This window comes from Elaeis guineensis, chromosome 1 (genome assembly GCF_000442705.2).
Source record: "Elaeis guineensis isolate ETL-2024a chromosome 1, EG11, whole genome shotgun sequence".
NCBI classification, from domain to species: domain Eukaryota; kingdom Viridiplantae; phylum Streptophyta; class Magnoliopsida; order Arecales; family Arecaceae; genus Elaeis; species Elaeis guineensis.
Window position 1 is genome coordinate 150855104 of NC_025993.2, and position 71638 is coordinate 150926741.

At 38.2% G+C, this 71638-nt stretch overlaps 3 protein-coding genes and 1 long non-coding RNA gene across 9 annotated transcripts; 2 read left to right on the forward strand and 2 right to left on the reverse strand.

The window, feature by feature from the left end:
• The first annotated feature begins 18638 nt into the window (after nt 1-18638).
• Nucleotides 18639-24258, forward strand: LOC105061001 (cinnamyl alcohol dehydrogenase 2). 2 transcript variants are annotated; one of them, XM_073243773.1, is made up of 5 exons: nt 18639-18947; nt 19030-19148; nt 19312-19539; nt 21705-22144; nt 23800-24258. In XM_073243773.1, exons 1-5 carry the CDS (start codon nt 18894-18896, stop codon nt 24000-24002), a joined length of 1044 nt encoding a protein of 347 aa, XP_073099874.1. In that variant the 5' UTR covers nt 18639-18893; the 3' UTR covers nt 24003-24258. The 2 variants fall into 2 exon arrangements, with proteins under 2 accessions (XP_073099874.1, XP_073099871.1); XM_073243770.1 differs by having other exon boundaries at nt 18642-18947; nt 19035-19148.
• Nucleotides 24259-32657: 8399 nt separating this feature from the next.
• Nucleotides 32658-53449, forward strand: LOC105061003 (protein MRG1). Of its 5 annotated transcripts, XR_012134463.1 has the most exons (13): nt 32662-32987; nt 34355-34408; nt 34595-34608; nt 38108-38253; nt 39491-39526; nt 40480-40520; nt 41563-41667; nt 44961-45040; nt 46052-46221; nt 50652-50736; nt 52625-52850; nt 52979-53122; nt 53193-53449. XR_012134463.1 is itself a non-coding variant. In XM_010944911.4 (12 exons), exons 1-11 carry the CDS (start codon nt 32823-32825, stop codon nt 50715-50717), a joined length of 975 nt encoding a protein of 324 aa, XP_010943213.1. In that variant the 5' UTR covers nt 32658-32822; the 3' UTR covers nt 50718-50736; nt 52625-52922. The 5 variants fall into 5 exon arrangements, 2 of the variants coding, with proteins under 2 accessions (XP_010943213.1, XP_010943212.1); XM_010944911.4 differs by lacking the exons at nt 52979-53122; nt 53193-53449 and adding an exon at nt 49560-49657 and having other exon boundaries at nt 32658-32987; nt 52625-52922; XR_834520.4 differs by having other exon boundaries at nt 52979-53449.
• A 1200-nt stretch (nt 53450-54649) lies between these two features.
• Nucleotides 54650-60190, reverse strand: LOC105061000 (uncharacterized). Its single transcript, XM_010944906.3, has 2 exons — nt 59854-60190; nt 54650-55285 (listed from the first exon to the last, which is right to left on the reverse strand). Exons 1-2 carry the CDS (start codon nt 60100-60102, stop codon nt 55019-55021), a joined length of 516 nt encoding a protein of 171 aa, XP_010943208.1. The 5' UTR covers nt 60103-60190; the 3' UTR covers nt 54650-55018.
• Nucleotides 60191-63309: 3119 nt separating this feature from the next.
• Nucleotides 63310-64768, reverse strand: LOC140851724 (uncharacterized). Its single transcript, XR_012134467.1, has 2 exons — nt 64394-64768; nt 63310-64292 (listed from the first exon to the last, which is right to left on the reverse strand). It is a non-coding gene; the product is annotated as an uncharacterized lncRNA (long non-coding RNA).
• Nucleotides 64769-71638: the final 6870 nt, after the last annotated feature.

Sequence of the window (71638 nt, forward strand, 5' to 3'; positions counted from 1 at the left end):
AACTTCAGTCACTGCTACCACTTCGGCCTCCTGAACACTTGACTATGACATCAAATCGATAATTAATCAACTAAAACATGCCAACCCAATCTCAATCGGACGACTCTATATACCGACTACGATCGGACAATTATATATGCCGACTCAGCTATGGTTGAGCGGAACAACATGCCGATTCAACCATGGTTGAGTGGAAAAATAAGCCGATTTGGCCTCAGCTAAATCAAAAAAAATACTAACTCAATTTTATTCGATCGAAGGATATTTGGTTTACCACCGTCTATCAAATACTTAAAAAAATTTATGCCTAAAAGCTAAGTCGGCTGATACCCGACTAGCAGGTAAATTATTCTGCTACGACTATCGATCGACATTCGATACACCGATTGATAATCAACAATCTGATTAACATTCGACTGCATTGATAGCAAGTCATCTACAATGAAAAGCAACATACAAGTAGTTCAACACTTAGAAATTTTTCAACACTTGAAAAATTATTCTTTTCATTCATCAGCAAAGGATTACAAAATTGGACCTAAAGTCTGATTACAAAAAATAAGTTGGACTATTGTCCGATTATAAGAAAGAAAGAAAAAAATATCTATACTAGTCACTAGTCAGTTTCTTCCTCGATTGCGTCGGTAACCATCGCAGCTCCGATTTTGTGGCCTTCAGCAATAGTCGATTCTATTCCAACTGACTCTGGTGCGGCTTTCTTTGCAGCCGAAGCCGACTCTATTACAGCCGGTGCGACTTCTTCGATCAGGGCCATTGTATCATCGACTGGCTCCTCTCCTAACACACCAATGGGATGGTTATATTGCTCAAATCTAGGTCAGGATAAAGCTAAAGCTTCCCGATGACATCTCTCCGTCCTTGTAACCGACCCAGTAAGATATGCTGCCACCCTCAAGGATTTCATTCTTGAAATCCTCAGATACTTTATAATCATCGACGGTCTGCTCTCATGTCTGACTGAGCACTTCCTGGGCCGACTTCAATTCTTCTTTGGTGGAAGCCAACTCTGCATCAGTCAGTGCCAACATCTCCTCAGTGGCTCGATGCCTTCCCCATTCATTCTCTAGCTCCTCAATGCAGTCATCATGTTCCCTCTAGAGCCAGTTGATTAAGAGCTTCTTGCTCTTAATTCGAGACTCCAGGGACTCAATGTTCTACTGGGCCGACTCTAATTCGATTTTAGTCGACTCCAACTCGACCTTAATGCGGGAGATTTTGTCTTGGAGGTCTTTCTCCCATTCAACTGCTGCCTTCTCCCGTTCAATTGCCGTCTGGAGGTGTTCAATGGCAGCTGCCTTCTTGGCATTCACGGTCGAAACTTTATCGCTCCACATTCGGTAAAAGTCTGCAATGTTCCGATAATCGCTCTCCAGCATCGACATATCGTGCGCCAGCTGAAAAAAAGAGAAAGCAGTTAGAAAAAATAAGTTAGAAAAGACAATTAAAAAGTAAAATATCAACTTACATAGAGGATCGTCGGGAAGAAGGATAAGAATATTTTAGACACCATGCGACTCTTCCTGCTCTCCCTGTCAGTCGGAAGAAGCGCAGCCTCAATGAGTCACTTAGCCAACTTCGGGTTCGTCAAAGCCAACTTACCGACGGAAATCCAAACGTCGAAAACCTTTGTGAAGCCCATCAATGACCCATCGTCAATCAAAGTAGCCGGCGCTTTCCCTTGCTCTGTAGTAGGCAGTTGATCGCTTGATCCCGCCATCCATTCAGGTGTTGAAGGTACTCGAGATAGTGTCGGTCCCATCTTGATCAGTCCTGGTTCGGATGTAGAAATTTTTGAGACTCCATCGGCTCTACACTGGCCGGCGTTGTTCTGGCCGGTGATGCTTCGATGACTACAGCATTGCGACGATCGCCTGGCTCCTCAGCTGTCGAAGGCACTTCAACTGGTGAAAGCACCATTTGGGCCAATAGTGCAATGACCGGTTCAGCCCTAACCTCTGTGACAACTACCGACGGAATGTCGATCTGGCTCACCACTACCGAAGGAATATCAATCTGACCCTTCTTCGTAGCTTGGAAAGGACCAGCACTTGCAGTAGACCTCTTCTTGATGGCAAACCATCAGACTTCATCCATCGACGGTCGAGCTATATGTCGCATAGCTGCAAACAAAAGACAATGACTTAGTTATAAATCTGAAATCAGATAAAAAATGATGATGAAACTAAAAGATCAACTATATTATACCTATGACAAGCATTGAACTAAGTCCGACGTCGTGGAGAGACTACTCTATCAATAGCTCCCGTTGTGAAGGGACTTTCATGTCCTTCAGTCATAGAAAGTCTTCCCGATCGATCTCATCAATCCAGTTGTATTCATTCGGGCTTGTCCTCGGATTCCCCTAAGTGGAAGAAAAATTTCAAGGTGAAGAAGAGGAAACAAAAAAAAATTACATCTTTCAATTATGGATGGAGGATGGGAGATCGATAATAAAAGATAGACCCTTCTTCGAGCTGACGAACCACTAGCCTTCAGCCTTCGGATGAGGATGAAGAACAAAGAAAGCACAAAAAAGGAAAGGTCTAGGTTCGATCGGGATCATACGATACAATAAAGTAAAAGTAATGAGAAGTCGAATGAAATTCGGTGCAAGTTGGGCCGAATAGAGTCGATAATAATCAAGAATGTTTCGAATGAACTCCGAAATCGAAAATCGAAATCCTGTCCGAAGGTTTTCAACATAAAAAGCGACCTGATCCGAAGGAGAAAAAATCACCCGACCATCCAGATCCGATGCAAACAGCTGAAACTACTTCCGGAGATGAATGACTGCGGGCTCAATCAGAGAGAAAAACTCTACCGTCAGGCCCGAAAGAGAGTCGCCAACCGAACCAATCGATCGTTGACTCTGAGAAGGCTAAAGGATGGGTGCTCTACTTGAAGGTCTATCATCCTCTACCCTAGCATTACCCTTCCTACTGCTACTAGCTATTAGAAATGATGAAAAATCGAAAAAGCAAAAGAAGAAAGAAGGAGAAGTCTAACATGAAGGCTAAAGAAAGACATAAAAATCCTGGTTCTCGACTTAGAACTCAACAGAAACCTCAGTACCTACAAAAAGAACCTTCGAACTGTCAGAATGCAGCAGAAAATCTAAATGAAAGCGATATTATACATATAGAATCCGTTAACGGCCGGGATGGATTTATTTAGATCAAGATTGTTTCAAATTTTGACACATGGCTACATCAAAATCGATCATTGATCGGATGGTTCGACGCACCTACCATCTGGCCATACCATGCCATCTTTATCCGTGTGAGTAGTTAAGAGCCAATAACAACTGAATGTATGGTAGCAATCAACAAGTCAGAATCAAATCAACTAAATTGTCCATCCATCTGATCATCTCCTCGAATCGACACCCCCAATGATGATCGTATGACTATCGAAAAGATAAAACAATTGGAGATCTTTCGACTTTCAAAGGATTCATTAATGCCTCCCACTAAATCAGAGCTCGAGATAATATGTGACAACTCCCTTCGTCCAACGTGTCAAGCCACATGTCAATCCACATATCAGGCCATCTTGGACTTGGGAGTGAGGGGCAACTGTTGGGGAAATTCAATCTGCTTCCTCGATTCACAGTCGGCCAACGGACTTTCTATTGGTTAGGATGATGGACCATCAAAGCTACATTGTAAGATGAGTTCTGGCTCAATTATAACACATCATTCAACTTTCAATCGGTCTAATAAGTACAGACCACTGACTATCAATTAATAAGCCGACCGATAGTAGGCAATTCTCAACCAACTTTTCTGACAAATATCATTCAACTATAGCGACTTGACCGACTTCATAATCGATGGTCAGTCGGTATATCAGAGTCATCGATCGATGGCCATTCGGATTTCTACAATCACCGACATACAATCGACGTATTCAAACTACTGACATAAAGTCGGCATATCAGAAACTGTCAGCACGAAAAGTACATAACGGTCACATACCACGATCATCAGAGGACCTTAACCGTCTATTCCACGATCACATAATGTCAAAATAAGTAGAATCCACGTGTCTAATCGTTACAATTGATTACTAACGGATTATTTATAAAAGAGAATAAACAGATAGCGGGGGTAGGACATTTTTGGACTGATACTTTGTCCTTCTTATTTTCTACTTCCTGTTCGATCACTCTTCACTGACTTAAGTATCGAAGGATCTCCATCGGATACAACTCCGGTCAGTGTAGACTTTATTTTACAGATGCTCTTTACCGGCGATGGATGCAACAGGGAATTGACCTCAACAGAAGGTAATCTGGATTACCTCGTAATCTGAATTATCAATCCAAAAAGCATATCAAAAACATGATAATCTGGTGGGGTTTCTTTACATTACCAGCAATGTAGATAAATTGCCAGCTACCAAATACAATCTTATATATATATATATATATATATATATATATATATGAAAATTTAGGTCTTTCATGCAACAGACAACCGCCATCTTTTGCGCATGTGTGGTCATTGGATCTTTCCCCGTGTAATGGAAAAAAGAGATGCAGACTCTCCGTTAGTCGGATTTGAGTATATTAATCAAAAAAAAAACAAAAACATTCGGACATATTAATCACGGAGAGATAGATGTCGTCTCCTTTTGTCCCCGGAAATCGGATATGCCGCTGGTCGTCTCTTCTCCTCCTGCCCATTTGGACTCAATATCCCCTGCCAACCCCGCTTCTTCTCCGACCCTGACCCACACCAGCAGCATCTTCTTCCGAAAAAGGGGGTTCTATTAATTTATTTCTCCATGCTCCTAATTTTGTATCATGACTCCTCGAAGTTTTCTTCTTCTTTTTGCAGGATAGGAGATCATCATACCGGGAGAGATGAAGAAGCGAGAGATTTCAAGTACCATGCGTTAATCTGTTGCATGAGGAACTGGAGAGTAGTATATTTTCCGCACACCCTTGCTGAGCTAAGAGATGTAGGCTGATGTGATTCATGTGAAGTTTGTTGTGAGGATGGTGAAATATAATAACATCTGGATTGAAGAAATTAAATAAAGATGATGCATATAGAAAACTAAAGACTTTATTCAATTCTGATGGGGGCTTAGAGAAGGCCTTGCTGATCTGCACCATAGAATTGGAAACTCCTTCTTATGTAGGCAGATATGATTTAATAGTAACATGATTACCACTAGTTGTTCTAGGAATTGTGATGTAACAGGGCTTTTCTTTTGATTTTTTTTTTTGGGGGGCGGGTGGGGGGGGGGGGGGGGAGTGTTTGGTTTGATGTAATAACTGTTGGTTAACACAGGTAAGTCATGGTATTCATCAAGGTAATTTAATTTGACTTGATTGTTAAAAAATGTTGTTGGTGTAAAAATTTACTTGCGTCGGAGAAACTGGAGTCGAGGAAGTCGCGGTCGCCACCGAGACCTGCAAAAGAAGTCTAAACCGGAGGTGGAGTTACTCCGGCAAGACTCTCCGACGCTCAAGTCAGTTCTCTGCCTCAATAAGAATGGAGTGCTCGAACGGAGATTTTAGCAGAGTTTCTAAGTAAAATAAGAGCTTAGAGAATAACGTAGCTGGGGTCCTCTTTTATAGGCGGAGGGGGCAGCAAGCTGATAGCGACATCTGTAACCATCTGGCAGTGGACTGCCTAGGGTCAGGCGGAGTTTGTTGCGAAGAGTAGTGGAGTAGACACGTGGCTATCACCGGAGCGTGCCACGTGGAGTCTGCCGTGGAGAGTGGAGCGGCGTCCGTTGTCGCGACTTGCCAGGGGATGGAAGAATCGCGCGGTATCCATCGCGGGAAGTGGGACAGGATCGTGGCTGTTATTGTGGCCTGCCCGAGAGTGATAGAGCCGTGTGGAATTCGTTACAGGAAGTGGAACAGTGCTGTGGCCGTTACTGCGGCCTGCTAGGGAGTAATGGAGCCGCGTAGGATCTGCCGCAGGGAGTAATGGAGCCGCGTAGGATTCGTCGCAGGGAGTGGAGCAGAATCGTGGCCGTTACACGGCCTGCCAGGGAGTCCAGACTCTTCGGCTGAAGTTCGGTTGGAGTCTGTAGCTGGAGTCGGAAACGAATTTCGGCTCCTGTAGGAGCTCTGATGGAGTCTTCCTTCAGTCAAAGTCGGGGGTGAAGTTCGGCCCCCTTAAGAGTCCGGACGAAGTTTACCTGTAAGCGAAGTCGTGGGTGGAGCCCAGCTCCCGTAGGAGTCCGAGCGAAGTCCTTGTGCAGCCGAAATTGGGACGAGATCCGGCTCCCGTAGGAGTCCGGACGAAGTCTACCTGCAATTAAAGTCAGGGATGAAGTCCGGCCCCCATAAGAGTCCGGACGAAGTTTACCAGCAATCAGGGTCGAGGATGGAGCCCAGCTCCCGTAGGAGTCTGGGCGAAGCCTTTTCGCAGTCGAAGTCGGGGACGAGATCTGGCTCCCGTAGGAGTCCGGGCTGAGTCTACCTGAAATCAAAGTCAGGGGTGAAGTCCGGCTCCCTTAGGAGTCCGGATGAAGTTTACCTGTAAGCGAAGTCGTGGGTGGAGCCCGGCTCCCGTAGGAGTCCGGGCGAAGTCCTTGTGCAGCCGAAATTGGGACGAGACCCAGCTCCCGTAGGAGTCCGGACGAAGTCTACCTGCAATTAAAGTTAGGGATGAAGTCCGGCCCCCTTAAGAGTCCGGATGAAGTTTACCAGCAATCAGGGTCGAGGACGGAGCCCGGCTCCCGTAGGAGTCCGGGCGAAGCCTTTTCGCAGTCGAAGTTGGGGACGAGATCCGGCTCCCGTAGGAGTCCGGGCTGAGTCTACCTGAAATCAAAGTCAGGGGTGAAGTCCGGCTCCTAAGGGAGCCGGACGAAGTTTACCTGTAAGCAAAGTCGTGGGTGGAGCCCGGCTCCCGTAGGAGTCCGAACGTGAAGCGAAAATTTAGTGCAGGGGCAAAATGGTAATTTTAAAACTTTTTCAAAATTATTATTTTACAGTGAATTATTAATTAATCTCATTAATTAATACTAATTAACCCTACACTAGGATCTAAATATGACACAACAGCATGCATTTAAATTTGAAATTCAAATTTGAATCAGTAAACGTTTTACAGTACTGTGTTCAGAACACATCATCTTTTACGGATAGTCGATCACCGCAATCTGATCACCGTCGGGGGGCTCTGATCATCACGTCACAGCCACACAAATGTCTGGCCTCTGTCGATCGTCCACACGAAGCTCCCGTCTGATCAGCTCCTCACGAATGCTAGTTCGTGATTTCACCTTTTTGATGGCAGATGTTGATCGAACTCCTTCGATCGATGTGTGCCGACTTCTCGGATGCTCTGGATCATCTGCACAGTCGCTTGAGAGGCTGATGGATCTCTCCCTGAAATTTGGTGGACTCACGATACTCGTGGCACACCAATCTCACTTTCCGAACCCTAGGTAGAAACCCTAGGGTACACACCAAAAACCCTGCGCCCAATTTTCTCTCTTTTCTTTCTTTTTCTCTCAGAAGGTTTTGGACCTTCACCTTGCGCAGAAGCCTTCCTCACGCCCCAAAGTTTCTCTCCTAAAATTTCTACGCACGTCCCACCTTTCTCCTCTTTTTAAAACAACGTCGAACGTGTCTTATCCGCGTGAGAGGATAAAGATAAGAGGTTACACATTTGAATTCAAATCAAATTTGAATTCAAACTAAAACCAACTTATCCCTATCCTTTTGGGCATGAGAAGAGAAGGGGCGTGGCTCTTTGTGCGTGGAAAATATTTCACGAGAAACCTTTTCTCGTGTAAGTAATGTGGCGCACAAAATGGATAAGGATGAAAGGGCAAGTGATAAGTTATCCATTCAAATTCAAACATGCTTTGAATTTGAATGGCTAACTAATTATTTTATCCATCCATATGGCGCACAAATGAGGGCGTGGGGAAGGGTTTTGCGTGAGAAAAATTTCACGAGAAGTTTCTTCTCGTGAATTCAAATGGGTGCAAGGAAGTTGGGTGTCGCAGGGAATTTAAAACAAGGTGGTTTGATTCAAATTGAGCCAACCTAGTTTAAAATAGGTTAAGCACAATTAGACCAGATTAAACCCAACATAATTAGACTTAATTAGGCTCAATAAAATCTTAATTAAATCAGGAATTAACTAAACCTAACCCCTGATCAAATCAGGGACTAAACCACCTTAGCGATTAGGTCAACATTTAACCTAATCGGGTCAATCCAAACTGAATCCAATTCAATTGGACTTGATCCAAAAATAATTACTCAATCAAATTGAGTTAATTAGTGATTAAATCACTAATTAAACCTCTCATAAATATTGAGTCTAAATCCGATGGGCAATCAGGCATCAGAGACCATCGATATGAAACCCTGATCAAAGAGTTCAAATTTCAAATTCAAAATTTGAAATTCAAAATTTTGACCCCGGTACCCAAAATGTGTGGAACTCATGATTAGAGAATCCTAATTCTCAATCATAGAGTCTCAGATAGATAAGACTCATAATCAGCCATCAGATCAGAAAGGAACCTCTAATGTGTGTGACCCCGCAGGTTCGAACCTAAACCGGTAGCACAGGAACCAATTCCTGTACTAATCGAAGTGACCATCTAGCAATGGTACCCGATGACCGGATAGGTCGAATAATCGCAATCGCAACATTCAGAACCTACGTGAATATGGTTACCGTATAATTCATCCCTTTTGACCCCTGTGTTTAGGACGACTCAGGGTTAAACTGTCAACCCTGATGATATCATCCGAATCGTGCTCAACTCAATTAGTCCTGTGACTCCTCACTAGGACTACCCTGGCCAAGGTTTTGCTAAATTGAAACACGACTGTACACAGCTCTTAAACTGGAGTGGTCAATCCCATCTTGACACACGCACCGACAAGTCAAGTACTTGACTACACCCAGCAACCTTCTGTCACTGAATTAAAAATTCAGGTAGTCCAGTGCCTAAGTGCAGTGAGTTGCTTGCAAGTCTCCGTGGCGGTCTCAGGTCGGAGGGACATTTATACCCATATCCCATCGGAGCAAATCTTGACAGCAGAAATAGCTCCGGAGTTGGTCACGTTCAGTGCAGATGTACAATTACATCTCACCTGTATGCCATACCAGTGTCTCCACACTCTTTGGTTATGAGGACAACCAACCCATATGGCACACAACGACCTATGCTCGATAAACGTTGTCGTCCTTGGTAACAACGTATCATTTGGTCGCGAACATATTTAAGGACTAAGCGACAAATCCTCCTTTGTCGAGTCTAAATAGTCCTAAGGACTTCACCACAACACAGGAGTTCATTAGAAGATGAAACATTTGTGATGAAAAAAATACCAAAATAACTTTTATTTATTTATAATTCATGTACTAATACAAAAAGGAGCACAACCGTCAACAGGCTGACGATTGGCTTTGGGACACTATTCCCAACAATCTTCCACTTGGCCTAAAGCCTATCGGTGCAGTATCTAATACCCATCTTCGACTTGTAGTCGTTGAACTCCTTCACCGCAATGGCTTTAGTGAATGGGTCGGCCAGGTTCTCCTTCCCGTCGATCTTCTGAAGGTAAATTAATACTAAAGGAAAACGAGACCTCTATTAGTACATAAATTAATACTAAAGACTTGAACTTTAGTCTAAAGTTTTTTCCGATATTTTTATGAACTGGCAGCCTCATCCTCCAATTCGAGGAATTACTTTAATTCCTTAATGGGTACTAGAATCCACACAGACTACACACGAGCCCAACTTTGGTTGGTCAACCCATGTGCATCTATGGGTAGATTCTTAACCAGTTGTTTCTCTAAACAACTTCTAGTAATTGATTTTTCCCCAGAACCTAATCAGTAGGCTTTGGCCTCCACTGAAAAGATCTGGTTAGGTCCAACCATTAACATGACTTAATTTAGTGAATCGGACCAATAAATGATCAGGCCCGACTTTGGCCGGCCAACCTAACCACCATCAGAAAGACTCAATCAAATTATCATATTATGAATAATAATTCCATTAGCCAATGAGCACCAGGTCTTTGGGCCTCCAATGATCATTGAACTAATGGACTCATTATCACTCACTTAATGGGAGGCTATGACTTAGTTATCATTATAACTTAATCATTTTAGGGACCTAATAATTTTGAAGATTTTATTAAAGAATAGTAGAGAAGAAATCATCCAGCCAATTTCAATCCTCCCACTGACTTCACCAAGTCAGATTAAAAAAAGATTTAATTAAAGCTGGCATTAGGAGCACCTAAATCAGTCACACTGATTTACCTAATGACATGGGTGAGCTCTAATCACCAAGTGATCTAATCAAAATCTAACTTACCAGATTGGCCAGGTAAGTGAGATCAGTGGTGGGGATTTGCCATTAACTCGTCAATGATCGAATCAATGTGAGTAGCTTCCGCTTAAGAACCACTGGTCAAAACTGCCGAACTTACCTTAGACACCAACCGGTTCATTAGTTTTAATTTTGATCAACTTAGTAAATAGGGCTCCACCGCGTAGCCATGAATTAAGTCCATCTTGGTCTAGTTAAAGACATGGACCCATTCAACTATAACTATTGAAGTTGAGTCTAGAGTATCCTTGATCTAATCTAATTCAACTTTTGATTAGATTTGACCAATTACTCCATTTAGTCCATTTTTTAAACTAACCTTAGGTCTAACCCAATATGGACCTAATTCATCTAACCCATTGACCCACAAGTTTATGCAATTGTCTTAGGTCTTAATTCACAATTCTAGACCTACTAGACAACACTTAATTCTTTTAATTAAGTACTTGGGCTGATGGGTCAGGATTTGGTATTTCGAAAATAATTTTTAAATTTGAAAGATTTTATTTTCTGTTCACCAAATGTGTTAACTCATTTCACAAACGGGTCAGCACATTTCATAAACAGCAATTCTATTGCTCATTTCATAACAGAAAATAACTCAAAATAAATCATAAATTTTCTTTTAGATCTAATCTAACACATTCATGATAAATTTTTAATTAAGTCCTTTCGCTGCTTTATCGGCATGGGATATAATTGCATCGGCACCCCTACCGCCATAGGAGACCCCATCGAATGGGAAGAGAGGGTCTTTAAATCCTACTTTTCTCCTATGACCGGACGGCCATGGCAACCAACCCAATTAGATTACTTGCTACTTGGATCAAGTATATCTAAATATACCAATTTTAAAATTTAAATTTTGAATTTCAAATTTCAAATTTCAAATTTTAAATTTCAAATTTGAGATTTCAACCAAATTTCAAATTTCGAATTTTCAATCTTTGAATTTTAAATTTTGAATTTTGAATTTCAAATTTTAAATTTCAAATTTCAAATTTCAAATTTCAAATTTGAGATTTCAACCAAATTTCAAATTTCAAATTTTGAATTTTGAATTTCAAATTTTAAATTTCGAATTTCAAATTTCAAATTTCAAATTTGAGATTTCAACCAAATTTCAAATTTCAAATTTCAAATTTTGAATTTTAAATTTGAAACTTCTAACAAATTTAAATTTCAAATTTCTAATTTCTAATTTTTTGAATTTTGAAATTTGAATTTTGAATTTCAAATTTAAACTTATAGATTACACCTTAATCTACACATGCATATGTATATCATATTCTAGAACCATGCTCTGATACCATTTGAAGCGAAAATTTAGTGCAGGGGCAAAATGGTAATTTTAAAACTTTTTCAAAATTACTATTTTATAGTAGAATTATTAATTAATCTCATTAATTAATACTAATTAACCCTACACTAGGATCTAAATATGATACAACAGCATGCATTTAAATTTGAAATTCAAATTTGAATCAGTAAACGTTTTACAGTACTGTGTTCAGAACACATCACCTTTTACGGGTAGTCGATCACCGTAATCTGATCACCGTCGGGGGGTTTTGATCGTCATGTTACAGCCACATAAATATCTGACCTCTGTGGATCGTCCACACGAAGCTCCCGTCTGATCAGCTCCTCACGAATGCTAGTTCGTGATTTCACCCTTTTGATGGCAGATGTTGATCGAACTCCTTCGATCGATGTGTGCCGACTTCTCGGATGCTCTGGATCGTCTGCACAGTTGCTTGAGAGGCTGATGGATCTCTCTCTAAAATTTGGTGGACTCACAACACTCGTGGCACACCAATCTCACTTTCCGAACCCTAGGTAGAAACTCTAGAGTACACACCAAAAACCCTGCACCCAATTTTCTCTCTTTTCTTTCTTTTTCTCTCGAAAGGTTTTGGACCTTCACCTTGCGCAGAAGCCTTCCTCACGCCCCAAAGTTTCTCTCCTAAAATTTCTACGCACGTCCCATCTTTCTCCTCTTTTTAAAACAACGTCGAACGTGTCTTATCCGCGTGAGAGGATAAAGACAAGAGGTTACACATTTGAATTCAAATCAAATTTGAATTCAAACGAAAACCAACTTATCCCTATCCTTTTGGGCGTGAGAAGAGAAGGGGCGTGGCTCTTTGTGCGTGAAAAATATTTCATGAGAAACCTTTTCTCGTGTAAGTAATGTGGCGCACAAAATGGATAAGGATGAAAGGGCAAGTGATAAGTTATCCATTCAAATTCAAACATGCTTTGAATTTGAATGGCTAACTAATTATTTTATCCATCCATATGGTGCACAAATGAGGGTGTGGGGAAGGGTTTTACGTGAGAAAAATTTCACAAGAAGTTTCTTCTCGTGAATTCAAATGGGTGCAAGGAAGTTGGGTGTCGCAGGGAATTTAAAACAAGGTGGTTTGATTCAAATTGAGCCAACCTAGTTTAAAATAGGTTAAGCACAATTAGACCAGATTAAACCCAACATAATTAGGCTTAATTAGGCTCAATAAAATCTTAATCAAATCAGAAATTAACTAAACCTAATCCCTGATCAAATCAGGGACTAAACCACCTTAGCGATTAGGTCAACATTTAACCTAATCGGGTCAATCCAAACGGAATCCAATTCAATTGGACTTGATCCAAAAATAATTACTCAATCAAATTGAGTTAATTAGTGATTAAATCACTAATTAAACCTCTCATAAATATTGAGTCCAAATTCGATGGGCAATCAGGCATCAGAGACCATCGATATGAAACCCTGATCAAAGAGTTCAAATTTCAAATTTAAAATTTGAAATTCAAAATTTTGACCCCGATACCCAAAATGTGTGAACTCATGATTAGAGAATCCTAATTCTTAATCATAGAGTCCCAGATAGATAAGACTCATAATCAGCCATCAGATCAGAAAGGAACCTCTAATGTGTGTGACCCCGCAGGTTCGAACCTAAACCGGTAGCACAGGAACCAATTTCTGTACTAATCGAAGTGACCATCTAGCAATGGTACCCGACGATCGGATAGGTCGAATAATCACAATCGCAACATTCAGAACCTACGTGAATATGGTTACCGTATAATTCATCCCTTTTGACCCCTGTGTTTAGGACGACTCAGGGTTAAACTGTCAACCTTGATGATATCATCCGAATCGTGCTCAATTCAATTAGTCCTGTGACTCCTCACTAGGACTACCCTGGCCAAGATTTTGCTAAATTGAAACACGACTGTATACAGCTCCTAAACTGGAGTGGTCAATCCCATCTTGACACACGCACCGACAAGTCAAGTACTTGACTACACCCAGCAACCTTCCGTCACTGAATTAGAAATTCAGGTAGTCCAGTGCCTAAGTGCAGTGAGTTGCTTGCAAGTCACCGTGGCGGTCTCAGGTCGGAGGGACATTTATACCCATATCCCATCGGAGCAAATCTTGACAGCAGAAATAGCTCCGGAGTTGGTCACATTCAGTGGAGATGTACCATTACATCTCATCTGTATGCCATACCAGTGTCTCCACACTCTTTGGTTATGAGGACAACCAACCCATATGGCACACAACGATCTATGCTCGATAAACGTTGTCGTCTTTGGTAACAACGTATCATTTGGTCGCGAACATATTTAAGGACTAAGCGATAAATCCTCCTTTGTCGAGTCTAAATAGTCCTAAGGACTTCACCACAACACAGGAGTTCATTAGAAGATGAAACATTTGTGATGAAAAAAATATCAAAATAACTTTTATTTATTTATAATTCATGTACTAATATAAAAAGGAGCACAACCGTCAACAGGCTGACGATTGGCTTTGGGACACTATTCCCAACAGGGTGAAGTCCTTGTGCAGTCGGAATTGGGACGAGATCCGGCTCCCGTAGGAGTCCGGACGAAGTCCTTGTGCAACCAGAATTGGGATGAGACCCGGCTCCCGTAGGAGTCCGGGCGAAGTCTACCTGCAATTAAAGTCAGGGATGAAGTTCGGCCCCCTTAAGAGTCCGGACGAAGTTTACCAGCAATCAGGGTCGAGGACGGAGCCCGACTCCCGTAGGAGTCCGGGCGAAGCCTTTCTGCAGTCGAAGTCGGGAACGAGATTTGGTTCCCGTAGGAGTCCGGACTGAGTCTACCTGAAATCAAAGTCAGGGGTGAAGTTCGGCTCTCTTAGGAGTCCGGACGAAGTTTACCTGTAAATGAAGTTGTGAGTGGAGCCCGGCTTCTATAGGAGTCCGGGCGAAGTCCTTGTGCAGCCGGAATTGGGACGAGACCCAGCTCCCGTAGGAGTCCGGACGAAGTCCTTGTGCAGCCGGAATTGGGACGAGACCCGGCTCCCGTAGGAGTCCGGGCGAAGTCTACCTGCAATTAAAGTCAGGGATGAAGTCCGCCCCCTTGAGAGTCCGGATGAAGTTTACCAGCAATCAGGGTCGAGGACGGAGCCCGGCTCCCATAGGAGTCCGGGCGAAGCCTTTCCGCAGTCGAAGTCGGGGACGAGATCCGGCTTCCGTAGGAGTCCGGGCTGAAATCTGATAGTTGTAGAAAGCCACCGTTGGGGAAGTTCAGTCGTTGACGAAGTCCGGGGTAGTTCGGATTGGAGTTGAACCTGGCTGGAAGAAGTCCGGAAGGGATTCGGAGAACAGCTGATAGTCGTAGAAAGTCGGCTGGCGGCGAGGCTTAGTGAGCGCTTAGGGCGGTTTAATAGATAACTGGGGGAACTCATGTTGAAGGAGCTAGGGTGATGTAGTGGGAGTTCGTCCGTTGGAGAAATTCAATCAGCACTGTGGGAATCCGGCTGTTGGAGAAGTCCGGAGAGATACCGTCTGCGGTCGAAAGCCGGCGGAGTCCTGGGAGGGTCAATTCTGTTAAGAACTTCGGCTGAGGGTATTTTATACCCAACAAATGTCATGTGTTAAATAAATGCACTGCAAGAAAAGAAGAGGTGCCATACAAAATCTGGATTGAAATCTAAAATTCATTTATAGGATATGTTACTGTTGCGGCCAATCCCCCCGTCGCCTGGTCGCCGGGAACGAGCGTCTGCAAAAGAAGTCCACATTGACCGGAGGTGACTCCGGCGGGGACCCTCCGACGGTCAAGTAAGAGAGAAGACTAGGCAACAGTAGAAAAGAATCAAAGAGCTCAGCGAGAGAAAGAGAGAGAGAGAGCTAGGGGTCTCCCCGGAACCTCCTTCAGTACTGTTGCCTTTTCCGTTTTATAGTAGGGCGCGGCATGGCGTCGTCATTAATGGTGCAGACAATGTGAGAATTGTCAAATCGTCGAAGACTGTCAGAGTCGCCGTGGGGTCTGTCAAATCACTAGAGTTAACCCACGTCCTAGACGGGATAATGCCCCAGGATGGCTACGCCGCACGCCGCTGTCAGTACGGACAATCTCCAGCAGTCGTACGGCGTTCGAAGGAGTCGACCGACTGTACGTCGGTGCCTGGTCGAGGAATGTCGGGCGAACATCCAGGGACCCTCGGGCGAACACCCAGGGACCCTCCGATGGTCAGTCGGGCGCATTGCGAGAGTCGGATATCGGGCTCTACAGTTCGGCCAGTCGAGAGCGGAGAGGGCCTACCCGACCGACGTATAGTCAGTCGGTCGGTGTCGGCAGTCGTCGGTCGGCAAAGTTGGGCGTGGTCAGGCGGATCTGACGGTGAGTCAGCGTGAGAGGGACCGGTCGGCATATCCCAACAGTTACCAAACAAGATCTGGTAGGATTCTTTTAAATATATTTATGCATCTAATAGAAATCCATAAGATGGCCTCCTTGGTATATCTACTATTCATTTTGGTTAATTCAATCCTTTGGATTAAGGGAGAGTCTATGCTTCTCTAAACCTATCCAAATATCTGATAACCCACCTAATTTGCTCAAGTCTGAAGAGTTTTAAATAGGCTTGGACTTGGATTTTAATCCTGGCAGACCAGATCAAGTCTGAAATTTGAGCTCATCCATTAAATGAGCCAGACTCAATCAGATTTACATTTGCTCGGGCTAAGCTAAGACAATATATCATACATATATCATACATAAATTTGGGGACCTACGTGATCCAAATTGAACTAGGTGAGTGACTTGCTTAAGACAAGAATGAGCTGGCAACTAGGGTTATTGCCTTGTCACCTCAATCCACCACTGCAGACCATCAAAGGAGGAAGAGAACTGTAGGAGCTTTAACTCTATGCTAATAAATGAGGTGGCACGAAATTGAGCAAATCTCCCCAAATTCCTTCAGATTGATGCGCTAGTTACTGTCGCGGTGCACCTCTGCCACCATATATCAACACAACATTCTCTTATTTGGGAGGTTCAGCAATGCCAAGGTGGTGAAGGATGGATTCAAGCTTCCCGCGACGGAAGCCCGGAGAGAGGGGGGGGGGGGGGGGGGGGGGGGGGGTTGGGAAAGGATTACAAAGGAAGGCAAATTTTTTGTGCACCGTGGATGGCATAGAAAATTCGATGTGAAGCGCATCTTTTTATCCGATTGGTCCATATAATCATCGTTTTTCAATGCGCATTTAATACCTGCAAATCAATTTTTTCATTTAAAAATTTTATATGACGAAAATATCTCTATTTTTTGATAAAATTATGATATACTATATCTATATTATGACATTCTGTATCCAAAAAGTCATAATTTTTATCTACAGGATGTTATAATATAATGTAGGATGTCATAATATGCACAAGATATCATAATTTTTTTTAAATAATAGGGACATTTTTGTCATACAAAATTTTCAAATGAAAAAATCAATCTGCATGCATTAAATACGTGTTGGAAAGTGGTTGGATAAAAATATCTCTTCTATATTATGATATCTTGGGCCACATTATGACATCCTATCCTATAATACGGTACATGATGTTATAATTTTTTTCAAAGAATAAGAGTATTTTCGTCATACAAAATTTTTAAACAAAAAGATCGATCTACAGACATTAAATATGCGTTAGAAAGTAATGACTACGTGGATCAATCAGACAAGACGGTGTGCTCCATGATGAATTTTCTACACCGCTCGTGGTGCATAAAGAATTTATCTACAAAGAAAACATGATATGCGGGGGTGCTATTTGGACTAGAGGAGCTCCTTTGAGCTTCAAGAACCCCACCTCAGTCCTCCACTTGATGGGGTTGGTTAGGGTTATCCGACTCTCAAGCAATATTAATGGTGGGCTGTTAAAGTTTATTGCCATGCTGCTGATTTAGTCGAAAAAATCTAATGCTTATTCTGAAACCTAGCTAAGTATCATGCACAGGCTTATAAAGTAGGCTCGCAAGTTATATTAGATAATGTTCGAGCTTGACTAATTTTGGTCACATCTGAAACTAAGTCTGACCTGCCTGACGAGCTAATTTATACCTATTCTCTAGTTTATAGTACTTGAGCCTATTTGAAGATACTGAGAAAGCTAGATTTAATTGCCATGTATTTATAAAATATGCCATTAGGTGCAAAAGATCAAAAATATATATATTGCACCATTTGGATTACATAAAAGCTGCACCATAGGAGCAAACTGATATGAGCGGAGCAATATAAGATGAGATATGCAGTGCGGCTATCCAGAATGAGTATTTGGCATGATGCATGTGGTGTAGAATATGATGTCCCTAAAACTTCTAACCTAATTTTTGTACGGTATAGAATATAATATCTCTCAAAAAAATCTCATCCAATCCTAATGTTTGGCCATTTATCTCACCAGGTCAAACAAAATGGGTTTGTCTTACCAAAAAAAAAAAAAAAAGCAAAAGGAGTTGAAAAAACGAACAAGCCAATAGGGTGGTGCCAAGGTAGCAAGTTTTGAGCAACTATTTTGACCTTTTTTTTTTTTTTTATGGTTAAGACTTTTTTCTTTTTTTTTAACAAAAGTTTCCCAGCGTGCAAAGGGCCGGCCTTATTATTTAAAAAAAAAATGCAGAAGACCGGGCAGCCACTGGCTGCAGCACACCTCAACACCTAACATCCGGGCGGGTGCCGGTTAGAGCAAAGTGGTTCCAAGTCCAATCAAAGAACAAGCCGAGGCAGCTCCGCCGGATGCCCGCCGTGGCGAGGTTTTCGTGAAAGCCGTAGGCCCCAGCCACGAGGAAATGTTTGGTGGTTGTTCTCCTCGCGTGACGGCAGCCTGACATCCTCTCTCGCCTCACTCACCTACCGCGCTTCACCCACTCCACCCTGCCAATCCCTTTCCCCGACCCTTTCCCAAACCCAAGGTGACTGGTCACCTCTCTCTCTCCTCTCTCCTCTCTCGATCTCTCGATCTCTCGAAGTCTTAACATTTACTTTCCTCCAATGGCCATGATTTCTATCTCACCAAAAAAAAAAAAAACGTCACGATTTCCTTACGTTTTCCATCCTATATAACACCGTGGCCGCATCTCATCATCCCAAAAAGCCAAGGAGTATAGCACCATCTTTCCCAAATCCTGCTCTCCTTCTCATTCATATTTTCCACTCGACATCCTGAGAAATGGGCAGCGTTGAATCGGAGAGACTGGTCACCGGATGGGCCGCAAGGGATCCCAGTGGCTTTCTCTCTCCCTACACATACACCCTAAGGTAATCGATCAACCAGCTTATGCTTCAAATGGTTTGTTTCTTTCTTCTCTCGGCTCTAACAACAAGTTCTGGTGTCTAAAAGCACAGGAAGAATGGACCGGAGGATGTGGTGATAAAGGTGTTGTACTGTGGGATCTGCCACACCGATCTCCACCAGAGCAAAAACCACCTTGGCATGTCCAATTACCCCATGGTTCCAGGGTATAATTGAACAACTAGCATCCATAATATAAATAGCATTTATACTTCATATCAAAATGCATATATGCTTACGGTGTTTTATTTTGGTAAGTAGAACTTTTTTCCTTGGTAAGTTGCTGATTGTGTTTTTTTGGTGTTGATTTAAATTGTTTGGTGAGAGAAGGCATGAGGTGGTGGGGGAGGTGGTGGAGGTGGGCAGGGAGGTGAGCAAGGTGCGGGTGGGGGACGTGGTGGGTGCGGGGGTGATCGTGGGGTGCTGCCGGGAGTGCGGGTCGTGCAAGGCGAACATCGAGCAGTACTGCAACAAGCGTATCTGGTCCTACAACGACGTCTACACCGACGGCAAGCCCACCCAGGGCGGCTTCGCTTCCGCCATGGTCGTCGACCAAAAGTGAGTACTGAACTGAACGAGATAATATATTAAAACCTCGCACCCAACAAAAAGAAAAAGGGGGAAAAAGTTATTTCATATGTTGTTGTCCATGAATTTATTAGTGGCTGCTGATGGCTATTGGAAATTATCTGACATAAATTCTTCCTCACATGTATTTGTTTTTTTTCCTAAGACCGAAAGAAATTTTTAAAAAAAAACATATATATATATATATATATATATATATATATATTCTTCCTCACATGTATTTTTTTCCCTAAAAGAAAGAAAAAAAAGAGCAGATAGTAGTTGGTGTATGTTGTACATGTCAATCACATATGATGTTTAGATGATTTTCCCTAGAATTGCTTTTCAGTATCGCAGATAATTTAGAAACTCAAAAATCTTCTTCTTCTCTTAAAAAAAAAAAAAAAAAAAAAATTCACGCTATCGTTCCAGAGCTTTACTACTCCTCCAGTACTGTCAGGGACAAACAGAAAAGCTACATGTAAGGTTGAGTGGCTTTCTGGTGATATTTCTATGTTCTTGAGGTTATAGGTAATTTTTTTACAATCAAAATAGGTGATGTATTATTTTTCTATGTAATTTTATATCCGATATGCTGATATGCTGGTCTGATTAGGTGAGAGAATTTTCAATCACTGGATGGGATAAATTGGTAAGAAGTGAAATTTTAACGAACGTTCGGTAATGTTTGGAGTCGGCCCAAGTCACATCTCAACCTAGATTCATATCTCAGCCTAGCAACTTTAGACTAAGGCGATGTGAAGAGTCCTAATGCGGACAATAGGCCATTGGCACATAGAAAAGTATGCACCACAGGATGATAAGATTTTTTTTTTTGCTTAAAGATCTATTTGGTTGGAAGGATAATTTGATAATTTTTAATAATTATTTATTGAAAAAAATGATCTTGATTGATGGAGAAATTATTCTAAAAAATGACATTGAAAAAGATTATTATGTTTGGTTATAGATAAATCTATATAGAAATACGATCAAATTTACACGTATATTTTTTAATATAAAATATTTTTTAATATTAAAATATTATTATTATTTTTTATTAGTTTTTATGTAATGATTATAATCACATAGTACCATCTCCTTCTTAATTTTTTTTGTAAAATTTTTTTATTAAATAAATTTTGAAAGACATCAAACAAATTTAATGATTATATATATAATTTTATTAGAATATTTTGTTTAAATATAAACTACCACCATTCGAAAATCCATAAAATACCAACCTTCTATGGTATTTATTTTGCCTTTTCTTCTCAAAAAATAGACATGGGGCCTATCATTTTTTTTACCATCTCTCTCTTTCTTTTTTCATACCAAACATGATAATCTGATAAGTAATTCATTTTTTCATTGCAGATTATCTCTATCCAAATGGACCCTCAATTTTTTTTTTTTTTTATAGCCTTTCAAGATTAATTTGATTTATAAGCGCCAGTTGGTGGTTTTTAAGGCTAAATGTTGTATTTTTTTCTTTTTTTCTCTATTAGATTAGGAGAGAAATCTAGCAGTCCGATAGCTTTTACCTGTTTTCATTTATTAACAGTCAAAAAAAAAAGAGTTAAAACATCCATATCATATGTAACATAATTGCATTTAAGTTGGGGCTTGGTTTTGGGAGCCTAAGTCATAAAAGTCCGATCGCATTTAAATGCTACATATATATGTAGATAAATTTCAAAAATATAAGATAAGGAGATTGTGCAAGAGTTATTAGTTTTTCTTAGATGAATTGTGTGGCAGTTATCCATGCTAGTTTGGGCGCAAAGATAGCAGTTATCCTGAATGCCCTCTTACCATATTCATTTCCCTTTTGTGAAGAATTCTGTCATTTTTTAACTGTCGTAACTTCGTGCTAGAAAGAGGTTACGGCTATGAAACCAAAACGTGAGGTGGCTCTTAGTTGAACGGAATCATGCATGTAGCAAAACATGGCAACCGCAACCCAATATATGCTTTTGCGCAACAACCAATTAGCGAACGCCAACTCAAAGGACTTCAGATTGGTCAAGGTAATTAGAGGCTACGTCAAACGCCCAAAACGTAATTATAAGGAGCAAAAAACACCTATTTCTTTAGCTTTCCGAGAACTATAACTGTTATGCACCTTTTAAATACTTGGAATTTTTCATCAACAGGTTCGTGATAAAGATACCATCAGCTCTCGCACCCGAGCAAGCAGCTCCCCTCCTATGTGCTGGGGTGACCGTATACAGCCCTCTGAAGCACTTTGGGCTGATGACAGGTGGGCTGAGAGGTGCCATCATGGGTCTAGGAGGGGTCGGCCATATGGGTGTGAAGATCGCCAAGGCCATGGGCCACCATGTTACCGTGATCAGTTCCTCTGACCGCAAGCGGACGGAGGCCATGGACCACCTCGGTGCCGACGCCTACCTCGTGAGCTCCGACGAGGCCCAGATGGCCGCGGCCAACGACTCTCTCGACTACATTATTGACACGGTGCCAGTGTTCCACCCCCTGGAGCCGTACCTCTCGCTGCTCAAGGTCAATGGCAAGCTTATTCTTATGGGTGTCATCAACCAGCCTCTCCAGTTCGTCACTCCTGCGGTGATGTTGGGTGAGCTGATACTTCTTGATCTTAATCTCTTTGGTATTTTGCTTAGGCGGGAAACCAGGTGGGCTGTGGTTTGGTTATACCAACCAGCGAACCATGTGCCTGACAATGTGACTTGTTCTGTTCTTCTTGGATTCCTTTTGTCGGCTTTTCTTTGAAGCTTGGACTGGGTCCAAGGGACAGAGAAGTAGGTTTATATAATGGATTGAAACAAACGCGTAACTCCAGTTGTTTCAGGGGATGGACCATAAGGCTGACAAAATTGTTAGTACTGTTATGACTAGCTGTGGTTCCCCTAAGACTTGGGAGTAGTGCCCTCAAGACTTAAGAGGTCCAACTTGCGTAGGGATCCATCCAAATCCCACCAACCCAACCTGTTTCTTGGACTTGGCTGGGTTGAAGTTTTCTCCCAAAAAAAAAAAAAAAAAACGTGTCGAGCTAGGGTTTGAAAATTTGATGCAGGCCTAGGTCAAATTGGATCAGAGTTAAACTTGATCACATCCAACCAGGTACTAGACCAAACCAACCCAACCTGCAATTCTTTGCTCTTCCTCCAAGTCAATATCTGAAGTCGTTGTCCTCCTATAGAACTAAGGGTGCAATAAAATCGAGCCGAGTTGAGTAGTGGAAAGCTCGAGCTCGACTCAATTCAAAATATTTAAATTTGAAATTTCGTTTAAGATCGATCGAGTTTTGATATCTCGAGCTCAAGTTCGGTTCGATAAAAAATAAATAAAGTTCGAGATCGACTCGACTCGAATATCAATCAAGTCATACTCAAATTTGAATTTTAATCTATTAATAATATATATATATTATAAATAAAAATAATATTATTATATATATATATATATATATATATATATTATATATATATAAATTCGAGTTGGTTCACGAGTTTTCAAATTGAGAATACTGCTATTTGAGCTCGATTTAAAAAGCTACTTAAATTTGATTTAATTACTCAAGCTCGATAATAATCGAATCAAGTCAAATTCAAACTCGAGTCGAGCTCCGAGCTCCGAGCTCGACTCGTTAGCAGCCCTACGTAGAACTTACAACAGAATAATGGAGAGAGACTGAATTGGCACCTAAGTAAGATAGGGACTATTGTACCAATAGCTAATAATAATAATAAAATAGGGGTTAGGCCCTTGGTGCTTTAATTTGGAGCAGCGATTGAGATCAGTCCAAATGACTGAAATCAATACAAAGTTGGGCCAGGGACAGGTTGGTGCAACTCCGTCGTTACATACATTGATTCCGAGAACAGCTGCTGTACTTTTCACACCGTACAAGTGAATAGACAATTTTATCATGTCAAGGACATTCAACCAAATGTAATTTCAGTTGGTAGCATTTGTGTAACGCCACTAGCTATTCATACCTAAGAACCTTCTTTTAGTTCCCAAACAAGAAAAGAACCAAAGAATAAGAAGCTAGGTCGCCCAAGATTTTAGACCTATCCACTCCCCATAAGAAAAGTTGGTTACAGTGTCATGGATTTGTGGAGAATGCTGAGCAATATGGTCTCTGCTGAATCCACACATCACTCTCTAATATGTCATTCATAAGCATGTAGAATGTCTAAGATGATGATGGTCGCTATGTCATTTGAATACACGGATATGATCATTTTTTTTTTTTTTTTTCTGTAGGGAGGAAAACAATAACTGGGAGCTTCATAGGGAGCATGGATGAGACACTGGAGATGTTGGAGTTTTGCGAGAAGAAGGGCTTGACTTCGATGATTGAGATGGTGAAGATGGAGCAAATTAATGAGGCTATGGAGAGATTGGAGCGCAATGATGTCAGGTACCGTTTTGTGGTAGATGTGGCAGGCAGCAAGCTTGACCCATGATCCTCCAATAAGCAAAGGCTTCAAAAAGGAAACGGTCCTGATGCAACGTTTCCTTTTGATTGCCTTTCTTTACCTTTCCACCTGTTCAAAGTAGAGGCCTATGTATTCGTACGTGTTTCTCTATCAACGGGGTTTTCGGCATTGTTATCTTTTGATGATGATATGATTATATAATATTGTAATATGGTGAGTTCTGTTAAACAAGGTGATACGTTGCAACTAATTAGAATATGACCAACTCCTTCCGTATTCTGCATTCGATATGGTGACTATCTAATGGATATTGATGGGTGTAATCCATGAATAGTTGTGTTAGAATATTTTATATAAAATTTTTCATTTGCTGGGCATATTTCAAATCTAAAGTTTCAACTTTAATGTACATGAGAATGGGAAGAAAAGTCGGACATAGAATATATTATCACGACCTGAGTGTTTGCTGGGATGGTATCATCTTTTGCCACATAGGCAATGTGGCGGAGGTTTGAGTCCCATTAAAGTTAGCCTTCTAAGGGTGGGGAGGAAGGAATTAGCCCCTCTTATCAGGGGAAAAAAAAAGCATAAACCAAAAAATCTCTTTTATCAAGAATTATTGCATGGTTATATAGTTATGAACTTTACAAAATTTGTACTAATTTTAAGTTATTCAGAATTGGAAAGTTCTAAGCACAATTACCTACAAATATAATAGTCCTAAGTTTGTCTGACGATATAGAGCAATTTTCAGCCATCATAAATGCCACAGATCCAAAGACACGTGCCAACAGTATATGGCAACCTGCCGTCCATGTATAGGACTTGGCTCATGAGCATGCAAGACAACAACCATCGAACAATATACCAACCATTCTAACATCTAACCAATGATAAAGAGGATAAAATTTCTAGAACTAACTAGATTTCTAAACTTTTGAATTGGCCACACGCCCATCCCAAATAACTGCAAGTTCAAATATGAAGGCACGACTACAAACTATTGCATTTAAATCCTATGAAGTAGGTTAAAAATACTGTATTTAACTCTGGTAGAGTAGGTCTAAGTTAATACATTTAATCCTTAATTGCATGGTACGTTCACAATGATCAAGTTCTAGAATGATTAAAGTATCAATTTATAAACTCAATAGTCAATAGTCGATCCCAAAATATGGCTAGACTGGAGTTCAAAGCTAGAACACAAAATCTAACTATTTTACTGACAATAAGGAAATCTTATTTTCTTAAAAGTTGAAACATTGTAAGAAATTAATTATATATGAGTATCAAAGAGTTTCAAATATTTCCAATAATTCTAATATTTTCTCCCAAACATGGCAATAGTCACGGCCGGCCCTGGGACGGGTCAAAGCGGGCGACCGCCCCAGGCCCCTATTTTTTTTTTGTCTGGATAAACCAAACGTCTTCTTTCTCTCCCGAGTCCCAGCACCCCAACGGCTTTTTTTGGATAAACCAAACATTTTCTCCCTCTCACAACTTGTAGCTCCTCTCCCCCGCCTCCTCCTCCGTCTCCGATCTTTTCATCCTATTCTGCTGTCCATCGGTGATTCTTCCTTATTTTGGACGTCAAAAATCAGATCAAAATCCGTCAAAAAGTCAAGTAAATCTCTTCAATCCTCCTCTTTCAATCTGCTATGAATTTTAAACTTGATTTTTTGCCGATTTATTGTCAGAAAAATTCTTGAAATCCTAGTTCAACAAATTCCCCTGTTTTTTCATTTTCTTTATCTTTCCGGCACCGTTAGGCTGCTGCCGGTCACCGGAGCTTGTGGTTGTCGTCGTCCGGTCGTCGAAGACTACCCCTTTAGTTGTGGGCGGTGTTGGCCGGGGAGGAGGATCTCCCTTGTGGGTTGTGGCCTTGCCTCAGGAACAGGGATGAGTTCTCTGTTTCGTTAAAAAAAAAAAAAACAGAGAGAAAGAGTCCTTGTTTTACTGTGGAAAAAGAAGGAAAAAAAAACTATTCGACCACTGTTGGCTGAATTAGATTTTTTGATGCTTTATATATAAATTTTTTTATTTCTCTTTTTAGATCCTTGAATATGTTGTACTCTCAGCTTCTCTTGTTCTCAGCTCATTGAGTCTTCCAAATGAACTTTTTCTCTGACCATTCTCTATACATATGTAACAAATTTAAAATTAAAAAAAAAATCACTGGAGCCTGTGGTTGTCGTCATCCGATCGTCGGAGACTGCTCCTTTAGTTGTGGGCGGTGTTGGCCGGAGAGGAGGATCTCCCTTACGATCTTACCTCAGGAACGAGGGATGAGTTCTCTATTCCGTTAAAAAAAAAAAGAAAGAAAGGATCCCCTATTTTACCATGGAAGAAAAAGGAAAAAAAAAAGAGAAAAAAAAAAATGATCCACAGTTCACACAATAAAAAAAAAAAAAAAAGATGATCCACACTGTTCTATTAAAAAAAAGAGAGGATGAGTCCTCTGTTTTACTATGGAAGAAGAAGAAGGAAAAAAAAAGATGGTCCACAATCCACACAATAAAAAAAAAATGGTTCACACAATATAATTACATGGATTTATTAATTATAATCCAATTGGTTTAGGTATATGAAATTTGGTCCATCTATGTGAGAGTCTCAATCAATAGGTTAGTATTCTTGCATATGATGGAATATATTTAATTTTGTACATCTAGGACTTGTTTTTTTAAATAAATATAATTATGGTCTTTATATCCATCTTATTTTTTAGATAGCTTGTGGTTTCACTTCATTTTCTTATTATTTTTACTATATCTTATTCTTAAAATAATTGATTGATTGTCATATTTTATTTTTCAGGTTTAAATTTTTATTATAATTACAGTAGCTTTTGCTCAAATTTTGTTCCATCAACAAAGCCTTCAAGCAAGTTCTATTGTTCTATCAAAAAGCTTTAAATCAGGTTCTATTGTTCTAAACTTTAAATTTATTGATTACTAATTTTAGCTAATATTTATTATTTTATTTATCAAAATGATACCTAGAAAATATCCTTTGGGTCATGAAAAACTTAAGAAAAAAAAAAAAAAAGAACAATTGACTCAATCATTAAAAGGAGGTCTTGATAAATTTATTATAAGTAAAAAAAGTGATATAGTTGAGAATTCAAATAATATTGCTAGTGAATTTGTCAATAAAAATACAAATATACTTATGAATTAAATAATGATAATAATATTATTAATAATGATAATACTAATAGCACAGATGATCTCATTAGTGGTGATAAAAATTTAGTGAATGAAAAATCAAGTGAATCAAATACTTTTGACATTTATGATCCTAGGATATGGGATAGTCTTGATACAAATTCTAAAGATTTATTAATTAAAAATGGTCTTAAAAAATATATTAATATAAAGTTCCCTCTTGATCAATATAATAGACATTTTTCTTTAACACATTATGATCGAACTTTACCAAATGGAGAGCAACATGACCGAAAATGATTAGTATATTCAAAAGAGTTAGACAAATTGTTTTGTTTTTGTTGTAAGCTATTTAAATCAAATGATAATAGTAGTAGAAGTCAATCATCAAGTGATGGCTTTAGAGATTGGAAACACCTTAGTGAAAGACTTAAAGCTCATGAAACTAGTAATGATCATATTCATAATATAACCATTTGGATTGATTTACAGAATAGATTTAAAAAAAATCAAACAATCGATAAACATATTCAAGAGCAAATTAATAAAGAGAAAGAATATTAGAAAAAAGTACTATTAAGAATAGTAGCTGCTGTTAAATTTCTTGCTCAAAGTTCTCTAGTTTTTCATGGAACGAATGAAAAAATTTATCAAAATAGTAATGGTAATTTTTTACGATTAATTGAAATGATTGCTGTTTTTGATCCAATTATGCAAGAACATCTTAGACGTATTCAAAATAATGAAATTCAATATCATTATCTTAGTCATAAAATTCAAAATGAGTTAGTAATTGCATTAGCATCTAATATAAAAAATTTAATAATTAAAAGAATTAAAGAAGTAAAATATTATTTTATTATACTTGATTGTACTCCAGATGCAAATCATCAAGAATAAATATCTTTGATCATACGATGTGTGAATATTTCAAAAAGATCAATAACAATAGAAGAATACTTTTTAGAATTTTTAAAAGTAGATAATACATCAGGTTTAGGCCTTTTTAATGAATTACAATCTATTATAGAAACTCTTGATTTAAACATTGATGATATAAGAGGACAAGGATACGACAATGGATCTAATATGAAAGGAAAAAATCAGGGAGTACAAAAAAGATTATTAAAAATAAATTCTAGAGCATTTTATACACCATGTGCTTGTCATAGTCTTAACTTAACACTTTGTGATATGGCTTCATCTTGTAATAAAGCTAAAACTTTTTTTGGTGTAATACAACGTATATATAATGCATTTAGTGGTTCTACAAAGAGATGAAAAATTTTACTTGATAATGGACCTAATTTAACATTAAAGCCATTGTCACAAACACGTTGGGAAAGTCGCATTGAGAGCGTCAAAGCAATAAGATTTCAAACTCCACAAATAAGAGAAGCTTTATATCAATTAGCTGAAATTTGTGAGGATTCAAAAACAAAGAGTGAAACTGAATCTTTAGCAACACATGAGCTTGAAAATTTTGAATTTTTATTATGAATAATTATTTGGTATGATATACTATTTACTGTTAATTTAGTTAGCAAAAATTTACAATCTAAGGATATGCGTATAGATGTTGCCATTGATCAATTAAAAGGATTAGTTTCATTTTTTGAAAGATATAGAGAGACTGGCTTTACTTCTGCCATGATTTCAGCTAAGAAAATTGCAAATGAGATGGGAATTGATCCTATATTTCGTATAAAATGTCAAGTAAAAAGAAAAAAATAATTTGATGAAAAAATTAATGTAGATATTGAACAATCATCAGAAGAATCATTTAGAGTTAATTATTTTTTATATTTAGTAGATCAAGCTATCTTTTCATTGAAACATAGGTTTGAACAATTTTAATTATATAAAAATAATTTTAAATTTTTGTTTGATTTCAAAATATTAATTTTATTGGATGAAGAAAGTTTGAAAAAATTTTGTCTTAATCTTCAAAATATTTTAACAAATGGTAATCATTATGATCTTGATGGGATTGATTTATTTTCAGAATTAAAAGTTCTAAAAGCAATTATGCCAAAAGAAAACAATACTGCTATAGATATACTTAATTATATTAATGAAATGAATTGTTATCCAAATACATCAATTGCATATAGAATATTATTGACCATACCTGTCACTGTTGCCTCTGCTGAAAGAAGTTTTTTAAAATTAAAATTATTAAAATTATATTTATGATCAACAATGTTACAAGAAAGATTAAATGGTTTAGCTATGCTATCTATTGAAGAAGAATTATTGTCAAATATTGATTACAAAGAAATTATAAAAAATTTTGTATTACAAAATGTATGTAGATTAATTTTTTAATAATAATTAATATTTAAAATATATTAATTTTTAATAATTTTTTTTTATTTGGCTCCGAGCCTAAAAAATATCCGATCCTGGCAATAGTCTATAACTTTGAATATATACAAAGATACCTAATTAAGAGTTTAGATATCATGATATTCTTATTTTTGAACCAATTTATATGTATACAGAAAAGATATTTAGCAACAGCACATGTTGAAGTTTTAATTTTGGGTCACGTTGATCATTAATAATAATGTACCATATTGTATTGAGCATGATAGCACAAGATTCCAGCACGGACAAGTGCCGGCGGTGGGACAAATCTTTTACCAACCAATGCTCCGTGCTAACAGTACATCAACGATTTTTATAATATTTTATTATAAAAAATATTTTTAATATTATATATATAATAATAATAATAATAATAATAATATAATATTATTATTATTATTATTTATATTCTCGTATTCTTCTCAAGCATTCACAGCTCCTCCATCGGTGGCTTCTATGCCCCCCTCCCTCCCAGCCCACGCTCAATGATTTCTTCCCTCCTCCAACCTACCCCTCATCCCGGGCAACACCCCTAAGCCTACGTCTACATCCTGTGCTGGTGGTTGTTGCATCAGCCCCCATCCCCCTCGGGCCCTCTCTCCAATGTTTGTGTGGCTTTTGTGCACCCCCCACCGTGCACGCCTGCAATTCCCCCACCCTTCGATATCGACAGCTTATGTGGCTCTTCGCCCCACCCACACCCAAGATGCCCCCAATCCTGGCATTGACAGTTTCTGCGGTCCCCCGCCCCGTACGTGTCCAAGGTTCTCTAGCCCTGTGGCTCCTCCGTCTCACCCATGGCTATCCATCTTCGTGGCATAATTCATGCATATGGATATCTTAATTGGATCCGATTAATTCATATTTAATTTGACAATCAGAAATAGATAAATTATAAAAAAATTAAAATATTCTTCAAAGTACGGTCGCAAAATCTATAGTTAAAAATATCTTAATTAAATTAAAATTATTCAGTCCAGCGAACATGCGAGGCCGAGGAAGACAGTCCTTCTGCCCAGAAACAATCTTCTATAGCACCAAACAAAAATAAACAATCTATACATCAAAACACAGTCCTTGGAACCTTTAAATGTCCAAGTATTCTATCAGAACTCACATTATTCATTTAATCTAATCGACTCCCAAAATTTCATGCAAGATATAACTATTTATAATTAATAAAATAAAACTTCAAAATGACGAAGCTTAGTAACAAATATTTTCAATGAATAGGAAAGCCAATTCATAGTTACTTTTGACCAAAGCCATTAGACTTTCTTTATTGTAAAATTGATCCATAATTAACAAAATTCATCACTGAAAATAATAAATGCTAATTTTCTCAGTATCTTTAGGGCACGAAGCTTTTAAAGATGTAGGCTATTGCTAGAAACTCCATCCAGATAACTGGGAACATAAACTTAGATATAGATTTTTCTCAAATCTACTATCAAATTATAATTTCTTATCAATTTGAAGGTAATAAGGTTAGATTTTACCTCTATCAAGCCTCTAGCTAGAAGCCAGAATCTAAAATCCAAATTTCTTTTGCCCAATGTGGGTGGTCTCTTTTCCCTACACATGAAAAACTACATTAATGTTAGATCAGAGAGGAAAAAACCACAACAAAAAGGAAAAGAGATATGCAGAGAGGGATGTCTCACCAATTAAAGTATATGTTTTGGTAATTCAGTAGAGATTTGAGTGGAATTCTTGCTGGATTTGTGGACTGAAAAGTCCACATATGAAAAGGGAGGGAGACTTGAGATGCCCGAGTCCAAAGCCCAAGTCAGGTGGGCTTGGTTTGAGTCCATGATTTGCTCGCTTGCACCAGGCAGAGTTGGCAAACTTTGATGATTTTTTCCTCGCTAGCCGTCCCGCTATTTCAGATACATAGCCATTGGCCCAGGTTGGAGGACTGGTCATAGAAAAGCAACTGTGAACCCAACCCAATCTAAATTCTCACATTTGGACAGGACCCACTTGACTTCTCCAGACACGGTTGATTCGGATCGATTTGGTCCGGTGCCAACCCAAACCGATACATTCCAACTGTCCAAATGGCGTTACACAGAGCCAGTTACATATATACACATATGTATAAACAAAAATCATATGGGGTGAGCACTGAAGAAGAAAATATGAGACAGACTTTTTATTTTATCATATTTTTCTCTAATGCCCATTTTAATACAGAAATCAGAGACTCCTTATATTAGCTGAGTCGTGAGTCTCATGATTTAAAAAAAATAAAAAAAAGAAAAAAAAATCATATACGGCATCTATTTTCTTCCTTCTCAAGTCCCTCTGTACATTCTTTTTATTATTAAGCCATCTCTCTTATTTATAAGATATTTGTTTTCATTTTTAAGTCTCTTTCTTCTCTAATTTTTTTTTTCAAAATTTTTACATCTAAAAATTTATAAAATCTAAAAGATGATATATATATAATTTTTTATATTATAAATATAGGATATTGTGCACTGAATATTAATATCAATGAATATCATATTTTGAAAATTAATTGTATATCGATTTACTCAAAATTATGTACTGACTTGCTATATAAGTTAACTAAGTTAATTTGCTTAGCATTTATTATTCAGCCATGCAATATATATTAGTAAAAAATATATTTTAAAAATTATATATCAATTTATTTAACCATATATATTGGATTACTATGATGTATATATTAAATAAGTTTGTAGTATATATTAAAAAATTAATAAATATATATCATTTGACTATATAGTATATAGTAATAAATATAATATTTTAAAATTATATATTAATTTATTTGAAAATATATATTAGAGTGTTAAATAATTAATTTGTTAATCATGTCATTTGATTAATTTGTTAAATAATTAACTAATTTATCTAAATATATATACTGGATGACTAATTTGCTTAATGCATATAGTCGATATGTATCAATTAAAAAGAATGTTATGAAAATGAGAAAGAACGGAGGTGCCATATATAATTTTATTTTTCTGATTTTTTAATTAATCCATAATTTTGTTACAAAAGATGTTTTTGATTTTTGAGCGGGAGACGCCAAAAAAAATGCGGCAAAATTGGAAAGGTGCCCATATTTTGTTGTGCGGTGCCCGCCCATATAATTTTCGTCCCGGTTATGCCGTGCAGCAGACTCGCACACGATCAAAGAATTTTTACTAGAAGCCACCCCCATCCAGTCCCGTGTGTGTTAGTGAGGCAGAGCGAGACGGAGAGGGCGATGTAAGACGTTGGTCCTTTCTATTCGGGCAGCGGCGGAGCGGACTGTGGGAAGCGAGGGTGGGCGATGGGGAGTTCCAACACGGGGGGAGGGAGCAAGGACGAGAGTACGATGGAAGGGGGCGGAGGGGCGAAGGCCGACCCCTCCGCCTCCGACTCCCCCGCCGCCGACCCCTTCTCCGACGGAGAGAAGGTCCTCGCTTACCACGGCCCTCGCATCTACGAAGCCAAGGTTAGGGTTTAGGGTTTCAAGATTTCTTATTTCTCGATACTTTTATCGCTCGTTTGTGGGAACTTTTGTTTCGGTGTTTCTTGCTTCTTGACTTTATTTTTTTAATTTTATCGCTTTTGCAAGTCATTTTTTTATGGTTTCAAGATATCATCTTTCTTGACTTCTTGTGGTGATCTTTTTACGGGTTCGCTTTTATCATGCGGCACAGTGGTGGAAAGAATTATTTGTTCGTTGTCGTCAGAGGTCTTAAGTTCACTCCTTGACCGTAGTTGCAATCTGCTGTGAAATTTGTACCTAGATTTCTTCTTTCTTGACTTCTTGTCACTATCTGGTGGTGATTCTTTTTTTCTTTTTTCCTTTTCTGTTTATGCTTTTGCTATTATATGCGGCACAGATGTGGGAAGATTAGTCTGTTAGTAAAGTTTGCTTCTTGTACATAATTGTATCCTCTCACTTCTCTGAAAAATAATTGTAATCTGCTCTGGATCTACCTTTTGTGGACTTGGGGAAAAATTTTTCTCAAGATTTTTGACAACTACTTTGGGACATTTCCGGTGTTTTGTTATTAAGATAATGAACTGTATAAAAGATTTACATCATTTTTTTTGTTTAGCCATCTCTACAATTTGACACTAAAATGACATAATTTTTCCTGATTATATTTATGTTTAGGCGAGAGTAAATTTAGTGGGTCTAGTTCTCTTTTCAGGGGATGGTGGATTAGGAATGAACTTTGCTTTTTAAGATGCTCAAATTGATATTGAAGTCTGGATGTCTGACTCGAGAATTAGGGAGACAAGTGAAGTTGTATATGTATGTCATGTCAAATTAGGGTAAAGGCCTAAAGATATATACATATGTACATAGAGAGTGGTGACAATGCCGCATATAAGACATAATATATAAGACATAAACTGCTAAAACAACACACGCTGATTGTTTTATTCTTCTATTCTTTCCTTTTTCCTTCTTCGCACTTTGATCCCTTTTAGAGGATTTTGTAATACGAGATCTGGGGTACTATTAATATATCTTTAGTGGACACTAGGTTTAATCAACTGTTTTGTATGCTTTATTAGTCATCAGACTGGGTAGACTTAGATCCCTGCCAAAGAGCCGCTGCTTCTTATCAGATAACAGTTGTATGCCAGTCGATGAGATATTCAAACATGCTTATTAAAGCTGCAACTTAGGTTATTGATGTTCGGGGGAACATTGTCTGTAAGGCTTAGTAAACATTAATATTCTTTCTCTATACACTGTCTGTTGCAGCTAGGGCTTTTTCTAGCCTGGTAGCTCTCCTGCACCCCTTTCTTGGCCTTAGAAGTTAGAACTTTTTTTTGAAACTTAATCTTGTCTTTGTCAAGGTTCAAAAAGCTGAGCTGCGAAAGACTGAATGGAGATATTTCGTCCATTATCTTGTAAGTTATTGTATTTATGTTTAGTGCAGTTTGGTATCTGATCCCATGTCTATTTTCAGACCTCTCAGTTGGGTTCCCCCTTGAATGGTTATCAATTCTTGCTCTTGTTCTTGGCCCTATGATTTAGTGTCAGCCAAATATATATAGATATTCCACAATTGGTAACCTCTGCCTTTCATTTTACAGGGTTGGAGCAAGAAGTAAGTGTGATCTGGATGCGACTGCTCTAAGTATTTTCTTTATGTGCTTACTGATGTTTATTCCTCTAGATATATTTTAGATTCTTATTTCTTTGTCGAGAAAATTTAACATAGTGCTGGAGGTTCCAATACTTTTAAATCTGTAATTAAATGACTCTGCTTTTATTTCCTTCATGCTTGATAAAGATTTATGATCATCTATGCAGTACAGCTTTTTTGCATCTGTCATGTAAGATTTTCAAGGAATGATGTTTCGTAACATGATACAGGCTGATGCATATGTGGGACCTTCTATGTCATCAAATGCTCATTGACTGAAAGAATAAATTGTAGAATCTATATTCAATGGAAAGCCATAACTTGTTTATGTTCCATTAATAACGGGCCTTGAGCCTTATTAAGATGCCTCCGTTAGCTGTGGGGCCTTTACGTTAGTACACAAGCCTCTGCATTTTTTATGGTATTTCACGTGCAAAGGTGTTTTATGTTTAATTTACTAATAGATAGGAACTGCTTCTTCATACGGTTGAAGAAATAGATAATCATACAAGTGGAGTATAGATGAAGCATATTGAGGTTTAAACCAATGTTTGAAAATCCAAAGCATCATCTCAACCTCAATATTCGGTGGAGTCAACTGCAAAGGAATATTTGGCAGAGTTTCCACCATTTTGAAATTGAGAAAAACAAATAGCAAACCTTTGCTTATTCCATATTTACATGAATGTTGCTGGTGCGGGAATGGACCTGGGTGCAAAGTTGGGGAAGCTCTCAAGGGAAAGATTTGGTAAGAGTCCTATCTATAATTGTGTATTTAGTCATCCATAGGAATGAACTAGATGCAAACTATCAGTTTCTTTTTGTTTGTTTACTTCCAAAAAAAAAAAATCAAGTATTCGATAAAGAATTATTTTAGCTCTTCAGATCATCTTGAATCTACTTTTTAAATGAACTTGGCTTTATTCCATGACTTAATCATTCTTCTAGATGAAAAAAAGAAAGACTGAAGAAAAATTGAGTTGGGTAGAAGAGGGTTGTTTGGATTGTTTTAGCTGAATTGAAAGGAATTAGGATAACAATTTTCAGGCTATATCCCATAATTTTGGCTTGTATTGTAGCAATCCCGTCAATGCTATGCAATGCAACCTTTCGTTCAAAAGTTGGTGCGATGAATTGGAGAGGTGCTTGTGGGGTATCTTGTGATCAATGCTACTTCGACAACCTGGAGAAAAATTTGAGGAAGGATGTTGATTTTGTGGATATAGGAAGAGGAAGGGAAGACCTAAGGTAGCATGGTTTGATTTTTGTGAGAAAAAAATAGGGAAAAGCTTGAGATAACATTGGAAACAATGGACCGCCGTATTGCTCTACATTGTCCTACGCCGTGTACTGTTTCGGAAGAAAATTGGTATGAACTCAACTTCGAGTTGGTACAAGTCCCATATCGCCCTGTATTGAGTTGTACTGTCCTGTATTGAGGTGTAATGAGTTGTGTACTGATCTGTATCGAAGCATACAGATCTGTATCGGGGTGTACCACAACAAAAATTGAGAAAAATAATTAGACAGCTATTTTGGTGCGGGATGCATACCATACCATATTATACCGGTAAGGTATTGATACGGTATTCGGTACCAAGATTGTAGATCTTGTGGGAAACAACCCTAAATAGGAATGCTTGGTGAGTGAGGATTTGTGAGCTGTCACCATATGGTTCCAATTTCTTCCCATACATCACCTTGATAGGTGGCTTTAGAATATACAATGATGTTGGCACACAATGGGTTGGCAAATTAATCATTCGTTCTATGATTCTTTCTTGGATGCTTTTTTTGGATGGTATAATAAACATGGTATGGTGGAAGAAAATAATTAACCCTTTTAAAATGATGAGGTCCTCTTGGTGGTAATGATCATGTAAAGATTGAGGTATTGCCATCTTTTTTTCCCCCTTCATAGGTCTTAAAAAGTCAGGTCCTGCGAGATGGAATTTTATATGAAGATTATTGCGAACCACAGACCTAGGTAAGTCTTATCTTAAGCCATGTAGATGTTGCCATAAGTTGTATGCTTTTGTTTTATGTTGGTTCTTTTATGAAATTAAGTGGTAGTCAGGCTTGTGATTAGAATTGGTAAAGCTGGTGCTTTTTTTTTTTTTTTTAAATTCTAAGACATTGAATATGACAGAGCTATTTACTTAGAGGACAGCTTGCTTTGGCAAATAATAAATACAACTTTTAGCTTGAGAAATATGGGCTGTAGTTGGTATAAATGCATGGCAGAGAATGTCATGTTTGATAACTGAAAACATTTGACTTTGCCACAGATTGTTGATAGTGCCCTTGTGCATACTTTTGGCATATATTGGTATGATAATTGTTAGCATTGGTGCAAATGGAGCGCTTATGGACTGGATACTTGCATAATCATTTCTCTATCTTTTTATTATGCATCAAAATTCTGTTTTCAAATTTAATATGTATCTTGGGTTAGTGAATTTCTAAAGGTATCCAAGGTAGATAATGGATTTCTAGGGTGTCACTGAACAGGTGCCTGATGTATTACAGAATTATAAGAAGGTTGGTTAGATGGAATAATAAAGTGTCATGAAGTCCTTATTGGACTGAGTTTGTTCATGTATTTATTTGCTTCTGCATGTGTTGGCATACATAGATTTCTGGATTACTAGATTTTATTTTTGAATCCATAACTGCATCCTAATAAGGGTAATGCACACGTGGATGAATTTAATCTGGGTATGTAATCAATGTTGTATTTTCTAAATATATGTTGGATATGCTATTAAAGCAGTGGATGCATAATCTTTTTTATATTAAGATATTCTAGGAAAAAATCATGCATATCCATATTATGTGGTGGCAGTGAGTGTGATATGTTGGAAAGTGTGATTGGTTAATCCTGTTAGTAAAAAAAAATTGATTGAATTTTAAGGTGGCAATGGATCTATTTTGGTTGGATTTGGAGAAGGTTAGCCTTTTATATCTTGATCTCTCTCTCTCTCTCTCTTTTCTCTCCTCTCTCTCTCTCTCTGTACTACATTCACTGGCTTCAACCTTCTACAGGATTATGTGTTCAATGTGAAATTGTAACAAGTTATCCTATTTCTGACAAGTGATACTAAAACTCTGAAATAACAAAGTCATCCATATTTTGCTGGTTTGCATTCATGATTTGATTGGCAAAGATAGCCTTCTATTGAATATTTTAGTAGTGACATGATTGGTCATCCAGCTGCCTTGCCTCTTTAATTGTTGATTCATAGCTACTGCTTTGTATTCTACTGACAAATGAGATACGTGTGAGCATCTTTTTAGCATGCTTGGCTTAGGATGCATTGGTAATTTCAAGCCGATTTAGAACAATACATCAATATAATTTCCAGAATTGGCTATTTGTACATGTTTGATATGTGATGGAAACAAACTCTGCTTAATGGGAAAAATACTGTTCCAATTTTTCAATTTCTTTTTTCTACAGTTGGGATGAATGGGTTGGGACAGATCGCTTGATGAAATTTACCCCTGAAAATGTCCGTAAGCAGCAGGAACTTGCAAAGAACCAGAATGCTGACAAAATTCCGAAGTCAGGGCGGTCAACACAAAATAAGCCAAAAGGCTCCAATGGTTTGTTTGCTAATTCTAAAAGTTTATATGTAACTAGCCTTGTCATGCTTATGCCCTTTAGGCAACTACCTGTTAAGTTCCATTAGAACGTTTGGTTGTTTTCTTTTTCGTGCTGTGTGTTTTGGATCGTTGGTAGAATCTTGGTTTGTTAAAATGGAAATTGAACAAATTAAACTATATTGCCTTGTTCTTATTCATGGGACATTAAACAAAAGTTATGTGGGAGATACCTTAACATGGGCTTTTTCAATAATTACCTCTGCTATAACTAATCTAGCAAGAGACAATGCTGTGATTTTAAGATTTGATCTAGCAACTGATTAGTGCTTTACTCTTTAAGATAAATTCATCCGTGTATTGTTTATGATGTTACTTGGTGAACAAGCTAACAAATAAAGTTATTAAGCTTTTTGGACTTTTCTTTAGCATCCATTAAGGGGCAGCTGGACAGTCTATGACTGCATCGAGGCCCTATTCAACCACTCATGCGCCCGTATTTTATATATTTTTAATGGGTCGGTTTTGAACTCTGCATTGAGGATTCCTTGGCTATGTACTTGGAGCACCCTATTTTAGTTGATTGCATGGCTCAAGAGAATCTTTTGGTGTACTCTTATTTCTGCATGCTTAAGACAAGTATTTAATCTAGGTAAGTTTGAGCAAATGAGGCTTGTTATTTGCTTGTGAATGCAAGTAAATACATATATGCAAACACACATTATAATTTACATATAAACATAACAAGTGTTTTTTTTTTTTGGGGGGGGGGGAGGGTGCACATGTGTGTAAATTTGTGAATGTTTGTGTGCGTGTATGTTGGAATCATTTTTCAGTTCGGCCTTTTGCCATATAATCCGTTCCTCGGGGAGGAATGCAACATTTACATCGCATATTTTCTTCTTTCATCATCAGTAGGTAGTTTTTCTGTTGTAGAGGAATGTTTGACAGTTGCTTCGTGATGAATGAGCTGAAATCTTGTTTGTAATGTGGCAGCTTTTTCTTCTTTTTGTTTAGATATCAGGATAGATGCTCTCATGTCTTAAGTTTTGTTAGCCATGAATACAGCACTTATTTGAAGAGTGTCGACTTTATGCTGACAGCTTATTGATTGTGTGTGCTTTTGTATATACTACTACTTAATCGCATTCATGAGCCAACCTAATACTCCTTTATATCTACTGATTAGATGTGCTTTGTGTATGCTAGTGTAATGTGTGTGTTAACTCTGTTTTAACAGATGCAAAAGCAGATAAAGATGATCTGAAGAACCATGGTGAGTTGATATTTCATTCCCATTTCTACTGATGATGCTGTCATTTGTCTTTAAATTTTTTTTTTGTCAACATTTTTATGATTTTTAAACTTTAGATCGGGTTTTCATGTGAGCCTTTTCAAGCAAAGCAATATATGCTAATCCTTCGGATTGATGAAATGTTATCTTTTTTTAAAATTTTCATAGGTCTAGCTTGGTGATTCTGGACTTTTCTATTTGTCACTTTAGCTATATGGTGAGAAAAATATAATTTTGGGAATTTGCTTGAACCCTGAAGATACTGAGTGACTAGTAAATGCCTAGTAGGGCATTTGCCAATCGAGATACATATAGTTAAATTATTCACGCCAACGAATCCTTACCATGATTGGGTTGCAAATATCATAAACACTGTAAGAATTTGAAAATCAGACCATTTATTAGAAATGATGTTTTCATGCACGCTAGATGGTATGGAAAAAATAACTGAGGGACAAGTATCAAATGTCTATCTCAGGCTATGTTAGAAGATAACATGGTTAACCCATGAAACCTTTATTCCCGCTATTACATTTTGCAATCCAATTAATGGCCTGCTTTTCTGATGTTTATATATGATTGAGATATTTTATTGTTGGGAAATGCTGGAGAAACAGTCCTTTGGGCTTTCATCTTGACATCGTGTAATGAAGCTGTGTAGTTGGCCCATTCCCCAGGTGTAACAGATCAAATCTTTTTAAGTGATTCCAATGAACCATATTAAGCCCCTTGTTTCAATAACAAAGCTCTTTATGCTGCATGTATTAGAGATGAAGCACATGATTTTGTTCCTTCTGTGATTTTTTTTTTTTGATTATACGTAGCAAAACTCAAGATGTTTATTGTGAATTTCATTTTCTATTATTGGTTCAATTATTTTTCTTTTGCATCTTAATACTTATGCTATTGGTTTTACCATCTATATTTGAATACAGTGTCCAAAGGCAAGAAGCGGAAGGCTCAATTTGGTAATGAGGTGTGCTTTGATTACTTCAATCTAGTGCACTGGATATTTTCCAATCATCTATAAGCTGAAACAACTTAAACATATCTAGTGATGCATGTACAACTTAAATTAGACAGTCACATGTGTTTATTATTGGCAATGTTACTCAAACTCTCACGTCCATTAAAAGCTCCCCCTCCCGCCCCCTGCCTCCCCCTCCCGCCTAGGAAAAAAAAACAACCCACCCCCAATGCCCTCTGAAGACCTCTCTCTCTCTCTCTCTTTCTCTCCATGTATATATCTATCTCTCCCTTCCTCCCTCCCTCCCCACACACCCATTCCGCCTTTGAGTGGAGCTTTGAAGCTCGATTGCTTGTGTCGCTTGCCCAAATGGTCATCCCGATCGATCGTCCCCTTCCATTCGTTGTTCACTTCGTTTGTCCCTCCCCCTTCAAAACTCTTATCCCGTTTTTCGTCGTCGTTGGCCGGTCAGGTAAGTCTTGCTCTCCCCCTCTCTTCTTTGTCTCCCTTCTCCCTTGATGATGATGAGGGTTATTCGAGCGCTCCCCTCCCTCCCCTTCTCTCCCTTCTTCCCTCTCTCACCTCTTGATGTTGACGTGGCGAACTATTTGAGTCCCCCCCCCCTCTCTTGCTTTCTTTCTCCCTCTCCCCCTCCCTCCTTGGTTCTCAGTGTTGAGTATGCCCTAGAACTGCATGGTACGAACTTGTACCATGCCAAACTAGTCGCCAACAGGTATGCTCTTTGGTACCAGTTTAGTGAACCTTGTTCCGCATGTTTAAAAGTTTTGGGCATCATGATCCTAGTATAGGACCTCTTATACATTAATATAATATTTATAGTACTCTCAAGCATTGATACGCTCTTAAATTATTTTTGTATCTTGCTTGATGTATGTAAGTTTTCTGGGTTCTCAACTAGCTTAGTACGATACTAATCTTCCTCTAAGAACAAGATTAATATTTGAAAGGTCTTGAATAGTGCATTTACTAATAGTGATGATCTGTATTTGCGCCATTATTGTGATAATTTGCATTGTTTGACCATTGATAGGAGAAAGACGCAAAATCAGCAGAAAAGCTTGTGATATTACAATTTCCTTTGACTCTTAAGAAACAGCTGGTTGATGATTGGGAATTTGTAACTCAACTGGGTAAGGTAATAATATTTGCCAATTCCATTGCTTGTTCTTATAATACTGTTAGGGAAATGTGGAGACTATTTATGTAAGTTGCCACAATTGTCTTAATGTTTGCCTGTTTTGCCATTATGGAACATTTATTTATTGATGAGCATCATTGGCAGAGCTTTATATTGCAAAGAGATAAAATGAGATGCTTGTCTGTTTGGTCTTGCTATCAATGCCTCTTGCTGTCTTGTATTAGGTCAAACTCTTATATATGATGAAAGAATTACGATGGGTCAATTAGTTGATGGTCATATAAATTTTTTGATGAGGAAAAGGCTGGGCATTGAAGATGGCATCCATTCAATGAAAAAATTGGAATCAGATATTTTTATTGAAAGAAACCCAGGATGAAAAAATTGAAATGTACTGAATTGGGTGCTCTCCTCGGAGGAGGTTGTGTTTGACTCTTGGATGGTGCATCTCCAAGTATTTGAGCCCTGGTAATTTACCTTGGGTGAGTTTCCCACCATCACTCTCAAAAAAAAGTGGAAAAAATGCTGAAATGTATCATATCTTCTAAAATCAAAGGGCAGGCTTTCGCACTATGGTTAGGTTGCTTCATTTTAACCCGGGTGTTACAGGTTTGAAATATGGAAATAGTCTCTCCACATGCGGGGGCGTAAGGCTGTGTATATTTGACCCTCCCTAGACCCCGCCCCATAGTGGTTGAAGGCTTGTGCATTGGGGCACTCTTTTATTATATCTTTTAAAATCAAGGATGTCATCGAACTTACCAGCATCACTTAATTTTGATTAATGAGAACTTACAATATATAAATTGGCATGTGTGAGCTTGATTTCTTATCAGTACATGCAGATTGTTCATAAAGAATCATTAATCACTTGACCTTTTTGAAGAAATGAATTATGTAAAGTTCTATATATTTATTACTTTGATGTTGTAGCACCGGAAGTGGTAGGCCCATGCGCAAGTGTGGAGTTGCATCAATATCCCCCTTTATATACATGAAAACATAGGACTAAATGATGTGATGTTGCAAGTCTTAATATGTACTGAAATCTATGATGTATCATGAAAAAAGAAGAAAAAACTTATACAAACATGATGCTGTTCTACCACTCGTACAGTCCTAATTCTGTAAGGACACAAGCATACAAGGTTTTAAATCTTGGTCCCAAACCTGATACCAGTCAAGGACTGTGTTGGATGGGCCATCCTGAATTTGGGATGGTACCACATCCTAATAACTCATTTGGATGCTGTTCTTTGTCTTGGTTTTGTTTCTGTTGTTTGGTGTTTTCAATGGCTTCTTAAATGTTTTTTAGTTTTTTAACATCGTAATTTAGGATTAAGGGAGGTTTTTGAGGTAATACTGGCACTGCATTCAGCTTCATGTTTCTTCTGGTTGTTTGCTTCCCATGTGACGGGAAGAAAATGCAAAGGGAGAAAGAGAGAAGTGAAGAAAGCAGGCGGATCAATCTTCTATTGCTTAAAATGTGTTTGGGCTCATCTGTTTTGTGTTAATAATCTGCCACATTGTGGTCTTCTCAGTTTTTCACCCAGAAGAATGACCCGTAGATGTATAATGTTAACATGCAGATTTCCATGTAGTCCTATGGATCAGAAGCTGAGGTTCTCATTGTCCCCCTTAAATCTGAAAGTCAGGAGAGGGAGCTGCAATCTGACATCCATGTTTGCCTGTTCCAGCTATTAGATGGATCCACTTCCATTTTGTTGGCACAACTCCTATGTAACTAGGAAACTACAGCAAACCTAAAGTAATTCTGTTTCATCCTCTCAAAAGCTAATTCTGCTATCTTGGGGAAGACTATATTGGAGCGGTAGCACCTGCCCTTCAGTCACTATGACCTGTTCACCACTCTTTTCTTGACCAGGGAATACACCATCAACCTCAAATAGGAAAAGAAAGGACCTTCATCATTTAGGAGGAGAAAGAATCTACAAGTAATTGGATACCTATTTAGAGGCCTAGCCCATGGTCAGCCATAGTAATTGTGTATTGTTCTTGAGGTAGTGCTCAGAATAAGAACTGCGCTAGTATAAATCTGATTTTGAAGGGTGATTTTAGGTTTCAATTTCAATTTATTTCTTTCTTCTCGTGATTTTAATATTCATTCTCACATCTGCCATTGGTTTTTCGTAAAACTATGGTAGCAATCTTTCTAATTGATAGTTTACTTAAAAAGAAAAAAAAGCATGTGGAAGCAAATCAATGTGTATACATTGTTTATTAGCTTACCACATCTGCAAAATAGCAACACCTGCCAGGAAAAATTGTTATATAGATTTTATAGCTTATTTGGTTTTCCATTTTATAATTGCAATAATCCAGTTGCTTTTATGGTAATCAATATTTTATTTGGCATCGTTTGAATTGTACATCTCAATGTTGTTGCCTTCATTTTGTAATATTTGTCATGATTCACTGATCTTTTTCAGTTTTCATTTTTACAAGAACTTGTATGCTTTTCAAGTTTGGATTCATGTTATCAGTAATTTTGGCCGGTACATTTTGGCCAATGGACAAAACATGTGCACTCCAAAATTGAAAGCAAATCTCAGTGGCCAGTTTTATATGTGACGTCATTCTATCTGATAATTATATCACAATATGAGCAGGGTGCTTGTCATATGGGTAAGCTTCTTAGGTACATTTCCAGTGGCTGTTATGTGATGTAGTTGCTTGGTCATATATGTGGCTGTTGCAGAAAGCCAGCAAGGATTTGAAGGAACCGGCCATATAACCTTTGTTGTAGCTCTAATCTGATAGCACTTAATAGTTAGTTCAATAAAATACAAGCAGAGAAAAGTGAAGATCTTATGGTCTGGATCTCTCTGCGTGACTGTTCAGGGACTGAGATGGGATGCAATATTGCATAGTTTCCTCTAATGGCTAGTCTGAGGTCATTTATAAGTTATAAGATGATATGTCCTATTTTAAGATAAACAGATTTTTCATGCCGATTGCACTTCAACAATATGAATTCTCAAGATGTTTGTTTGTTTTTCTGCATTGTATTGACTTTTTGCTTATCATCTTTTTGATCATTACTCAATATCCTATATTATTTTCCTGAGATTTTTACATTTAGATGATTATGTGCTTGTTAGCTTTGTACTTCCATGTTCTATTTGTCTGATTCTAATTTGTTTTTCTTCCACTATTCTGATCTTTTTATGTTTCACTTGTTTAATTCAAGTTTTTCAAATTTTTGCCTTTTAACATATGTTCTTCTTCTATCGTAAGAAGCATCTAACCTGAGAATGTCGAATTGTCAGCTTGTCAAGCTTCCTCGTTCCCCAAATGTGGATGATATCCTAAAGAAGTACCTTGATTACCGGACGAAGAAGGATGGCATGTAAGTATAGGGCATTATAACTCTTAATATCATATATATTCAACTGTAATATGTCCTCCTTGCATTTCTTTTTGTATCTTCCTGTGTGGAGTCATGGTCCTTCTTGCAGGATTGCATTTTTACCTTTCTTTGAGAATTACTTTCTGTCTAATTGGTAAGATCTCTGTTACATCCAAGTTTTCATGTTTGATTATCTGGTGGCATATCCAAGATTTCTAATGCTTGTATCTTAGAATGAGGTTTTTCCTTGTGATTTTCAGTTGGCAAGTGATAATTATTATTTTGGGTGTTGGCTAATGCTTCCTGATGAAAATACTAAAGTGCAACCAGTCTATCTCCCACATCTTGTCCCATTCCAGTGTGACACCCGGTGATTGGTTCAGCCGCTCTGTGATGCTGACCTACCCCATGTATTCCAGTATTGCACTGATCTCAACTGCCATATGGGACAGAGAACTGATTGGGAAACTTAGGGATCAGTAGCAATACTCATTTGGCATAATTACTAATAGATTCTCCTATGGCATTATTGGTATGCACATTCCTCTTTCATCACCATTTAGAATTTCCATTGGTTGGTTGGCTTGTTGAGAATTGATGAGGCTTGCTTCATTCTGACTCTTGTGGGAGCTTGTCTTAAACCATTATACTTGACTGTCAGTAAAGCCTAAAAATTTCATTTCATTTAATTTTTTCATGAAGCTCAGAAGATACCTTTCGAATATTTATTGGAAATTCATGATATGAAATTTCTTTCTTGTTCTAATTTTTGTCATGTCTCTTGCAAGCCTGTTGATGTTGTGCAAACATTTTGTCCTGTGAAACCATTCAAAGTGTTCCATGTAGATTTTTCCTTTATGCCATCCATGTTCCATAATTTATAATGTTTATTATATTTTCTTGCAGAAGTTATTATCCACCAGTTATTAGATGATAATATGTTAGCTTTTTATTATCATATATATTGTGATTTATATTAGTTTTAATATAATGAATTTAAAATGTTTGTAGGATTGCTGAATCAGTTGGTGAGATACTAAAGGGGTTACGCTGTTACTTTGACAAGGCATTGCCGGCTATGCTTTTGTATAAAAAGGAGCGTCAACAATATCAAGAAGCAATTCGTGATAATATCTCTCCTTCGACTATCTATGGCGCTGAACATCTACTGCGCCTTTTTGGTATCATATATATGTGCACCATTTTATTTCTAAGACACATGGCCTTTCTTCATCTTTTAAGATTTCCATTCTCCCATTCTTAGTTTTCCTCTGTGTCTCTTTCATGGTGATGTTGCTGCTCTTCAACTGCCTGTTATGTTCCCAAATTAGGCCTTCCAAAATTTATATTTGGACTTTTGAATAATGAATTATAAATTTACATGGTGCTGGTGTTTCCTTTTAGTAGTAGAATAGATGTGTTTAGTTTTTTGTTGCAACATGAGTTTTAATTATTTGTCAGAGCAAATAGGTTTTGAGATAATTTGTAGACAGCCTAAATCATGGTCTGCAAGCTCGGAACCAGACCCTGTACCTCTATTACCATATTGGTACAGTGTCGTGTGCCTGCTATGGGGTCAGTTCAGCATATCGATACTTGGTATGCTCCCCCGTATCACATACCAGATCAGTGCTGGTATGATACTTGTCAGTACAGACTGGTATGGCATACCGTGGGCCATGTTTTTTTTTTTTTTTTTAAAGCCTCCCTATGTGATGAAAAGTCCAAAGTGAGATGTGCCTGGACCAATTAAACAGGTCAGTGGATTCGCTGCAAGTCGGTTTTGGGTTAGGCATCTCTAACTTGCTAGAGGGTTGCGTCAGGTTTGGCACAGACCCATTGTCATTGGTACATAAGCTCAACCTTATAAGATCTCTAAATATCATGATCTATTCCTTATCTAAGCTATGCCAAGTGCTCACTTATAAGGCCAAAGTAATGCTCCTAAACCTTCCTAAATTCTAATTTAATTCTGTGGTTGTCAGTCACCTTTTATGATTAAATCTAGACCATCTGAGTGTTACTTTACTTCTCCAGTACTCTGGATGGTTATAGATTCTAACCATCATGATAAATTTGTCACACCTGTCGCAGGAGATGGCCCATTGATTCCATATCTTTTGCTCCATAGACCAAGCCCTATGATCATGTTAAATCTTGATTTATTCTTTTTTTTTTTAAAAGCTTTAGTCAGGTTTCTTAAGAATTGTGATACAGTCCAATTCCTTTTTTGTGGACCTTTTTGGTGCCTTATTTTGTTCTTTTCTGGAATGTCTATATTTGCTGTTCTGTCCTTAGATTTCTTTCATTTATTTATTTATTTTGCATAAGAGTCAATTCACTAATTTCATCAGGAGTCGGTATATTGTAATAGAGCTACAGGCCAAAGCATGAATGAAACTTCCTAGAGTTTTTTCTTCTCTAAACTGGAGGTCCAATCCCCTCAATGAAATCGATATCAGCACCTGTTAAACTGTCAAGAAAATAAGAAATGTTTCAGATCAGAATACTTAGATTAGAAAACAAGTTGTGATTTGGGCTGGCAATCCATTGGATTGGATGGGAAGGGTCAGGATCATATATCAAAGCCAATAGGGCCTGACCTAAATCTTGCACATAGACAACCCGCTGACCTGTTTTGCTTGGCCCAAGCTCATCTAATTTTGGCCTTTACATTGTAGGAGTAGTCTTTTTTCGTAGTTTTTGGACTAAATCATGATATAACAAAGTAAACAAATGAACAATATAAATCTTATATCTCTAGACAAATGTTACATCCAATAGTTCACGTCACCCCACAAATCCACCACTTAAAGAGATATTATACATTTATATTAAAAAAATAAAATAATAGATAGCCATCTAACCCAACAGGTTGAGGGGTCTTGATTTAAACCTGACCCAACCTACTGGCAAGTTAGGATTGGCTGCCCTACACCCAACCTACAAACCCAAAGGGTCGGGTTAGGTGGGTCAGGTTGGGTCAAATATTGCCACTTCTAGCTCATATATTCATTAAATCACTCTATATGTCTAAGAAACCTGAAATTTGATGTTAGGGTTCCCCCATTGCACATTAATTCAGTATTATTAGGGCTAACAACTTTTGAAGGACTATCATCGGCAAGATGTCATCTCGGTATTGGGTCTTATATCAGTGCCACCCTGTTATTGTGTTGGTACGGCACCGATTCAGCATATCGAGTGTCGGTGCAACCCTTGTACCGCAATATTGGTATGGAATTGATATGGTACGGTATCGAAAACTTTGACCATCATTTTAAGATCCGGTAATGGTAAATAGCAAAGAACCCTAAGAACGGGTTTTATAATCCATGATAATATGATGAATTGCTTTGCATGTGCTAGATACCTGTACAGATGGTCTACATAGTTACTTATTTTTAAATTTTTTGAAAATTTAATACTAATTATATTTTAAGTGCTCTTAAAAAAATTATATTATTATTTATTAATGATGCATGAGTCAAACCAAAGTTCATTCTACCGCTTTGAACTGTACCGAGGGCAAACCAGCTTGAAAGTCTTTTTCTCCTTCGCAGGTCGCACCCATTTGCCGGCTTCGCTTAAGATTTTTCAAAAAAAAAAAAAAAAAAAAAGGGCTCTGCTCCTGTCATTTCGAAATAGAGGTGACCCCTTGTGGCCTGCATTGGAGATGAGGGCTTTTGATCTCTCTTTTCCTCTCTCTCTCTCTCTCCCCCCCCCCCCCCCCCTTCTTTTCCTCTCTCCTACTCCTCCCTCTCCAGCTCTTCCTTTGTCAGTATGGCCTAGAACAGCACCATACTGTGCTGTTGGGCAATCAGAACGTGTCCCGGTATTGGTACAACCAACCTTAAGTGAAACATTCTTAATATTTATGTCAACCCATATACTTGTTAACTGCAAATTGATAGACCAAGGCCCATTACTTTTACAAAAAAATATTTTAGAGTCAAACAATGAGAAATGACTCCTGTAAATTGGTTCATAACCTGTTTATGCAATGCACCCTTGTGACTAATTGGAATATATTTTTGTTATTTTTTAAACCTACAATATTTAGAAAATTATTAAAATAAAATATCCATAAAATAGGTATGAAGAACTGATGAATTCATAGAGTCCTTATTATCTAGGTAATATATATGGACTTCCATACTCCGTAATAGAAGAGTTGTAACAAGCTAAGTGGATTAAACATGGTTTAAAAGCAGCTGCACTATACAAGAAATCAAGGGGACACAGTGCATATGCACTATTTGGCAATATATGCTGATGCACATGCAATTACTGTTTTTAGTATTTAAAATAAATAAAATATATAAAATAGAATAATGCATAAAAATGATATTGGTTTTCTTGATAAGTAATTGTTTATCATAATAGTAACTAACAATTAGTACTTATTGCCAAATAGTAATAGTATTAACATAATTAACATATTGCAGCCCAAATAATTCCCCTGCTTTTTGGGGATAATATCTTTTCCAAGGTGATTTTCCTTACCCTTGAAAAACAGGTGCGGGTTATGCCTGCCTTTCCAGAGTGATTGGAACCACCTCCCTAACCATGTATTGTGAAAGCATCAGCCTCCCACCAGAAGATCTTATCAGACCGGTAAGTTCGTTTGGTTCCAAATAGCCCCTAAGGGGCATCCTCACTGTCTACCACCAGATTATCTGAAGGTACATGAGAATTTTGATACATTGAATCTCATTGTTCTCAAATATACTTACGTAAAAGCATGAGGAGATTTGAGAGTTTTATCAGAAAAATTAGAGGAAAGTGAAGATATAGTGTTGTGTGTGGTCATCACAGGCTGGTGGGACTTGACGAATATTTTTTCACATGGTAGGTTGATTGTGCTATATATTTGTAGATATTAACTATATGTGGATGTAATGTATGGTAGTATAGCCATTTGTTTTATGAAGCTATTGCTCCCATCCAATATTGCATTTGCTCTATCCTACCCCATGTTTCATTGTGTCAATGCTTGCGATTGTTAATCTGGCCCATCTTTTCAGAGACTTCAAAAATCATCAGATTGACTTATTAATTAGGTATCTTTGCTATTGGTATAAATCCCATCATCATGTAGCTCTTAAATAAATCCTAAATCCTTGTACCTTAATTAAATCTTGTCATTAAAAAAATTCCATATGATGGAAATGAATTTATATCTGAATTGTATGATTCCACTCAACCACTTGTAATAAATTCCTGACAATAATTGCTTTTTTTGGAAAATAGGGAATATTTGGCCTACAACTATATTAGTTTAAAGTATTATAATTGCTATTGTTCATGAGCTTCTCTTACTTGGACTTTTAGCTCTTGCCTGTTGAATTCCAGAAAACGATAAGTTATCCTGCCACCTGTCTTTTCTCAGTGTACTCAATAGTTTGGAAATGTTTGGTTCCCAACATCTTGTGATCAGCAGTAAGATATGTTTGCCATGTATGTGTTTCTGCATGATGTTAAACAAAAGTTTGCAAGCTTTTTAAGGATAGCTAAGCAATATTGGGAACATTCTGATTGATTCATTCTGCTTGCCACCGATACATAATTGATGGCTATGTCTTGATTTGAACTTTGCTGATATTTGCAGTCAAGTTGCCTGAATTACTTGCTTATGTCAACATGGAAGAAGAAGCATTGGCAAAATTGCAGCTGAAGCTGGTGGACTTTCTCAAGTATGGCCTCCCTTCTTAATGGCATTTTAGGAAGTTCATGTATGTGATGTATATGCTTATGTAGTTTTCATGATCATATATAGATAAGAAACTTGTGTCTGTTCATGTCATGCTTGTCAGTGAATTATTTTGTATTATTTTCACCTTCAGTTTTGGGTGTGGGGTAAACTATGTAATATGTGGAAAACACATTTTCTTGATCTAATTTTCATTGTGTTTCTTAATCAGTGCACGTAAGCTCATATGTGTGCATACATGCTCAAAGAAGTTAAAATAATAACCTTAAAAAAATGCTTAATCCCATCTATGGGGTTGATTGTTTTGAAAGGGAGCCACCTTAGTCACCTTGGCAGCTTCTCTTGAGGCCCTTAACAATTTGCATCATGTTCTAGTATGCTGGAAGAAATTTATTTATATTTTAGCATTTGATTTTCATAAGTATATATCTTATTTGATATATTTCATTTGTTGAATTTGAATCAATTTCTTTGTCTGTTCTTTAACTTATTTTATCTGTGCTGTCTTGACCTTTGGGCGCCTACCTACATAGGCTATAGCGGCCCCCTGGACCCATCAGCCACTGGTGTACTTTTATAACATTCATATGGTGTTGGCATTTGGGGTTTCAATAATCATTATTGATCTAAAATTTTTGAACATTCTATGGCAAGCTGTCGGCTGGAAGCCAACTCTCTACAGTCAAACTCAAGCTAAGACAAACATTGGCATAAGAGACTCTTGCCTTTGGTGGACACTTTAAGGTTCGCCTAAATTTCAAGAAGTTCTGACAGAGGGAAAGAGGATTTGATCCAAGTATTTTATGTGAGACAAATGATATAAGCCAAAGAACCCACTTGGAACCCACTTGTGAACAATAATAGAAGTTTAGATGCAGAATCTACAGATTCTTTTTGCACATTTGCAATCTCTCGAAAAGACTAGTTCTCTACCCCCTAGCCCCCACCTGAATTCCAATTATCGATCTATTTTTTTGAAGATTTTACAATAAGCTGTTGACCAAAAGCCAACCCTCTTGTGTCAAACTCAGGTAAGGACAATGTTGGCATGAGAGATTCTTGCCTTTGGTGGGTACTTGGTTCTCCTGAATTTCTAATAAAAGTTCTAACAAGGGGAAGGAGTATTAGATCTAAGGAATTATTTTATGCAAGACACATGATATAAGCCAAAAAACCCACTTGTGAACAAGAACAGATTTAGATGCAGGATCCCATCCACCCCCACTCCCAACCTCCCTCTTCTTTTCCTTTTGTTTAATGGTGGGCGTGCCACCCATCTTCTTAAGAAATGATAGCAAGAATTACCTGTGTCCTACCCCCTGGAAACACATCCCAAGGTTTACACCAGAACCTCCTCCATTTGGAGGGTGAAACCACCAGGCTGTAGAGTCCACCCTGCAATTTTATCTTTTTTTTTAAAAAATAAAATTTTCAATAATAATTTTAATATTAATATGTGTCTACTTTATATCAAACTTGTTCGATCACTCTGGATACATAGTGTAGGGTTATCTGTTTGAAGCTTGTAATTGTGCAAGTATGTTGGCAATAGTAATATACTGCATATTATACCTGGTAAGTATGTCATATTTAGTGGTTTTCATTGAATTTTATGAAGAACAAGAATTTAGATGTAAACCATTATATTCTTACAGGATTTTTGGCATTGTTGATTTCCAAGGGGACCTCATTTTACTTATGCTTGGAATTGGAGGCCTTAATTAGCATAACTTTGCTTTTGTAAATACTGTCACATTCCATGAAATATGTTCTTCTTCTTACTGATGAAGAGCAGGATTTGATTTGTGTGGAAGATCTGGAAGAATTTTGCAAATATCTTTTTATATAATGGTTGATCATTGCGCTTGCAGGTTCCTGCAGAAAAATCAGAGCTCCTTTTTCCTCTCTGCATATGATGCTTCCAAAGGCGTAGTAGATGACACAGATACCAAATAGAACTTACCTGGCAGCATGTGTTTGCTGTTATGTACCAACCTGCAACAGAGCAGCCCAGTCCCATCCCCATTCTGTTGTTGTTGTATGATTTGATTTCGCTCACAGCAAAACAGAATGAGATCCTTCCCTTTTGTGGCTAAGGTGGAACTCATGTTAACAGCTCAAGTTTTCCAAGTTTAAATTATGGAGTGTGATTTTCCCTCTTGCTTTCAACTCTGGACCTTCAATTATGTAGTGATTTTACTGATTGTACACATACTGATTGACAGGTATTGATGGAAGACTTATAATACCGATCTGTGTAGCCTAATTTTGAGATGTTGCTAGCTTCACTAGAGAAGGCTACATCTTTTCATGCTCGACTGGGATTGCCAGAAATGCGATTAGAAGAGAGGCATGATATGTGGAATTTGGTGAGCCACTTGCACTGGTAGCATCAAAATATGCTCTAGTGATATTTGTGATTGAAGCTTCTTTACGCAGGACATCTGGCGCTGCTGAGTGTTATGTAGAAACTTTGGTACGTGAGATGCTTTCAAGAGCACTTTTTCAGTCGTACCTATTAATACTTGTTAATGACAGCCGTCAGAAGTGTGGAGGGTGGGCTAAGGACGTTATAGCATTCGCGTCTCCAGTAGTGTTTCTCTCACTCTCGTGAGGTCCAGCACAAAAGTAACCTAATTGAATTTTGAACAATTTACACCGTTTTTCAGAAGGATTAGCAAACTGAGAATTTTCTATGGGTTTCTGATTCAATTGATTCCTCAATATGATCTCTAACTCTATTCCGGCAGGACAATTAGCGGTCTTGGGAATCCAAGAATCCATTAAGATTTGGTATTTTGGTCGTTTGAACTCAATATGACTGGTTTGACAAATCCCTTGTTTCTACGGTTTAAAGTGATAGCCGTTGCAACTCGGTCATTATTATATTGGTAGCTTTTACGTTTTCAGAAACCCCAGTATATTATACACATTAAATGACTAATTAGCTGTTATTCCGTTATGAAGGTTCCTATAAAAAACATAGCGACCATCAATTATTTTTCTTCACTCTTTGCAGAATAATATAATTTGTATTAATATTCTGTATAAATGCCGAATGATAATGTAATATTACTTCACTCTTTACAGAGTAAAATCATGTTATATTAATATTCTGTATAAATGCAGATGATATGGAAAAATAATAATGTAATATGGTTCTGCTATGCGTGTGTGCGCACATGAATGCATGCATGCTTCCGTGGAAGCTTTCAAATTGTGGAGGCTAACAGCTATTTAACAGAAATTAAAAACATAAGGGAAAAAATTACCAAAAAACAAAACAAAAAAAAAAAGCCATTCAAACGGATAGGCGGTCCCAACCTAGGCAATATGTTCTTCGTCATGGCCATCCACAAACCATGATGGGCCGATACAAGAGGATTGCTCCCATGAAATCTGACTACCGCATTTGAGTGCTTTTCCAGTACAATTAACTATTTAAGTGTTGTCCATTTTAAGCAACCTGATTAGTAGAGCACTTGCTATCAAAACATTCTTATAGCGGACTGCTGATGGATAATTAATCAGTCAGATACAAAGCGATAGGAAATTAAAAGGCCAAGTAGTCTGAGATATGCCACGTGTGGATAAACACCAGTTTCATAACCAAGCAGTCCTGAATAGAAATCTGCGGCAATGGATTGACAAAAAAGATGCCAAAAGGTTAAACTACTAGTTATCGATCCCTAGGAGCACAATTCAGCACAATCTCTTGCTTTTCAATTACTGTAAAGAAAGATCATCATGGGTTGAGGATGCAACAGATCTGCTTTTCATTCCTGCTTTTGCCATGGTCCAGCTCTTCCAGAGTTTTCAAATTACACAGTAGCTGCTTGTTACCAACAAAGTAGCTTGTTTTTGGTGGGAACCAGCAAAGAATAGTACACAACATATAGCATCTAGAGATTCCAATTATCACACCACTATAACCCTAATGTTCTAATTTAAAGTACCATTTCTGTTTTTAAATAAAATTCTATCAACTTTGGGTCTCCCATCAATGAATATCTACAGCATTATAGCAATAATGTCTGCAATCTTAATGATAGTAATATTTGCAATCCTACCAAAAAGGAAAATAATCGTATCATCAGCACATTGTTCGATCCTAAAGTTGACAAGGAACTGAGTTTGACAGAACTTTTCACCACGAAAGGTTAGCCAGGAGTTAAGAATGTCAACTGGATGCTTTTTCCTGATCAACAGTCCAGACTCTCACTTAAACATGCCTCTTAATGTGAAGTAAAGGCAGAATCTCAATGTTAGGTTTCACCACCTTCATCAGAATCCCCATTATCTGAGGACTCTTCGTTGCAAGGCTCTTCCCCTCCATTATTCAGATTATTCTTCTTCTCTCTCTTCCTCTGTTTCTTCTTCTGGCGTTTCAAGCGTTTCTTTGCAGTCCGCTCCTCTGCAGCTTTCATTCTTTCCTCCCTTCTCATATTGAACTCCACCAACTCTTTCCTTCTCTGGTAGTCTACATCCATCCTTGCAAGTCGATCTTGCTCCTTCCGCCTCATTTGCCGATACTGCAACACATTTAACATTTAGTTGAAAAAGGGAACAAAGCAGGCACTCAAAATTGAGTGAGCGGGGGAGGAGGGGGGGCGGGGGGAGGGGGAGTTGCATGTGTAACTAATTTGCAACATTTAAAATCGAAGTATAGTTTATGATTTAAAAATGAAACAAGAAAATAATATAACGCAATCTTCAACACATCACGTTAATTATAAATGATTTAAAGTTATGTCAGAATAAGCACTTCTAGAATCGGAAAAATACTAAGATGCTTCTATGTCAAAAATATGCAAATATGAAATTTGATGGTCAAATGGTTACATGGAAGAGAAGGTAGTACAAAAAACAGATGATCTCTAATCACTTGATGTTCACATCAACAGCAAACAGATGCTATCTGGCCCGATGCCCCTATCAGCAAGTGTGTTACTGCAGAATATTGGCACCTTCCCGCAGCATCCATACAGTTTCTGGCTTCAATTTTTGGGAGCGAAGACAAGCTTTCAAGAGATAATCATGACATTAGATTTGGATGTTCAGGCAGTTTTCATCAGCTTGAAGGTTAAATGGATCAAGATACTTGTTATGGCACGGTTTTCTGTTATCCAGATTCCAGATGCAATGTCTGAGGTAAGCTATTGCTTATAAAGCTCTTCTAGACAGGCTCAACAGAAGGCAACAAGTACAGCATCTGAGATTGTTGTTCGATTTCAGAGGTTGAGAAGAAATCAATCTTCTTGTAGTGTTTACAGGCTTCTTATGTATATATAAAGTCAGCAAACTAAAGTAGGAACTTGGAATAAAAAGGCAATGCAAACCAATCAGAAAGTTTACATATATCTAGACATATTGGGTATAGCCCTTATTTATTGATCAAAAAACTAAAAAAATTCTGCTACCAGGAGAAGAAGCCTGACATGGGCCGAACACAGTCGGTTCCAAGAGTTACTGATTTTACTGGTTTACCAGAAATTATTATAGAAAGAATTCAAATTCCATTATATACCTTACCTGAGCCTTGGGACGAAAAGGCAATGTAAACAAATAAATAGTTTATGCCTATCGAGACATATAGGGTATATCCTTTATTTATTGATCAAAAAGCTAAAAAAATTCTGCCTCTAGGAGAAGCCTTAAATGGACTAGAATATAGGCGATTCCAGAAGTTATTGATTTTACTGGTTTATGGACTAGAATATAGGCGATTCCAGAAGTTATTGATTTTACGCCTATATTTCAGAAGTTATTGATTTTACTGGTTTATGGACTAGAATATAGGCGATTCCAGAAGTTATTGATTTTACTGGTTTATATGGACTAGAATATAGGCGATTCCAGAAGTTATTGATTTTACTGGTTTATATGGACTAGAATATAGGCAATTCCAAAAGTTATTGATTTTACGCCTATATTCCAGAAGTTATTGATTTTACTGGTTTATGGACTAGAATATAGGCGATTCCAGAAGTTATTGATTTTACTGGTTTATATGGACTAGAATATAGGCGATTCCAGAAGTTATTGATTTTACTGGTTTATTGATTTTACTGGTTTATATGGACTAGAATATAGGCGATTCATAGGCGATTCCAGAAGTTATTGATTTACATACTGGTTTATATGGACTAGAATATAGGCGATTCACTGGTTTATTGATTTTACTGGTTTATATGGACTAGAATATAGGCGATTCCAGAAGTTATTGATTTACATACATACATACATACATACATACCAGAAGTTATATGGACTGATTTTACTGGTTTATATGGACTAGAATATAGGCGATTCCAGAAGTTATTGATTTACATACATACATACATACATACATACCAGAAGTTATATGGACTAGAATATAGGCGATTCCAGAAGTTATTGATTTACATACATACATACATACATACATACCAGAAGTTATATGGACTGATTTTACTGGTTTATATGGACTAGAATATAGGCGATTCCAGAAGTTATTGATTTACATACATACATACATACATACATACATACCAGAAGTTATATGGACTAAAATATAGGCGATTCCAGAAGTTATTGATTTACATACATACATACATACATACATAAAATAGGACAAACTTGCCAACTCAAAAATGGCACCCATAAACAGGAACACTGAACATGTCAACAGTATACTATCTGAACAAGTTAACTGAAAGAAACATTTGATCTGCATGCTACATGACTACAGCATTTTTGCCATCAAAGAAACATGATGATGTAGTGTTTATAAGTTGGATGTCAAACTTTCCAGAAACCTAGAATAAGCATTTATGGGTTGCAAAATCCAAAATAATACTTCTTTTGCAAAGACAAATGTCTAAACTAGGCATCCTAGTGCATGATGCTCCCGCTACTACAGGATCTAGGAAGTGTCAAATGTATGCAACCTTTCCCACATGCAAAGAGGCTGTTTCCGTGTTTCCAACGTGCGAAACCCGAATCATAATGGAGAAGCCTTATTAATACACGAAGGCCTGTCCTCCTTTACAGAGATAAATTTCTCTAATTCCTTTTTTCTGATAAATGATTTGCAGTTACTTATGCTAAAATAATTCAAAGCAAATATCTAGTAATTCTTGGGATGTGAAGCATATATTATAGGAAAAAAATATTTGAGATCTAGCTGCCAAATGCTCAGGGACATAATTTAACCAACGTGTTGTACCAATTCTTGTAGAGATGTTTCTCTTGTCTAATCAAAATGAAATTAAATCCAATTGTTTTTTATGATGATATAAATATTGATGGCCTTTGACCAAGGATTCAAATACTAGGTTGTACTGCACCATATCGTCAGGTTATCGTCAGGTTTGTTGCATCATCCCGCACTAGGCACTTCAGGGCATACTGAACCAAACCAGCCAGGAATTGAGATGGTTTGGCCAATAGAAATGATTTGGCTCATAACAAAACCCATTATCTCCCCACTTCAATCTCCTTGCCCCCTCCTTTGAACCTTAGCCAATCCCTTTATTCCTTCAAACCATTACGCCTCCCCCCATCTGCTTCTCCCTCCCCTCTCCCTCTCCTTTTCCCCTTCGTCTTCTCTCTCCCCCTGGTTCTCCTTCTAAGATCAAGGTTAGGGTCTTCCTTCATCCCCTTCTCTTCTCCTGATTCTTTATCATAGGTACACCTTGGCTTGATATGGTATGTATTGGTCATACCATATCAAATTGTAGCCAGCCGGTACAATCCTCAATACTGATTTGGAGAACGTTGCATATCATACTATAGAGGATAGGAACTAATGCCTTGGACAGCTTAAACCAAATCGTGGACAAGCTAAATCATACCAATCCCATGCCACTAAGTACTGCTCGTACCGAGATTTAGGTTAAATTTACACCCTTGTTTTTATTTCAATATTAAATAGCACACTTGATACAATGCCATACAATAATAAACAGCAAGTGATGCATAACCATAAAGTAAGATTCTTGAATTTAAATACGCATATGTATGTTGTGTGTTCACATGGATGAAGACTTACGAAAGTACCTACATATTTGCAACCCTAGAGATAGTTGAATAAAATATGCCTTATAAGTATGGGGAACAAGAAATAAAATATAATTAAATAGAAGATGTATTTTGGTGACATTATATGGGATAAACTATAGAAAAGAAAGAACAAAGAAGAGATAGAAGGATCGTGTAAACTGCTTGGAAAAGTTTTAAGTTTTGAGTAGAACCAATCTTCTTCAGTCAGCACTAGTTGATTCTAGAACCAACTTCTGCATTCAAGTTTTGGCCAATTTTGCTTCAAATCAACTAATTTTGGTTCTTTCCAGTGTATCTAACTACAATCAAACAAGAACGCTATGTATGTATATCTATATGTATGTATATGTATGTGTATATATGTATGTGTGTATATATATATATATGTATATATATATGTATATATGTATGTGTGTATGTATATATATATGTATATATATATATATATATATATATATATATATATATATATATATATATATATATATATATATATGTATGTGTGTGTATATATATATATATATATATATATATGAAACTCTCTGCAAAATGTAATTAAATGAAGAAAAAGACTATTTCAGCATGTTAAATGTCAAATAAATAAAAGAAAAGTTTGAGAAATCATGATTTCTACATAAAACTAATTTTATTCATGATATTAAGTATGAAATAGAAATTGAATACCTTTTTCATACAAGAGTTGTACAATCTATGAGATCCACCTCTCCTAAAGCTTGCATCCTTGACATGATAAGGAAAGAAAATTTTTCGCGGTGATAAAAAGTTTTCTATTATGGATTGTTCCCCATCACCTTACCATCAACTCACATTCACATGAAAACTAAGAACATCGGAAACATATGATTCCACTTCAAAGTTTGAACTTTTGCTTCCTTTCTAATGTTAGGGACATGGTGATAGCGGATTCACTCAGAAAAAAAAAAGATAAAATCCAGTCGAAAAAGAAGATTTTTCAGAAATAGGTATTAAAAACGTAATTTTTGGGAAGAGAATCGTAAACGTAATTGAAAGGGGAGAAAAGGGGGCGGAAGAGAACTTGGTGGAAGTCGCCGGAGCCGGAACCGGCGGAGCTGCCGGAGGTGTTGCTGACCCTGACTGGGACGTTCTCCATGATCCGGCGCAGCTTGACCTCGAGGTCCTCCTCCTCCTCTCGCAGTACGGCGCCGCCCTTCCCGTGCTCCACGATCGCGCCCTCGCCGGCCCCCACCTTCGCAGGAGCGCCGGCCGCCGGGGTCGCCACGACCAGCTGTAGATCGCTGCCGGCATCTTTCGCCTGGCCGGCCATCACCGTGTTCTACAAGCCCTAGCCCGGTGATCCAAGGAGTTCGTCGGCGGGTAATTTTCGACTTATTTAGTGCTCCATGTGCTTCTTGTTATGTTCCTTTTTCTTTGTTTTTTTTAACCACGGTAAAATAGTCCTCGCTGAACACCGTTTAACAAGAAAAAACGGACGTTATAACGTTCTAACGAGTTAGGGATCCTACGTTATGTATCACAAAACGGATTCATTTTTTACATGTTGTTCCACAGCAACAACCGCTGTTTACTTGTTTATCTTCACGGCTGGATAAAGTAATTCTAAATTTTAGATTTAAAAAATAAAAAATAAGGGATAGTTTTATCTATTCTATTAGTAAAAGTGGTGCAAGCAGATCTATCGAGGACTCAACTAACTCCCAGTGAACTAACCAGTACCCTATATTGTACCAAAAATAACTGGTACCCTACATATATATGATGACATCCAGTTCAATTTAAAAGTATAAGTCATTAAAATTTTGAATCTAATTATCCCTATCAATTCATGAACCTTTGACTAATTAACCTATAAAAAATTAAACTTCATGCATGATCCTCAAATATCACCCATCATAATAAAAATTAAAGTTTAGCAACATCGTAACAACCTATTTGAATATTTTTATAAAATTGGGCCCGAAAATCATATAAAATTTGTGTCCTTTAAGCATAGCTTTGTACCAATCAAACACCATTTAGCCCGAATTCTATGAGAAAAAAATAATCTTTTATTCTTTTTGCAACTTAAAGACTAAGATTTGAACATACTCTTAAAAAATACAAGCCAAATAGATCAATAAGCTTATAATTTTTACAGGATTTTCTGTCAAATCCTGTAACAATATTAGAAGTTTATTTGAATGATTGGACTGAAAATTCTATAAAATTCGTGAAATAGATTGATACAATTAACAAAAATTATAAGACTGCAAGCTAAGCTATAAGTGATTTTTAGAGTAAACCTGTCTGGATTTTATAGAAGTGATTTTGCTAGATTTTTTTTTTTTTTCCATAGGATTCGAGCCTACCGACTCTAAAATCACTTTTGGATATTTATAAATATAGATCCATTTGAGCTTGTAATCTATTGATCCAACCTATGAATTCCATATAATTTTCAGCTCAATCATCCAAACAGATGCAAAAAGCAACAAATATGCCATGAGGAGGCTGCCCCCCTTTTTTCTTTTTTTTTTTTTATGGATAAGAGGTAGAACTGTCAAAATGGGCCGGTCCAGCCTACAAGGGCTTAAAATTTGATGAAACAGGCCGGGCTAAGCCCAGACAAAAAATGGAACAGCATATAGTTGGCCCAGCCCAGCCCTTTAAGGGTCGTGGGCCGGGCCAGCCATCAAAATATAAAAAAAAAAATTGGTACAACTCGAGAGAGAGAGCCTGGAGAGAGATCAAGAGAGCTTGAGGGGAGGCAGAGATCGAGTATCGTCGATGCCGCGACTGGATCGAAGAGTCTGGAGCTGAAGAAAGGAGGGGGCATACGGCGTACCTTGCAATCGACTCCAAGACAGCGGTGCCGGTGACAAAAAGGAGAAGAGCCAGGAGGGGAGGCATTAGGCAGAAAAATTAGGCATGGGAGGGCATCACTGCGGCCGGATCTGATTCGGAGGTGGCGGCATCGATGATGATGAGGAGGAGGGGGATCTGACTTCTGAGAGCCCAAAGGTTAGATGAGGCATCCGTCGGCGGAAGAGAGGAGGGGGCATATCTTAATTCGTGATCGGACTTGGAGGCAGCGGCACCGACAACGAGGAGGAGGAGGAGGAGGAGGAGGGGGGATCTGAGAGCTCGGAGGCCGGCAGTTGGATGGGGCGTGAGACGGAGATCAATTGATTGAGCCAAAGGGAGAGGAACCGACGGTCGTCCTAGGGATCTGCGGTAGCGGTGAATAATGAAAACTAAAAAAAGTGAATCGAATTTTTTTTTGAGATTTTTTTTTAGTTTTCTTGACCCAATCGGGTTAGTCTGATCCAGCCCATCTTAGTCTTGGGGCAGATGTAGGGTGGGCCAAAAAGCTCAGTTGTTATTTGGACTATTAATATAGCAGTCCAGCCCACTTCATTTACAGAATTGAGTTGGGCTGGTCCTGTGGGCCAAGCCCATTTTGACGGCCCCAATGATAATAATTGGCATTCCTTTTTGTTCTAATCCGGTGGTTTTAGCGTGATTTTGGGAGTGTTTCTGATCTTATTAGTCGTTTATATAATATCTCATTGCCTAGCCGATTCATTGGTTCCGACTCTTGCATTCTTTGCATTCTCCGATATCAATCGGCCGCAATTTCCCAGTGCTGGATGCAGAGATCCTCACAATCCTAAACCAGTGCATCGTGTTAGGCATTCCAGGTTCTTGCCCAAGAAGGTGCAAGGGCACGCCGCTAACGGTATCTCTCTGTGAGGAGAAATTTGATGTTGACAGTCTGATCCCTCTGGTGCTTGTGATTAGGATGGTTTTGGTTATAGTTGCTGTAGCGCCGCACGTAATGCAATGGTGAAGCAGCATGTGATGTTGGCATCCCACGTCACACACGCACTGCGTGTGCTTTTTTATTTTTCTTATTGGGCCGCGTGCTGATGTCTGGGCCTTGGATCTTTATGGCTTCGTTTGCGCTCTCTCTCCATTTAATGGGCTGTGGTCGTGTGGTCTGCAGGCCTAACCGTCACTAGCTACTTGTTGCCGAGAGGTGTCGAGAGATGGTCCACGAACTTGTACCATGTGGGGCTTTATTGATGTTTCGTTAAAAAATTCAGCAACGACACATCTAGAGTCCTTTTTCCTAGTAAGATCTAATATGGATGACCGTTTTGCATTAAGTTTGCTAAATTCTGTTGAAGGAATACAAATCAAAATTCCTTGAATCCTGGTATCGTCTAAATTTTTAATTTTCTGCCCAATTTGCAACTCCACCCTGCAAACCTATTCAATTAAAAAAAAAAATTGTTTACCAAAAAAAAATAAAAAAAAAAATTAAATAAGAAATAAGACATACTCCATACTAATGGATGTACACTAAAATTGCCGACAGATTTCTTCCTCACATTAAAAACTTCATGCTCAAATATCCGACCCATCTAAAATCACTCTCATGAAACGATCCCTTTTTTCCATGCATGGCATCAATATTTCGGTATCTACCATCAAACGGAAATAAATAATATATCCAGGAAGATGAAGGACGAGACAGATTCAATGGCAACTCATTCTGGACCATCTGAAGTACTCACCTCCCCTTGTCGTTCTCCAATTACCTTGGCCACACGAAAGCAAATAGATATAAATAAACAGCACTCATCATCGAGTTTACGGTACAGCGTGGGCCGCCTTCCAAAGCAGCCCCTTTTCGACCTCCCCATCTCAAATGCTCGCGTAAACAAACAAACTAGCAATTCGAAAACGGGTCCATCCCACCTCGAGACAACGACGCCGTAACCCCTAAATACCCTCCTCCTTTCTTTTTCTCTTTCGTGGCTATCTTCTCCGGTCCCCCTAACTCCTCCTTTGCCTCCACGGTCATCATTGCGACCTCTCTTTTCGCCATCAGGTCCCTTTCATATTCGTCCTTTGGGCGTCGTGCGTGCGCGCCAGCTATCCCGCAGGGCACGGCCAGAGCGGCCCGCGGCGCGGAGCGGAGCTTTTTGGGAATGCCGACAAAAGCGAAGGATGCTTCGGAATTTATAATTGGCCCCCGTGGGAGGACTTTCTGGGTGTGGGCTGGAACGAGGGCGTTGTTTTGCCGTAGAATGGCCTGGCCTTTATTGCGCCCAATGTAGTGCAGCTGTTGCTTGGTCGGGATTATTTTGGGGTGGGATGGTGACTCGTTACGTCCGCCAGTAGCCGTTTCGATTATGAGCTGTCTCGATGTTGTGTCAGGATTCATGCTGAATGAGAGCACAAGGGCATAAGACATGTACATCGCCGACCACAATCGATTACACATCGACATGTAGTATATATACGCGTGTGTTGGCAAGAAATGATTGAGAAACCAGACATCCCTGAGCTAATCAACAAACTTAAGAGAATCCCAACTTAATAAACATAACCATCCTGAATCGGTAAACCATCGATAATACACATTTGTTCATAGAAAACACTCCCCTACACCGCATCCCATTAACATGATCAATTTAGTGACTGAATGGACGAACCAAAATTTTCGACCTGTTAATCAAGAGTCAGTAAGTAAGAAGATATACCTTGCAGCAACAAGATACAACACCAAAACTATTTGAATAAATTTCAATGTGTACCAAGTTAATCACCTCATTTGCTTTCCGTGGATTTCATTTATCATGCATTCATTTTAATGATTGGCTCATAATCAGATAGAGGAGATGACAGGTATAGTATATGAGATATAATTTCTCCATGCATGACAATGCGTTGTAACTGCCGTTGTCCAAAGTCCAGCTCTTGATGCGGACGCAAAGAAAAGATGGAGCTACGTTGGAAATTTTCAGCCCTCCGGGGGCAGGACCTTGGTGCGACATACGGGCGGATATATGGTTTTGTGGACGTGGAAGATAATACGCCACGCCTCCCGTACGTCTCCAACCACTTCTCCCAAGCAGACAGAGGAGCGGTCAGGGGCCGTTCTTCTTTATCTTTCGGGCCACATCACGCCTCATCTACTCCTTAAATAATGAGAAGGAATAATATCTATTTTTATGCAGTCAGTTTGGTAGCACGTGAAGTGCGTTTGGGACCCGATGGGACGGCTACATTTTTTAGGCCCATGAAACCGTTTATAATGCACGGTAGGTCACGTTGGGATTTCATGAGATACGTCGGCAAGTGGACGGCAGTAGATGACAGGAGGGGAAAGCGGATGGACGAACAATGACCATTTTGTTGTATAAAATATATTGTTTTATTCTGTTAGGTTTGGTGTAGCTGCGTTAGTATGATAGCATTTGGGGAAGACGTATTTGGAATTAGATGCCATATTCTAACATTATTGTGCGACAATGAATCTGTGGGATAGTTCGAGTTGAGATTGTTATAATAGAAAGCTTGTTTTGCCGACATAGAAAAAGTATTGTCGTCTTCAAAGATAGCTAAATGCATGCTTATTTCTTGTGAAACATTGTCGGGTTCTCCTTCCTTCGGTGGTTTCAATGCCACATTAAATAAATGTGATGCAATTAAAGGAATGCGAAACATGTAAATCATTGAGGATCAAAATTAAGCACTAGTAGTCATATGGTTACTTAAACAGCATGCCGCTTTGTTTTACATTTTAGATGGAATAAATTCACAAGTTGACTTGACTTTTGACAACACATTGGTAATATAGTCTATTATTTTGATGAGATGGATGGTTATGAATAATTTTATTAGCTTATCACACTAGATTGCATGAAATGATTGCCTGTCAACATATACTAATTAATTGTTGTTAATAAAATAAAAAACTCATTAAATTTTATATACTAGGTTAAAGAGTGCCACTTGTGTATTGTTAGTTTGATGTTGATGACTTTGGTTCGAATTTCATCCTTACCTGATTTCGGCAAGACTTTCTCCCGTCCTCCTCAGAAAAAGAAAAGGAGCTTTTATATATATATATTCTAACCTCTAATTAAACAACTCTAAGTAAAAAGACAAAACACAAGCTTATAATATTTTGTTAGTGTAAATAGATATAAGGATGATCAAATTTTCAAACTGTTACATATATTTGGAATTGCCATGGTCAAATACGCAAGGGCCGCTAATAAAAAAAGACTCCATCGGTGAAAAAATAAAACACAAGCTTATAATATTTTGTTAGTGTAAATAGTTATAAGGATGATCAAATTTTCAAACTGTTGCATATATTTGGAATTGCCATGGTCAAATACGCAAGGGCCGCTAATAAAAAAAAGACTCCATCAGGAACCATATTCATAGGGAAAAAAGCCAAGCTATCAATCTAACCAATAAATACAAGATAATCAAGAACACAATCAAGAACTTGGGATGTCCAGTTTAATTTGAAGTTGATTTGACCTATGAGGGTTTGATGAGGGCATTCACATCTCGAGTTTTGGCTTCGTTAATGAACTTGATAAAACCAAATTTAATTGGATGATATGAAAGCCAAGCAGGATGTTTTGGTGACCAGGATAAGTAAGTTCACCTGAATGTTGCCGAATTCAATGTGTTTGACTAAAGTCAGAAGCTGAGTTTGCATAACTAAATCTCGTTTTCTTCGGGAGACCCAGAGTTTTTTCCACCGGATGGAAGAGTTAAGGACGTTTGGATCTTATTCGGTGGCAACGGAACTAAGTCCACGTTGCTCTGCCACTCTAATTTGACTGAGGAATAATGCCGGTTGACTCGCATCCGAAATTTTTGTTCCACATCTGATTTCTTAATGTTGCTGCAAGGCTCAGGTACAAAGTATGGGATCGGTGGTCGGACTCCTTCCATTTTAGGAGACCGATCTCAATTTGAGGATTGAGACTCTTTGGAGAACCTGCAAAGCAAGCCCATTCTCGTCAAGAATTCTATTATTCGATGCTTAAGTTAGTTGTAACTTGAAAATAATAGAGAAAAGATAAAGTAAGAGTGTGAGTTGTTCTTTCTATGAGGATCATCTTTGTCCCCTATATACAAGGAGAAGCTATTGACTGTTTTCCTCCAAATTTGATAACAATAGTGGTGAATCAATCTCCATATTCATTAGGAACATGGGTAGTGAGTCATGGGCATTTATTACATGACACTAACTCATGTACCCACATCTTAAGGAAATCGCTCCATATTTTAGGTGGTTATTCTTCCTTCTGTAATATTCTGTCAATCATTGGATCTCATTCACTATCATTAATAAGATTTTGATCCTGAGACTAGTAAGCATCCGAACAGAGGGTTGGATGGAAACTATACTATAAAGTCACTTCATCTAGATTTTTTAGATTTTTTTTTTTGATGTTCAAAAAAATTCTATTGAGTCATCGGTGAGTGCTCGATCATAATTCAAGGAGAGAAATGTGGGATCAAATGGTAGATAATCTTCATAATACTTGCTCTCCACTTTCGAGTCTGAAGTGGTTGCACTATTTCGAATGAAGAAAATAGTTGATCTTAAGGTTGATTTTCTATTACAAATCCGACCTTCTCTTCAAAACATTTAATCCGCAGTATTCGACAGAAAAAATCTCAGGACTTCATTGAAGAACTCCAACAATGGAGCGATACTGTGTAGGGTCTGGATAAAGAGCACCCCCTGAATCAGAACCCTGTGTCATGGCCATTGGAGTCTGAACAGGTTTACAATCAACCATGCCTACTTTTGAAAGAAGATCTCTAATATAGCGGATTTGAGATAATAATAATTCGGTAGAGTTTTGAACAGTCTCAATTCCTAAGAAAAAATGAAGATCACCAAGATCCTTAATGAAAAATTCTGTGGCGAGCTGACGAAGAAGTAGAGAGACCCGACTAGAGTCATTACTAGTTACCAAAATATCATCAACATATATGAGCACATAGAGGACATGAGAGTTCATCCTCAAAATAAATAATGAAGGATCAGTCTTGCTGGCAACAAATCCTAGTATGAGAAGAAACTCGGAGAGACGGTGAAACCAGGCACGGGATGCTTGTTTTAACCCGTATAGAGATTTATGAAGATGACAGACATAATCTGAATGGTCACGATCTTTAAATCCTGAAGATTGTGACATGTAGACTTCCTCTGTTAGGTTGCCATACAGAAAAATATTATGAACATCTAATTACTTGATGGACCAACCTTGAGAGATGGCAATACTTAGAACAGCCCGAATGGTGGTAGGTTTGATAACTGGACTGAATGTCTCATTGTAATCAAGACCAAGCTGCTGGTGGAACCCTTTTGCAACTAAGCGTGCTTTATAGCGCTCGAGAGAGCCATCAGCCTTTCTCTTGATCCTGTACACCCATTTACATCCAATCAAATTTTTTTGTTGAGATGAACGTGGAACAAGAGAGAAGATGTGGGAAGGAAGGGCTTTGTGGATAAGAGATTGCAATAGGGATCAGTAAGTAATCTGATCCGAACAGGTACAGAGTCTGTAGTACTAGAGGGGCTGAAAGAGAGAACGATCATGGGAGGAGGTGCTGGGGCAGACCGAGACATGGGGGATGCAACCGATGGTGAGGTGGACAACTGGGGCAAAGGAGATGGAGGAATGGATGGTGGAGGGTTGGCTTCTTGTAGAGGTCGAAGTGATGTAACACCCCATGGCAGGAAAGAGGGAGATGGTGGTGGTGGACAATCCAATGGAGAGTAAGATTGAAAAGAAAAGATAAATTCGTCAAAGCGAACATGTCTAGCGATATATGTACGATTTATTTTCACATCAAGACATCGGTAGGCACTATGAGAGGGACTATAGTTGAGAAACACACACGATTAAGAGTGGTACTCCATTTTATGATGATTGTAAGGATGAAGAAAGGAAAAGCATAGACATCCAAAAATTCGTAGGAAGGCATAGGATGGTGGTTTATTGTAAATGGGTTCGAAGGGGGACACACCACTAGAGACTTTAGATGGCATCCTATTAATGAGAAATACAATCGTTTCAAAGGTATAGTGCCAGTACAACATGGGTACAGATACATGAGCAAGAAGAGACAGACCGGTTTCTGTAATATGATGGTGACAACGTTCAACAGCCCCTTATTGCTCGTGGGTGTGGGGAGCTGCGATACGATGGGTAATACCAATTTTACTAAAGAATTGAGCAAGAGAGTAAAACTCCCCTCCCCAGTCAGTTTGGATTGATTTAATAGTATGAGAGAAATGTCATTCAACCAAAGCTTGAAATTGTAAAAAATAGAGAACACATCAGATTTGCGCATTAATGGATAGAACCAAATATATTTACTGTGGTCATCAACAAAAATTACATAGTAACGGTGTCCTAACAAAGATGGAGTAGGAGAAGGATCCCAAACATCACTATAAATGAGGTCTAATGAAAATTGACTACGACGATGGGACGGAGATAAGTGCAACTTACTGGACTTGCCTAACTGACACGAGAGACAAAGAGGAAGAAGATATGTAGACTTGCAGGAGAGATTATTGGTCTTCACCATGGAGCGAAGTAAGCGATAATGAGGATGGCCCAAACGATTATGCCAGCCATCAAGAGTGATGCTCTTGGCCATGTGAACAGATGCGGACAAAGAAGAAGGGCTGGAACAGAGAGTATATAATCCTCCTTCACTCGGACCGGATAATACTGTGGTTTTAGTGGTTTGATCCTTCACAAGAAAATGATATGGGTAAAATTCAAAGAAGACATTATTATCTTTTGCAAACTATTGCACGAAAAGTAAATTTTTAGAAATAGAGGGAACGTGTAAGATGTTAGATAATTGAAAAGAAAGAGAAGAGTGAGGAGGGAAAAAAAACTATAACCAATATGTAATATATGCAATCCCTTACCATTGCCTACATGCACCTGATCAGGACAAGTATACTTAGCATAGGAGGATATAGAATGAATGTCAGGAGTAATATGGTGAGATGCTCCTGTATCAGGGTATCAGATGAGGGCGGTGGATAGGTGAGGGGTTGGGAGAAGTGGTGGATTAGGGTGATGGTGGGATGGATTTGGATTTGAATATGGTGAATATGAGAAATTTGCATTGGGTTCTGGTGAATATGGATAGGGCTACTGAGGACGATAGAAGCAGGTGGCATTAGAGTGGTTGTTACGATTGCAAAAGAAGCACCATTGAGAACCACGACCATCAGGTGAACCAAAATGACCACGACCACGACCAAACCTGCCACGCCCCCCACGACCTCGATTAAAGCCACGGTCAATAGAGGGCCTAGGGTTAGTAGAAGAATGGGGGGACCGTTGAGCGGTATTGGCGATAGGATTGGTAGAAGGAGTAGTATCAGCAATGGTTAATTTTCTGAATGCCCGCATACTTTCATGGCTAAGTAATAGTCCATGAAGTTTAGTATATGTCGGAGGAGTATATCGATTAAGAATACCAGGGACCGCATCTTGTAAATCATTACATAGAGCACGCAGCACATGTAGATTAAATTCAGTAGGCTTGAGGGCATTATCAGATGCAGCAAGTTCATCAGCCACAGCTTTTGCATGTCGGAGCAGAGAGGTGATGGTCTCATCTGATTTTTGACGAAGATTCTGCAACTCCAGATGCAGAGACATGAGTCGGGTAGGAGATGTTGAACCAAAGGCTTCATGAAGAGTGCTCCAGCACTCAAAACTGATCTCTTTATCAAGAAGAAGGGGAACCAAATCTTCAGATAATGAAGCAATGAGAAGGCTTACGAGTTGGGTATCTTGTTGTTGCCAGACAACAGTGGCAATAGGATCGGTGGGCTATGGGTGAGAACCATCGAGGAATCCAAATAAGCCTTGACCTTTTAAGAAGGGAGTAATTTATTTTCTCCAGATCAAAAAATTGGAGGTATTCAACTTGATGGATAGAAAATATTGTGCAGATGGAAAGGTGAGAGGGGTCGTTGTGATTGGTGGAGGAGAAGAGGGATTGGAGGAGGTGGAGATAGATGAACTGGTGGCCATGAGAGAGCACTGAAGGAGAAGGAAGAAGGGATGCTCGTTGGAGCTTCAGGGCTCTGATACCATGACAATGGTAATTTCTTTATTGAGAATAATTTCTGATTTTCATATCTTGATTTCATTGATCTCCAATAGGAGTATTTGTAGATTATAATACCAGCAATTACAGTAATTACAAGAAAAAGGAATATCTTGATTACATACTCAGTAAGGCCAAAGAATCAAAAGTAGAATTGCTAAATAAAGAGAAACCAAAAATAGGTGTGCAGGCTAAATATGAATATATGTTAACTTACTAAACATAGAGAGAAAATAAATAAAAGTATATACCAAAAGTAGAGTGATGAGGTGAAATGAATATGTGCTGACAATAAGCTATGGTGATAATAAGGAAGAAATGCACTATTAGTCCGATATTGGTTGTGAGTCAAAGAGGACTCTGGCCTATATAAGAGGGAAGTATCCTTCCTGCATGAGATATCTTTTGGATTGGAATGCAAAGAGGTCAAATCATGAGATCCATGTGCTAAAATAGATAATATTTCACATGCCGAGTTATGAGCCCTTGACTGCAACAATTAATATAGGGATCGGTGGGATTCAATATCTAAACTTGGCACAGGCCGGCTCATATGTAGGGGTGGCAATTGGATTAGATTGGGTTATACAGAGGTTGGATCAGAAAATTATCAATCCAAACCCAACCTATTTATTAATCGATCAAAATTTCAAACATGAACCTAACCTGCTTATTAAATAGGTAATCCGATCCGATCCATTTAATTTATTTATTAAATAGATCAAATTAAATTAAACAGATTAAATAGGTTAAATAGATTAAATAGATCGGATTAAATCGATCAGAAACAGATTAAGTAAGTTTTAAACAGATTAAACAAGTTAAATAGATTATCTGATTCAATCTAATTTAAATATTAAACGAGTTAAATAAATTAAATA

Coding starts and splice junctions, on each gene's coding strand:
- LOC105061003 (XM_010944910.4), top strand. CDS start 32,823: ATGGGGAGTTCCAACACGGGGGGAGGGAGCAAGGACGAGAGTACGATG. Junction 39,527..40,479: donor AGATGATCTGAAGAACCATG/GTGAGTTGATAT, acceptor ATTTGAATACAG/TGTCCAAAGGCAAGAAGCGG. Junction 41,668..44,960: donor TTGTAACTCAACTGGGTAAG/GTAATAATATTT, acceptor TCGAATTGTCAG/CTTGTCAAGCTTCCTCGTTC.
- LOC105061001 (XM_073243770.1), top strand. CDS start 18,859: ATGGGCAGCGTTGAATCGGAGAGACTGGTCACCGGATGGGCCGCAAGG. Junction 18,948..19,034: donor CCCTACACATACACCCTAAG/GTAATCGATCAA, acceptor CTAAAAGCACAG/GAAGAATGGACCGGAGGATG. Junction 22,145..23,799: donor CACTCCTGCGGTGATGTTGG/GTGAGCTGATAC, acceptor TTTTTTCTGTAG/GGAGGAAAACAATAACTGGG.
- LOC105061000 (XM_010944906.3), bottom strand. CDS start 60,102: ATGGCCGGCCAGGCGAAAGATGCCGGCAGCGATCTACAGCTGGTCGTG. Junction 55,286..59,853: donor GCTCCGGCGACTTCCACCAA/GTTCTCTTCCGC, acceptor AATGTGTTGCAG/TATCGGCAAATGAGGCGGAA.